At 36.7% G+C, this 72,089-nt stretch overlaps 4 protein-coding genes and 1 long non-coding RNA gene across 9 annotated transcripts in view; 3 read left to right on the top strand and 2 right to left on the bottom strand.

The window, feature by feature from the left end:
- Window positions 1–23,999: 23,999 nt before the first annotated feature.
- LOC110922727 lies at window positions 24,000–34,497 on the top strand. Its single transcript, XR_002583436.2, has 4 exons — window positions 24,000–24,149; window positions 24,705–24,761; window positions 33,797–33,853; window positions 34,354–34,497. It is a non-coding gene; the product is annotated as an uncharacterized LOC110922727 (long non-coding RNA).
- A 7,592-nt stretch (window positions 34,498–42,089) lies between these two features.
- On the bottom strand, window positions 42,090–46,005 carry LOC110922834 (probable metal-nicotianamine transporter YSL6). The gene is made up of 7 exons (XM_022167034.2): window positions 45,405–46,005; window positions 44,965–45,137; window positions 44,747–44,844; window positions 44,488–44,625; window positions 44,208–44,397; window positions 43,980–44,112; window positions 42,090–43,206 (listed from the first exon to the last, which is right to left on the bottom strand). Exons 1-7 carry the CDS (start codon window positions 45,757–45,759, stop codon window positions 42,272–42,274), a joined length of 2,022 nt encoding a protein of 673 aa, XP_022022726.1. The 5' UTR covers window positions 45,760–46,005; the 3' UTR covers window positions 42,090–42,271.
- Window positions 46,006–50,669: 4,664 nt separating this feature from the next.
- Window positions 50,670–59,618, bottom strand: LOC110921312 (ABC transporter I family member 11, chloroplastic). Of its 5 annotated transcripts, XR_004887128.1 has the most exons (13): window positions 59,439–59,618; window positions 59,310–59,358; window positions 58,476–58,555; window positions 58,313–58,364; window positions 58,058–58,191; window positions 57,828–57,942; window positions 57,531–57,617; window positions 56,044–56,092; window positions 55,670–55,754; window positions 55,190–55,316; window positions 53,462–53,507; window positions 51,686–51,899; window positions 50,670–51,122 (listed from the first exon to the last, which is right to left on the bottom strand). XR_004887128.1 is itself a non-coding variant. In XM_022165608.2 (11 exons), exons 1-10 carry the CDS (start codon window positions 59,525–59,527, stop codon window positions 55,238–55,240), a joined length of 819 nt encoding a protein of 272 aa, XP_022021300.1. In that variant the 5' UTR covers window positions 59,528–59,618; the 3' UTR covers window positions 50,670–51,122; window positions 55,190–55,237. The 5 variants fall into 5 exon arrangements, 2 of the variants coding, with proteins under 2 accessions (XP_022021300.1, XP_035843004.1); XR_002582347.2 differs by lacking the exon at window positions 51,686–51,899 and having other exon boundaries at window positions 59,439–59,617; XR_004887129.1 differs by lacking the exons at window positions 50,670–51,122; window positions 51,686–51,899 and adding an exon at window positions 52,879–53,374.
- LOC110924296 (protein LAZY 1-like) lies at window positions 52,287–54,837 on the top strand. The gene is made up of 5 exons (XM_022168321.2): window positions 52,287–52,292; window positions 52,383–52,446; window positions 52,595–53,184; window positions 53,471–53,702; window positions 54,818–54,837. Exons 1-5 carry the CDS (start codon window positions 52,287–52,289, stop codon window positions 54,835–54,837), a joined length of 912 nt encoding a protein of 303 aa, XP_022024013.1.
- Window positions 59,619–71,144: 11,526 nt separating the features above from the next.
- Window positions 71,145–72,089, top strand: part of LOC110921518 — a 2,119-nt gene continuing 1,174 nt past the window's right edge. The window contains exons 1-3 of the mRNA XM_022165856.2: window positions 71,145–71,282; window positions 71,387–71,450; window positions 71,610–72,089. The exon at window positions 71,610–72,089 is cut by the window's right edge and continues 74 nt beyond it. Of these exons, the coding sequence (XP_022021548.1) occupies window positions 71,277–71,282; window positions 71,387–71,450; window positions 71,610–72,089 (550 nt within the window). The 5' untranslated portion in view covers window positions 71,145–71,276. The remainder of the gene's footprint in view (window positions 71,283–71,386; window positions 71,451–71,609) is intronic.

The following is a 72,089-nucleotide window of genomic DNA, read 5'->3' on the forward strand; positions in this document are numbered from 1 at the left end:
GGTGCAAAATTCATAGGAATTGGGTTTTTGATAGGATAAGTAAAAACACCCGGACTGGCAGGTTGCATAGTCTCACATTTTTCTAGTAAAATATCTATCTGATCCTGAAAAGTAACTCTTTTGGTTTGATTAGAACTTTCTCCAACTTCTACCTGGATTGGGTTAGAACCTTGCCCTATTTCTATTTCTATTTCCTGAGAATACTGATCAAACTGTTCCTCCATTTGCCTAGATTCATCATTGGCTTCAGTTTCCTGTTCTTGTGGATTAGGGTTTTCCTGGATTATAATCGCTTTTCCTTTGTCTAAAGGTTTACTAGTTTTAGGGGTTTTTGTAACTGACTTTTTCTTACGTATACGGCTTCCCCATACATAATTTTTCTTTGGCTTCCTTTTTGGTTTAGTCACTGGTGGAGTAGGGAGTTTTACAGGTTGGTCCACATCAGCAAGATATCCCGTGAATTCATGAGAAACTTCTATGTTCACTGGGTACAGATTGAGGTTCTGAAAAGCTTCAGATATCTCGTTCATGCTGTGTAGCATATATGCAAAATGCATAAAATATCAAGTTAAAACTTTGGAACAAAGTTTAACAAATAACATGGAAGTTTTATTGCACACTATTTGTACAAAATACAGGAAAACACACTCAAATTTATTTCACTTTTATTTATTTATTTATTGGGAAGTACTGCTTGCAAATTTTAGGGCTTCTAAAGATTTGCATGTTCAGCCACAGTGGCTAGCATATACAAATTTGCCCATTTTTCATCGAGTTTATCTTCCCAAGGTGATTTCTTAAGTAACTCCAAGGTTTCCTTTTTAATTTTCTTTTCTCTGATTTGCTCCTTACTTTTCTTAATAATCATACTCCTTTTTCTAGGAGAAAGCGGATTTTCATAATTTGCTTTTTGCACAAATATTCCTTCCTCAGGAATGGTAGGGAGCTTTGGAATTTTAGTTTTAGACGAACTTCCTTCTTCGTAAATTGATCTATCTAATTTAAGATAGATATTTTGCAACTTTTGTTTACCCATACTGTAACTAACAAATAATCAGTTAAAAGCACATAAACACATAATCACATAATAGTAATCAGGAAAATTAAGTATTGTTTAAATACTTAATTAGCTTAACTCAGTGGCTCTGATACCACCTTGTTTCTGTCACGGCCCCCGACCCGGTTTGACCCGTTTCCGGAGCCGCGGGACAGAAACCCCGTGATATTTATTTAATTGAGTTTCGCAGCGGAAAATTTTGAACATCAGGATCGTTGTAAAGCTAAATTTTTCCCGATTATTTTTATTTCACAATTCGGGATGAAACCCCGATAATTTACAATACATAAGTTTAGTGATAAATTCTTATTTTAAAACATCTTTCTTTATTTTATATTGAGCCACTATTTTAAGCTTGAAATGCTCCTCAGCACTTTTCCTGATTTACAGCAGATCACCTGAAACATGTTTGAAAAAGATTTTGTCAGCGGGGAAATACTGAGTGAATCATTCATTTTACTGAAAATGACACATTTGTTATAATTCACAGTATTAAGAGTTTTTACATATGTTTATTATCAACCAACATTTCAAGAATAGGTATTTGTCACAGACCAGCTCTGTGACTGTGGTCATATCACCATTGGCTGGCCCAATGAGTGACGTATATCACTTTCTTTTAGGCTCGCCCACCTAATGTGATTAAAACAATAATAATACTGTGCACAATACCCCACATACCGGCTGTAATTTGGTGATTACATAAACTTAATCACTGTAATTATAACTTTAAAAAAAATTGGTTTGGAGTATTGTAAAACAATTGATAAAAAGAGAATGACTCACATTGCAGATTTAGTACTGACAGAATATGATTTTATCCCTGTTAACCTAATTTCACAATAATGCACACAAAACAGAGTTAGTGATCAATACAGCAGTTACGATAATTTCCCGAGATCAAATACTCGCAATGAATGACCAAGTGCAATACTTCAACTCATTTATCAAAATGACAAACGACAAAGTATAGTACTTCAACTCATTATCGAATTATCGACAACGACAAAGTACAATGCTTCAACTCATTTATCGGATTACCGACAAACGACAAAGCATAGCCCAATGTGGGCGGCACTTAGACATTCTTTGGGTATATTGATCCCGGAAACTGAATCGTAATAGCGATCGAATAATTACCCTGTTCCGCGGCAGCAATTCGATATTAGTGTGTGTTTGGTAGTAATTTAAGCATAACTCAACGTATATTATGAGTTTTTCCGTCGAATGAACATCTGAATTCAAGTCCCAACCCCTTCTATTTATACTGAAAATTGGACTCCCCCGCGTGTCGCGACAGGGAGACCTGGTCCTGTCGCGTGTCGCGACGGGTAACAATTTAGGGTAGGGTAGGTTCGTGTCCCAGTAGCTTGGATGAGTTGTTTAATCAACGAAATTTTACTTCTCCAGCAAGTTAGAGGATAAACGTTACTAGGGTTTAACCCCCCCTGAGTTTTAGGGGCCCTGATCCTGATTCCGATTGTTATGAAAATTTTAGGGTTAGTGCAGAATTACTTGGGTGTCTCAATTAGGGTTTTCTTAATAACTAATTACCATTCTAATTATTAATTTTAATGAGAGTTGTTACAAAGACACTAAGCAATTGCCTAGGAATTGGCACCCTCCTGAAGTGGACTTCCTTGTTTTATCACATCCAGCAAAGTCACTATCTGAGAAACCTGAAAGCTCAATTTTACCATCAGCTGGATACCAGATACCTAGTGTGGGAGCACCTTTGAGGTATCTGAATATCCTTTTTACAGCAATAAGGTTTGACTTTCTAGGGGATGATTGGGATCTTGCACAGACACATGTTGCAAACATGATATCTGGTCTAGATGAAGTTAGGTACAATAAAGACCCAATCATGCTTCTATATAAGGTCTGATCAACCAAATCATTCTTTTCTTCAGAAATGACCAATTTGTTGGTTGCAATGGGTGTACTACATGGCTTACAATCATCCATATCAAATTTCTTTAAAAGTTCTTTTGCATATTTGCCTTCATGGATGAAAGTGTCATTTTGCAGCTGCTTTACTTGGAGACCAAGAAAGCACTGAAGTTCACCCATTGCACTCATTTCAAACTCAGCGGTCATGAGTTGTCTGAACTCTTCACACATTTGATTACATGTGCTTCCAAAAATGATGTCATCCACATAAATCTGGACAATCATCAAATCCTTTCCTCTCCATTTTAAAAACAGTGTTTTATCAATCCTGCCTCTAGTGAAACCGATGGAAAGTAAAAAGGTGGAAAGAGTTTCATACCAGGCTCTAGGTGCTTGTTTCAAACCATACAAAGCTTTGTTTAGCTTGTAGACATGATCTGGATAAAATGGATCCTCAAAACCTGGAGGTTGACAGCCATATACCTCTTCTTGAATCTTACTGTAGAGAAATGCACATTTTATATCCATTTGGTACACCTTGATATTGTGGTTGACAGCAAAGGCCAGAAAGAGTCTGATTGCTTCAAGTCTTGCAACAGGAGCAAAAGTTTCATCATAATCAATTCCCTCTTCTTGTCTGTAGCCTTGAACCACAAGCCTGGCTTTATTCTTGACAACAATGCCCCTTTCATCAGTTTTGTTTTTAAAGACCCACTTTGTGCCAATTGGACTTACATTCTCTGGCAGTGGTACAAGCTCCCATATTTGTTGTCTTCTGAACTGTTGGAGCTCTTCTTGCATGGCCTCTACCTAGCTGTTGTCTTTCAGTGCCTCTTGGTACTTGACTGGCTGATGGAGTGATAGAAAGCCAGCAAAAAGACAAATGTTTTGGGAATGCTTTGTTGTGAGCACCCCTTCATTGATGTTGCCAATGATTTGATCTGGTGGATGAGATTTCAAGAAGATAGCTCTCCTTGGTAGGGAATGATGGCATTTTGTGGTGAAGGTTGCAGATGTGTATCATCTGAGCTAACCACTGCTGGTGATTTTGATGACCCAGCAGTGGCTTCAAAAGGTGGAGGCATTGGAGGTAAAGGTGTGAACACCTACTGACTTTGATCCACTGTTTGAGGACTTTTGTCAGCAGTGGTTGATGAGGTGGAAGCAGTGGTTAAGGGGCTACTTTGGTCAACAACTGTTGAGGTAGCAGTGGTTGAGCTTTGACAACTGTTTTGAACAACTGATGCTCCCCCTTTAGAAACAGACTTTTAAGGAATGATGATTTCATATCCATAGTCTGGTGATGAATCCTCTGATGGACCTGCAGTGTTAGTCTTGACAGCAGTATTTTCAAAAGTGAATTTTTCAAGATCAAACAATTCTGCAGGATTTGTAGGGATTTTCAGTGATGAAAGTTCATTGAACTTTACATTCAAGGTCTCTTCCACTGCTTTGGTTCGTGTATTAAACACTTTGTAGGCCTTAGCAGTGGATGAGTATCCCAAGTGATATCCCATATCGATTTTGGCTGCAAATTTTGAGATAGAATCTTTTAAGTTCAAAATAAAGCATGGGCAACCAAAAACTTTGAAATATGAGATTAATGGCTTTATTTTATATAGAATTTCATAAGGAGTCTTTTTGTGCCTGGAGTTGATTAAAACTCTGTTTTGGACATAGCGAGCAGTGTTTACTGCCTCTGCCCAAAAAGTTAATGGCAAACCTAAATCTGCAAGCATGGTTCTGGCAGCCTCAATCAATGTTCTGTTCTTTCTTTCAACAACTCCATTTTGCTCTGGTGTTCTAGGAATGCTGTACTGCCTTACAATCCCTTTCTTCACACAGAAAGCATCCAACTCCTTATTTTTGAATTCTGTGCCATTGTCACTCCTGAAGACTTTTACTGGAAGGTCAAATTGCTTTTCAACCTGTGTAACAAAGTCTTGCAAAATGCCTGCAGTCTCATCTTTAGAGTGTAAAAAGAAGGTCCATGTAAACCTAGAGAAGTCATCAACAATAACCAAACAATATCTTTTCTTTTTGAGACTCATGACTTGCATTGGGCCAAACAAATCCATGTGCAGCATCTGCAAACACTGGGTTGTTTTGGACTCTTCAATGGACTTAAAAGAGCTCTTGTGCTGTTTTCCTTTTAAACAGGAAACACAGTGTTCAGGACATGAAAACATTTTTTGTGGTAAGCCTCTTACTAAGCCATTTTTTGAAATTTCATTGATTGTTTTGAGATTTGTGTATCCCAGTCTTTTGTGCCATAGCTCTGTCTCTTTGTTAGAGGCAGCTGAGAACAGACAGGCATCAGCTCTGGGACACTCTCTTGACATGTCAACAACATAAACATTGCCACTTCTTTGAGCAACAAGTTTTGTTGAGACTTTCTTGATTATTGCTTCAATCTTACTAACCATTTCTGGTCCGACAATCCTACAACAATCCTTTGTGAAGAATGATCCAAACCCTTTATCACTCATTTGAGACACACTCAGGAGGTTGAATTTCAGATTATCAATAAGATTGACATTTTCAAATTTTACATATCCAGACTTTACAGTACCAGACCCCAGAACTTTTCCCTTACTATTATTACCAAAGGATATATCACCCCCTCCATGAATTTTGAAATCTTGAAGAAGGGCTTTACATCCTGTCATGTGCCTGGAGTCTCCACTATCTACATACCAAAGACTATCTAAGCATGCAGAAGCTCCCTACACATGAAGTAAAGGATTAGTTCAAAAAGGTTTCCAAAGCCAACAGTGCTTTGGATGGGGTCTCAACAGTGTCTGGGATGGAGACAGTGGTTAGCTCAGGGGTTTGTACATTTTTGGGAATGTATTTCTCTAACCACTGTTGGGGGTCTTGACCTATCATCTGTTGATAACCAAAAGGATGCCTGTTCACTTTTGGTTTAGAGGGCTTTTTGTAAGTCTCATAAACATGTGGAATCCTTTGGTATGATGCTTTTTCCTTGCCTTTTCTGAATTGATTGGCTGGAGGTGCATCTGTCACCTGTACATCCCTTTGAACAGATGTTTGGTTCAGCTGTTTTGTGACAGCAGTTTGGACAGGGATGAACAATGGTTGTTTCTTGGTGAACTTAACAGATGATGCAGATGAACTTAAGGATGTTTTTTGCAGTGTACTCTTTCTTCTTTTCATCAAAGTTTTTGAGATGCACACATTCTTTAGTTTTGTGGTTATTTTTACCACAGATGGTGCAGCTGGCAGCAGGTGAAATGTTGCTTGTTTTGTTTATATCATATGCTTTTAGATGAAAACAATCTTTTGTTAGATGATTCTTCTTTTCACAGAATTCACAAAACAAGTTTTTGATCTTTTCTTTTTTCTTCCTTTTCTCAGATTCCTTTGCAACAGAGTTTTGAACCTCTGTTGGGATATCTTTGATAGGAATGACTCTTGCTTTTGGAGCTTTTACACCATCAGTGGTTGGGAAATCCCTTGGTTTGAAATTTTCAAGGATATCACACTCATCAGACCATGTGGGTTTAAATTGGTATTTCTCAATTTCCTCAAAAGTTGAGGATCCCACAGATCTTTCCAGAGTAATTTTGTTACCAAGTTTGTCGGTTATTTTAACCTCTTGGCCATTTTTGTTGGTTGGTATGATTTCAGAAGAAACAGCTTGCATTGCAGCAGTGCTTGCAATGTCATCATATTTTCTATGACCTATACCAAACTTGACATTGCTTTTAAGCTGTTTCTCAAGCATAACCTCATACCCTTTGCAAGACTCCACCCACCTTTCACAGGTGATCTGGGTAGACTCTAACTCCTTTTTGCAAACTTGGTATTTTTCTACCTTAGTTTGGAGTTGAGTTTTGGTTATGCTTTGTTCTTCTTTCAAACTGCTGATCTCTTTATCTTTTTCAGCCAATTTGTTTCTAAGTTCTTTCAATGACTTTTCAAATTTGACCTCATCAGACAAGATTTTATCTCTAAGGTTTTCATTCACCTCTTTAATGTTAGCAAATGCAATAATACAGTTGTCTGAACACAGTTTTTCAAGAACTTGAGGTGATACCTTAGCAGCAGCCATCATGGCATAATCACATTGATGATTATCTTCTTCATCAGCTCTCTCTTCTTCATCACCAGCTTTCTTCGGCTCTTCTTCCTCTTTGTCTTCTTTGGACCAAGGGTCGGTCAGTGGTTCAATCAGAGTTTCTGAATTTTCTTCCAGTAGTAGTTCACCAGCAACTGCAGTAACCACTGCTTCAGCAACTTCATCCACTGTTTCAGCACTTAGCTGTTCACCTTCAGCTTCATCCCCTTCTAGTATTGACTCTAATGCCATCAAATAAAATTCATCATTAAAAGCATCATTATAAGCATATAGAGCAAAATTCTCATCACTAAGCTCTTCAGGCATGCTGCTCCAATCAACAAAGCCTTGTGTGAAAAAGCTTTGCCGATCTGGTTGTGTCACAGTTGGAGCAGCTGTTTGAGGTGCAACAGGTTGCACTTGTGCCTGAGGGACAGGGGCTTGAACATACTGAATTTGTGGAACAGTGGTTTGAACATAATGCACCGACACAGGAGTTGCAGCATAATGAGCAGTGTTAACATGTGCTACAGGGGCATATTGGGTATAGTGCACAGTGTTTTGTTGTTGTGGTCTAGGATTTGTGCTAGGGTGAGTTATTATGGGACCAGTAGTTTGACTCCTACATTCTCTAGCAAAGTGACCTAGCCTACTACATTTGTAACACTTGATTTTCGATTTATCCAACCCCACCCTTAAATTTCCATGAAGCCCTGGAAATTTTCTCCCTGTTCTTTTGTAGAACTTGCTTTTTCTTACACTAAGCAAGGCCAACTGATGCAAGATGTCCATCTCCTCTAAGTCAGTGGGATCAAAATGTTGCAAATCATTCAGCTCAAAACACAAATTATCCGACATCTGGTTCTTAGTATTTGCTGTGAAAGCATAATTTGTAGAGTGAGAATCAGAGTTGACGAAGTTACCCCCAGCTGTTATGTCAATAAAATGATCATAACTCTGATCCTTACTACTACTGCCAGATTCTTCCTGACCAAACAGAGCTGTGCTGCCGAATGAATAATCATCAGCAACTTTACCAGACTCTTGTAACCTCCTTTTTTGGTTCAACTCCCTTTCATAGGTCAGGAGTCTACCATGGAGTTGGGTCAGGGTCAGATCTTTGAATTCAGCTGAATTCCTGGTGACAAAAATAATTGTGTCCCATTTTTCTGGCAGTGATCTAAGGAACCTGCTATTTTGGGTTGCATTTGGAAATGTAACCTTAACAAGCCTTAGCTCACTGATGAGACAACTGAAACGTTCAAATTGTTGGGTTAGTGATTCCCCTTTGATGTGACAAAACGTTTCATACTGCTGATTCAGAATTTCCCTATTGTTTTCGATAACCTCCTCTGTTCCTCCGAACTGTTCCTTCAATGCATCCCACAATTCTTTTGCACTGTCACAATGTAACAGTCCAGCATAGATTTCGTTGGGGAGTGCAGAGGCTATGATGCTAAACGCTTTGGCATCCAGTTCAAACTTCTGAAAATCCAATTCAGTGTAATTTTCAGTTGGTTTAGGAACGGATTTTTTGGCGTCCTCTGCGCTTGGCACCATAGGAACATGAGGACCGAAAACGACAGACCTCCAATATCCAGTGTTTTGTTGAGCGAGGATGTGACGCATCCTTCGCTCTCAGATGTTGTACTCATTTCTTTTTAGCATAGGTGGTTTAAACAAAGAGCCAATGTTATTTTTATCATCTTGTGATTGCGGCATCTTTCCGGTTGTTTTACAGGTACTGATTAATCAACTTTATCGGTGATTAAACCTTACTCTATTTTTCAACACAATGAACAAACGATCAGTATCAACAATTTCGAGCTGAACTATTTACGTCAAAATGATTGTTAGATCAAGTTTGACTGTCCAAGCTCTGATACCAATTGTTAGGATCTGAGTTTGGATTGATTGTGATTTGTGTTTGAATTTAGATGAACAAATGAGAGAGTAGTGCAGCGGAATTTAATGGAACCAAACTTTTCACAATCAAACAGAAGAAATGCTATCAATCATACATTTTCTAACACTGAATCAAATGATTAAATTTATTTTTAAACTCTGATTACAATGTGTGTATGATATGCAAACTCCCCCTCAGCCTGAGCTCAGTGTTTGTTCGTGCAGAAAGAAGATGGTGAATGAGCTAAACAGAACAGTACAGAGTACTGTTCTATTTATAGGCACTTGCAAACCACTGAGCATCAAAGCTGACGTCACCATGAAAGTGACATCTAACCTCCTAACAAACTCTAACCTCTGATCTATACAAACACTGCTATGCCAACTACTGATATTACATTTCAATGCATAAACTAAACATAAACTGCTGCTGCATCCTTCCACTGCTGTGAACCCAACAGTACTTGTCATGATCAGCAGTGCTTGAACCAAGGCAGTAGATCGAGCAGCAGAGCTTTAGCTCTTCTATTAGACTTTGTCTTGGTCAGCAGTTGTAGGTCAGCAGATTGCATGATCAGCAGATAGGAGGTCAGCAGATGTTGAAAACACTTTCAAGGGGAGAGACTTGCAACCAAACATCTGCTTATTCTGAATCTACTGCTGTGATCCAGTTTTGGCTTTTATTATCTGTTCCTTTGACGTAAAACTATTGTTAGGATCGGAGGCTCTCATGATTGTGTTTGTTTGTATAATTGAACAGTCAGAATATATGAAATGATATAAAGTGCAGCGGAAATGGATACAAACTTTGTAAACACAATCAAAGAAGAAAATAGTTTGATAAACAAATGCTTTTCATTAAGTTGAATGATTGAAATACAAAACAAATGATTACAGCATGTTTACAGAACTAAGCTCCCCCTCAGCCTGATATTCCAAGGTTGGTTGCACAAGATGAAAGGATTGGACTGAAGAAGAAGAAGAAGAATCCACTCAGTCAATCAAATGTAACAGTACACGGTACTGCTCTATTTATAGGCAAACCAAACCACTGAAGCATCTCAGCTGACGTCACCATGATAGTGACATCTAACAACCTAACAATCTACAAAAACTGTTCTATACAAACTACTGATGTTAACAACTGATTATAAGTAAAATACAAAACAAGAGATAACAACTGCTTCACATTCCACTGTTATAGCCTGAGCACTGATGTTGAACTTCAGTGCTTTCTTCAAAGGTGATCAGTCTTTGAATGAGCAGTGCTTGTGTCTTTCAGCAGTACTTAGAAAACAGCAGTAGATAGAGCAACAGTGTTTGTCTTCAGCAGTTCTTTAGAGTTTCATCAGTGTTTGGTTCATCAGTTGTTGTAGTGAGCAGTACTTAAGATCCATCAGCTGTTAGAATACCACTGTCAAGGGGAAAGCAAAGTGTAGGCTGCTGCTTATTGTTAGTCCACTGATGTGATCCGGTTTTGGCTTTACATTATATGTTCCTCTGGTAGGGTTCAATCCCAACAATCTCCCCCTGGAACAGATAATGCCAAAACCCTTCATTATTCAGGACCTTTATTTCTCACCAAAAGTTCCTTAGCTTGTCTTTTAAATTCAGCTTCAAATTCTGAATCTATACAAACTACTGTTGAAACAACTGGTGCTTCAACCGCTGTTGTCATTACAACTACTGATGTATCAGCAGATGTCTTCTGCTTTTGAGCAGGGGTTATGATGGCAGTTGTTTGAGTGGTGATAAGTGGCTCACTAACAGCAGTTGAAACAACTGGTGTTTCAACATTGTTGCCATTACAACAGATGTTATAACATCTGTTGTCTTCTGCTTTTTGGCAGGGGGTGATGATGGTTTGATTGTTTTTTTATGGTGATGGTGGTTTTTGTGCTGTAGACACAGATGGTGGTGGAACAGTAGTTGTGGTGGTGTGTGGTGATGTGGTGTGTGTTGATACTGCAATTTTGGTTTGGCTACTTTCTGGCTCAACATATATACCATCATCAATTCCCTTTTTCTTCCACTTAATCTTCTCCCCCTTTTTGGCATTATCTGAGAAGGGTTCGTTCATGAAGAGAACAGTGGAGGGAACTTTTCCAGAGGCACTTTGAATGTGAGCCTTTATAGCTTTTATATCTGCCTGAGTATCCTTGAATCTTGATTCCACCATATTTGTTAGCTTTTGAACATGTGTGGCATGCTGCTGATTTGCCATCTGCTTTTGTCTTTCCAGCAGTGGTTGAAAAAGATTCCATAACTCATTTGCAGCAGGTGCTTGTTGAGCAGGTGCTTGAGCAGGAGGAGCAGTGGATTGGGCTTTCTGAGCTTTTAACAGCTGCTGCACCATATCTTTTATTTCAGCAACTGAGGTTTCAAGGTTTTCAACCCTGCCCGTCAATTCCTGATATCTTGAATCATCACCTGAATTAACAGGATCATTTGAATCCCCACCAGCAGTGGTTTACCAATGAATGACTTAGGAACAGAGTCCCAAAAGTCAGCCATTGATGCCCCTTGTTCTTGGTACTGGGGACTTCTTTGTTCAGCACTTGATAACCGTTTGATGTTGCCAGTGGTCAAAACAAACTCACTGGTGGTTCTTAGTGGTGCTATAGAAGAAATTGCCTTCAAGGGAGTCTTACTAATGAAACCACTGCCCAAGTGTAAACTTGTAGATTCAACACTTGTAGTGGCTGCTCCACTTGAACTACTGACAGGAATTACTTGTAATTCCTGCAGTGTAACCTCCTCAATTGTTGCTGGGATAACAGAGATATCAACATCAGACCCAGTCACTTGTGGGAGTATACTCTCAGTGATAGGTGATTGAGAGGAACTGATTTGTGTCTGAGTAATAGCATATGTATGCAACAAAGGTTTTATTGATTGTGGGAATGTGATGGGTGAGGGTAAAGGGGTTGAAAGAGACATGTCCCTAGGATTAGGACTGTGGAAGATGGATCCGAGTGGATCCAGAGCTTCATATTGTGGTGTCCCTGTGGATACAACCTGATCCTTTTGTGAGGATGCAGGAGGAGTTTGAGGCTGGGGTTGAGATCTTTCTTCCAACTGCTGTGAGGAAGTAGCAGCAGTGGTTATTTGTGACTTTTGTGCTGTCACTGGCATTGTCTCTGGGATCTCATCTTCCAGAGATGCCTTTGTTTTGGGTTTGGTGGGCTTTCTGGATATTTTCTTTTTGGTTCTTTTTGTGGTGGCAGGTGTGGGTTTCAAAACAGTGGGTGTGCTGCTTTGATCACCTGGAGCAGTGGGCTCAGCAGCAGATACCTGAGGAGCAGTTTCATCTGCTAAATTCTGCTCAGGCACCTCTGCTTTTGTTTTTATTGGTGCCAACATTCTTGAGAATGTTTCAGGTGTTAAGCAGTTTATTTTAAAAGAGGCACCTTGTTTGGGCAAATCTGCTTCTTTCTCTACAAATTTTTGTTCAAAATAGTAGCTTAAAAATCTTGGAAAGAGCAGAAATGCCTTATTATCAACGTTTTTTACCAAATCATCAAATATTTCCTAGGAGTAATTAAAGTTTTTATTGTTTAAAATTGCATACCCCAGGCATTGAATTTTTGTTGGTATTTCATTAAAAGACGTTGTTTTATTAGAAACACACATTAACAGTGTGTGAAATAAAAATCTGGGTGCAGAAGGAAAATAATCTTTTCGTAAGGTATCCCTTTTAGGTTGCTCTGCATAGCCCCTGTTTATGAAATCCTTTTTCAACTTGTCTTTAGAAAATGAGGTTTTTCTTTTCAAATCATCGAGTTTAAAGATTTCAGAAATAGATTGTGTAGAGATTTGAACCTTCTTACCCTGTATCGAGGAGTTGATGGCTGTGATGATGTCTCCTTGTTTTTCAAGGGTGGCATTCTTCGAGAACTCTCTCTGGGTTTGAAGATAAATAGGAGCGTCTGCTGTTATCAAAGTTTTGTACTTTGAAGCAGATAAGATGTCAATGATGGAGTCGAAGGTGTTGTCAGTTGTGGGTTTTGTGAGTATACCCACATAGTTGTGTGGAGATTTGTAGCGAATCTCCGTGGTTTCAGCGGCCATTTGAGTGGCATCTGTTGTGGTGGAGGAAGATGATGGTTTTGATTTTGACTTCGATTTTGGTTTCGTCATTTTTGATGAAGAAGATCGAAGAAGGTTTTTGGAGTTATGAGAGGGAAACTGCTTTGTGAAGAGAATGTTTGGAATTCAATTCGACAGTGTGAGCCTCTGTTTGGGTTTAATCAGGGTTTTATTTTAGGGAAAAAGTGAATGCTGATGTGGCAGCGGTTATAATGATCTGAAAGCTAAAAACTGACCACGTGCCAACCCTTGATGGAATGGTAAATGTCACACCCCCAAATTTCCACGTGTCACCGGTGGGCCCGGTGGGGAGTATCGTGACGTAGTTGATATCATCATAGTCAAACAACACAACATATAAATGCACAGCGGAAGCAAAAGATATAGATTCATTTCAACTGAATAAATTGTAATGTTTAAGTATCACAAAACAGTCGAAACAGATCCACAGGAGGATCAAATAAAAAGGAAACTTTGTTCAAAAGACTTTGACATCTAAAGCTTGCGAGACTTGAGTAATGATGCCTGGAGTAGCCAGCCTATTACGTATAGTACCTGCACTTAGCCTTTTTGGAAAATACGTCAGTTTGCACTGGTAAATACAACTTAATGAGAACAACAAACTGCTCCCATGACATATTGTAGAGTGGGATCTTCCCAGCAGCTTGAATGAGAGACTTCCACCAAGCCAGTGCCTCTCCCTTGAATGATTGGGATACATACTTCACTATATCCCTTTCAGCACAACCGCTGATATCAACAACAGTGTCCATTTCATCTAACCAAATCATGCAATCAATTGCTCCTTTCTCCCCAGTGAAATCCCGGGGTTTGCAGGAAACAAAGTACTTATAAGTACAAGACTTGGTACGTGGCTCATCATCGAACACTATTCTCTTGGATGGAACACTATATTGGTTTGAGGAATGTTCGACATCCTCTTTCTTAGGTCCATCCTTCTTCGAGGGTGGCTTGCTATGAGCTTCTGAATGAGTCTTAGAAACAGACTTGGAGTGGGGTACCGAAGAGGTTCTACTATACGTCTCCCTAACCTCCTTGAATTGCTCCTTTACAGCTTTAGATACAGCTGTATCAATCAGTGTACGGAGCTCTCCCTTGGTTATATTAACCCTATCATCATCGTGGTTTTCCAAGGAATGAGTGTTCACTTCTTCCGACCTTGCCATGTAGCTTTAATTGCTACATAAAATCAAATGAGGATGAGGTTTATACGGAAGCTTATACGATTCTATCGTTTTAAACGGTTTATTAACTATAGTTTTTAATACACATTTTAGTTAACTATTCAGGATTTTTATCATAACCCTAAATTATATATAATAGCACAAAAGGCCTAGTCACGAAGACAGATTTAATTATTAAACCAGGATTTTATAGAATCAAGGTATTAAGGTTGAATCAAAGTTCATTACCTTTTCCTGACAGGGAGTTGCAGGCTACCACTGTTCTTAGTCCCAGAGGACGATAATTATAGCCCGTGAGCACTTCATCCTTAAGGGATGATTGTATAAATAAGGGAATTTAGAATAACCCTTTTTAGTAATGACTTATGTGATTTTATCGGATCACATTTTGTCAAGCATATAACATATCAAATGTTAATAAGGGTTGAATCTTTCGAATAGGTTTGACCATTTTGGCCATGTCTGCAATGACAATTAGGCTAGGTTTTACCCTTAAGATTCTTTTAATATTTAAATGCAGAGCAATCCTAATTTGAGATGTTAGCAAGGATCTGAATCTAATTAAGGAACTACCATCTTGGCCCTGCCTTAAGGTGACACATGGCTAGGTCTTGTCCTTTTAGATTTTGCCATTTTATCATAATGGTAGATCTTATAAAAGAAAGATATTATAATAGGAATGGTTGCCCTAAATGGGACTTCTAACTGAAATGACTTGCCCATGCAAGGACTAATCAGAAAAATAAGAAAGGAAACAAATAAGGGGAAATAAAACGAATTAGGATTAATCCTATGTTCTTTGTCTAGACTCAAGAATGTGCAATTGTGTAACTGAGATTAAACACAAAAGGCTAGTGTTTAATTCACTCAGTGTTGGCTCTGATACCAACCTGTCACACCCCCAAATTTCCACGTGTCACCGGTGGGCCCGGTGGGGAGTATCGTGACGTAGTTGATATCATCATAGTCAAACAACACAACATATAAATGCACAGCGGAAGCAAAAGATATAGATTCATTTCAACTGAATAAATTGTAATGTTTAAGTATCACAAAACAGTCGAAACAGGTCCATAGGCGGATCAAATAAAAAGGAAACTTTGTTCAATAGACTTTGACATCTAAAGCTTGCGAGACTTGAGTAATGATGCCTGGAGTAGCCAGCCTATTACGTATAGTACCTGCACTTAGCCTTTTTGGAAAATACGTCAGTTTGCACTGGTAAATACAACTTAACTGACTCATTTTGAAAATGTTTAGAAAATTGATTTGAATGCACTTAGGCAAAAATATATTTTATAACTTGGGACAATTATTCAAAATAATCTTGTATACAGTTTTACTCATTTGTCGTCCATTAGGGCCGGTTGCAAGGCCGGACTTAAGTTAACTGACACGCCACAGGTATAATGCCCACAAGGTTGATTCCTTACAGTGGGATACCAGTTTTTACATAATGCAACTGTCAGGTGTACGCCTACACCCCGTGCTTAGGTCGTGGCCATTTCTATGAATGATGCCAAGGATATCCGGGACATGGTCATTTAACCCCCAAGGGCCATACACCAAATAATACATATCAAACAGGTTATGTAAATACATCAATCACAATACGATTTAAATGACTACATACACCTGACCAAGCGGTACTTTTATAGTACCGTATCCCAAGCCCGTATAGGGAAAATAAGTTAAGAGTATTTACCTGAGCAATGTATAAATCAAATACAGCAAGTGCACGTATCTTTTACTGGGCTCCTAATCTGGAACGGAGGTTTTTAATAACCTATTAGAATCCTAACGGGTCTTTAATTAAGCTTAGACTTAGACCAGTTAGTTTTCAAAAGGAAGACACGGTCCATAACACATGATAAAGCGAAGACCGGTTTAGAATGTGATTTTGGCCCGACAAGCTTGCATACTTGTTTAATATGGGTAACTTAAAACACATTCTGGATTTTGAGACAAAAACGATATGGTTTGACCCGTTTTGGCTAATATATGCAAATTAATTACACACGCTGATCCGAACGCGAAAAGTGCGTAACGAGTAACCATAAGAGTCATATACAAGTTTCCTAAGTTAATATGCCTTAAATATGTTGTGACATCAGTAAGATATCTTCTATTATGCCCATAACGAATTTAGAACCAATTAATGCCCCACAAGGGTATTTTGGTCATTTAAAAGGTTATAAAAGAGTTTAAATATAATTCTGAGTTTTGGGTCTGATGTAATTAGTAAAAATACTTAATTTACTAGTTTATATCAGTAGGGTATAACCTATATGTGAAATTTATCATTTCTAACCATACTATGCTCCAAAAGGGCATTTTGGTAATTTCACTTAAGGTTTAAAGGTCAAATCTGGAAATCTGACTTCAAAATTTCTACTTACTGCTAAAGTATAGGAATTTACTTAAAACATCAGTAGGTATCAAGTCTTATATGTCTAATATGGTTTTAATACATACTTATGCGTTTAAAACGCTTAAAATGCTTAAAATGGCGATTTCGAGCTATTTTCGGGTTCTTAAAGGGAAGCTGATATTTTTTACTATTCCAGAAGGCTTGAAATACTCTATCCATCATATTAGATCAGTAGAAAAAAGTTTGGTTCCAAAAGGTTTGGTAAAACTCATTTTATGGCTTAAAAGGGCAAAACCGACAACTACCGATTTAAGCTTAGAACTCTAGGTTACGATCAGCCTAAAAATAAATAAAAATCTCCAAAAATCCCAAAATATTATTTTACATCCGCAGGTATAAAGTTTGGCATTAAAAATTGGGTTTAGATAGGCTATATGCTAATTATGCCTTTTAATTACTAAAAAGCAGTCCTTATTGAGCGTATTGTTAATTGGATGACGAAGACGTTATCATTTGCTGGCCGGCTTCAACTTATTAACTCGGTACTTTCATCTTTGCATATATATTGGGCCTCTGTTTTCATTATCCCCACTCGTGTTATCAATGAGCTAGAGAAAAGAATTCGTAGATTTTTGTGGAATGCGGGTTCGGAGGGTAAAATCCGTGCTAAAGTTGCCTGGAAAGATGTTTGTTTGCCTAAAGAAGAGGGGGGGTTGGGCATTAAATCCATTTCGGATGTGAATAAATCGCTCATGGTCAAACATATTTGGAGTATTATAAGTAAACGTGACTCTATTTGGGTGCAATGGATTCATGAGTACAAACTTAAAGGGAGGAATTTTTGGGAGGTTCCTTGTCGGGGTAGTATAAGTCGGGGATGGAGGAAAATTTTGTCCATTCGGAGTATTATGAGACCTTTCATCTGGTATTTGCTCAAAAGTGGTATGCAAGCAAATGTTTGGAGCGATAATTGGTGCCATGTAAGTCCATTGCGCTCATTTATTACTCCTCGTGCTATAGCAAATGCAGGTTTTAATTTGAAGTTGTCGGTTGCGGATGTAATTGATGCGAATGGGAATTGGAGATGGCCCCAAGCTTGGTTTGATTTGTTTCCGGTTCTAATAACTATTCAAACGCGTCAATTGGTTGAAAATGACTTTGATCGTTTGGTTTGGAAAGATTTGGATGGTAATGTTGGTGACTTTGAAGCAGCTCAAATATGGAACACGATTCGAAACAGGGATAACATTGCGAACTGGGCTCATATGGTTTGGTTCTCTCAATGTGTTCCTCGGCACTCTTTTCAAATGTGGCTGGTCATTAAGAACAAACTGAAGACTCAGGATCGATTAGCGGTTTGGGAAGCTGGGAGTGCAACAAATCTTAACCTTATGTGTTGCCCGTTGTGTAAAAATGGTAGAGATAGTCGAGATCACTTGTTTTTTCAATGTGCCTTTGCGAACAAAGTTTGGACAAATGTGAAGAGCATGGTGAATCTAGATAGTGTTGATAATACATGGCACTCCTTAATGGGTTGGATTGATCAATCTTCCAAGTCTAAGAAAGTGGATGATATCGTATGTAAACTGGTAATTGCTGCGGCTTCCTATTATATTTGGTAAGAGCGGAATAGTCGGCTTTTTAGCTCATCTCATTTGACGGAGACACAAGTTGCGGAGAGGATTAAAAGCTCGGTTCGTTTAAGACTAATGGGGTTCAAGTTTCGGCTAGAATCGGCTAGGAGGAGGATTTTCAGCATCTGGAAGATTAATGACAGCAACGATGATCATCCTGATCCGGGCTAGAAGTTTTGTTTAGTATAGAGTTTTCGGTCGTGTTGTTTGGCCGTGGTTGTGTCTAGGTCTTGATACGTTGTGTGGTTGTTTTTGTTTTGTTGGTTGTTTGATTATTCTTCTAGGCTTGGTATGCCAAGCCTAGTTGGTGTGTGCTTTGACACACCCTTGTTCTTATTGGTTCATTTAAAAAATTCATCGGGGTAACCCTTACCCAAAAAAAAAAGCTTTCTAATTACGCTATTGAGCGTAACTCTTAATCTAGACCTCAAACTGATGTCAAATTTTAGGTACAAGTTTATAAATCAGTACCAATGGTTTCTACTCTTTCATATTTTCAAAATTCATGTTTTAAGGTCATAAGGGCATAATAGTCAACATTTAGGCGATTAACGGAAACATGCATATAAATTGGATAACTAATGAACCAAGTTGTATAATCACAGAAGGTTATACTTATAGGTAACTTGGTCCTAGCAAAGCTCTAAGGCATTCCTAAATCACGCACAAACGGGTCAGAACTGAAAGTCAAAGCATAAGTCAAACTATGCGTCTTTCGGTCCCGAACCGAGCCTAAACTGAAAATTGTCGAGTTGAACATGTTTAGACATGTTCTTACATTAATTACCAAGTTATATTAATGTCAAAACAGGTTGCATAGCTTCTACATTGCTAATTATGCATTTATTTGAAATTTAGCTTTCTGTTGACTTTTTATAATCAAGTTTGACTCGACAATTGACCTAATTAGAGTGGGAATCAGAGGGTGACCTTTTAAAGATTTAATGCCCACATAATTACCAACTCATAGGTACTTTCAAATTAAATTTTGACTGGCGCAATTAAGATTAATGACGAAGTCAAATCTTAATTACGACGGTTTGACCAAACGCTAATAAACTAAGCAAAACTGGATTAAAAGAGGATAAGCATACTTACAATAGTCCTAAGCACGACTAATGACCACTAAGGATGAGCCTTGAGCTCCAGGAACCTCCAAGCAAAGAGTTGTGAAGTTCCAAATGAATGAGCAATCAAGAACCCAAGATCATGGCCCTTATATAGGCTTCTTTGATCATCAAGATCATGCCAAACAAGGCCTATGGATGATATGGGATCATTACAAGTGTCCCTAGGCCTTAATATACCAGCAAACAAGCCCATAGAATCAAAAACAACCATTTTAAGTCGGTTACAAAGCTTTAACAGCCAGTTGTCCTGATTTTCTGCATCTGGTAGTCCCAGGCAGCCCGCTTCAGGATTCATAAGATCTTACGCGGGCCGCGTGGCCCCTCTGATCCGGTTACAAAGTTTCAAAAATTGCAATTTTGGTCCCTGGTCCTTCCAAACTTGATTTTAAGGTGGTTTCTTGCACTATAAACCCCCAAACTTGACTTTTAAGAACCCCAAGTCATAAACCAACTTTGTTTAGTCCCCGGTTATTCATACGTTCACCGAAAAGTAGTAAATTTTGATATTGACGCTTTTAATCCCTCGCATACGAATATTGTCATAACTTTCTCATACTTAATCGAAACCTTGTGAAATTTTTATCACACATTCTAGTGAGTATAATTTATCATTACAAAGCTTCGGGTCTGCTAAAAGATCACTCAGAGGTATACTTTAAACATGTTGACACATTTAGCCCCTGCAGTTTGTAATTCCTCACTTTCTTTCACAATTAGCTTCGTATGATCCATGATTTATTCGTTTAAGGATATAAACATCATATAGGGTTATTGAAAGATATATTTATCCGTTGTTGACATTTTGAACCCTTATATTCACAAACTTTCCTTGTTTGTCAACTTTAGTCCTTCATACGTAATCTTTCACACGTTCAAAGCTTATGACACGTGTCAATACATTATTGGACATGAATTTTCGAGGTGTTACAGTAAATAATGGAGGACAGTTGTTTTGACAACCACTGATGGATCAAGCATCAGCAGTTACAACGGTAATGAAATGAAGCGGTGGGTGTATCAGTGGATGGAACAATGATTTTAAACATCAGTGTTTTTGCAAGAACAGAGGTTGACTATCAGCAGTGGACAGACTTTAGAGAGCAGATGTTGAAGCACAACAGCATTTAAGGTACAACAGTGGTTAAAGACAATAATGAGGATCATTTGTATAACAACTGTTTGTGCAACAGTGTTTTGACTTTTGACAAATAATTTTAGCATCTGCTTGTTCAGATGTAGGAATTGATTTTGTCTTGTGAAAGCACAATATCTTATCTAACATCTGTTGAGCACCAGAAATGCTATTCTTAACAAAATACATTTTAGATGTACATTATCAAGATTAAATTGCCAGCAGTCATCTATAGAAACTCTTGTTCAATGTTTTGCCAAAAGTCTATTATTCCAGACAGTGGTTTAGCATCCCAGATGATGAAGACATTTCTACTAAAGCTACTCATTTTGTGTCTAATTACTTGAACTAGAACATGAGTATCTCAGTAGTTCAAAATCAGTTTGCAATCAATTTTTGAATTGTGACAACCAAACTTGAGCTTAACATGACCTTGATATGTGTGCCATTTCCTTTTGATCAGATTTAAGGATAGTAATTTCACACAAAAATAAGGAAATTGCATCCTGACCAGAGATGAACTTTTACTATCAAAAATGAGTAAAATTACAAAATATATTTTGTAAAAGGTGATATATATATCTGGTTTTATTTAGAGAAAAATACCTTAAAAAAATTAAAGGAAGTTTTGAAAATCATCAAAAGGACCTGACAGCTTTTCAAATAAGTTCATGATCATGTCATTCTCAAGTTATTTTGACCATTGTTTGGGGTCATTTTCTTGACAATTGATTGTAATTCTTCTTTTAAGGACAATCACTGGAGATGCCATAGTTACCTGAACAATTCCTGTATTTGATGAAAGCACTTAGTTGCATGATGACTACTGTCTACCCAAACTTTGACCTCATAAGTGTTTTATGCTTATCCTCTTTTTCTTTTGGATTCAAAAGTTTTGAGATAACCACACTTGAGATTTGTTCATTTCCCTTTTCCCTTTTACCCTTTCCATTCACATGTTCACAAATACTCACTGGGAGATTTTATTTTGAACAAACTTAGTCCAGAATCATTTTGAAGTAATGTTTTGAGAGATCTGGCCACATTTGTACATGTTTTATTTGCAGATCTCACATTACGTATGAGTTGGACTGTTTTGACATCTTATTTTCTTAATGTGTTTTGGCAAAGTTGTTTTGGTCCATTTGAGGATTCTCAACTTGCCTTTGAGCACATAAGAAATTTTGACTAAAGCTTTATTTCCCTCTTTCTATGTCAGCAGAACACTAGTGTTTAGATGAACATAGGTTTTGTTGATCTGAGGTGCATACTTTAGTGTAAAATATGAAAACATCACAAATTTCATAACAACAGTTGAAATCAATTTTGAATGAAGATGAGCACACCATGGTTACCAGATAAGTTTTCAGATCTGGAAACTATGAGTGATTTGTGCATGACATCATCAGTTGTATGAGATTTGTGAATCTTATGACATCTTGGTTGTTTTACAGAGCTTTTGAGTCATCATTTTGAACATGATTTCTCGTTACTCTGTTTTGCAACTAAAATACGACCAATCTTAGTATCAATGAATTATGACCTAAACTGTTATGTCAAATTGATTGTTAGATCGAATTTGACTGTCCAGGCTCTGATACCACTTGTTAGGATTGGAGGCTCTCATGATTGTGTTTGTTTGTATAAATTGAACAGTCAGAATATATGAAATGATATAAAGTGCAGCGGAAATGGATACAAACTTTGTAAACACAATCAAAGAAGAAAATAGTTTGATAAACAAATGCTTTTCATTAAGTTGACTGATTGAAATACAAAACAAATGATTACAGCATGTTTACAGAACTAAGCTCCCCCTCAGCCTGATATTCCAAGGTTGGTTGCACAAGATGAAAGGATTGGACTGAAGAAGAAGAAGAATCCACTCAGTCAATCAAATGTAACAGTACAGGGTACTGCTCCATTTATAGGCAAACCAAACCACTGAAGCATCTCAGCTGACGTCACCATGATAGTGACATCTAACAACCTAACAATCTACAAAAACTGTTCTATACAAACTACTGATGTTAACAACTGATTATAAGTAAAATACAAAACAAGAGATAACAACTGCTTCACATTCCACTGTTATAGCCTGAGCACTGATGTTGAACTTCAGTGCTTTCTTCAAAGGTGATCAGTCTTTGAATGAGCAGTGCTTGTGTCTTTCAGCAGTACTTAGAAAACAGCAGTAGATAGAGCAACAGTGTTTGTCTTCAGCAGTTCTTTAGAGTTTCATCAGTGTTTGGTTCATCAGTTGTTGTAGTGAGCAGTACTTAAGATCCATCATCTGTTAGAATACCACTGTCAAGGGGAAAGCAAAGTGTAGGCTGCTGCTTATTGTTAGTCCACTGATGTGATCCTTTTTTGGCTTTACATTATCTGTTCCTCTGGTAGGGTTCAATCCCAACATTTGAGGTACAATGTTGGGTAATTTCCTTAGTATTACAATTGCTGGAGGGAATGACGTATGTATGACGACTATGGAATGTGATAACAAGTATAGCTGGGTATGACACCTCGAATGTAATGTGAGTTGCTTAAATGTAAGTATTGATTACACGATCATATTGATAGCATGATTAAAGACTCATGTTGGACATTGTATCCTTGGGATAGACGGTAAAGAGGTTAGAGCAGGATAGTATGTATACGATTTGTATAAATGTATACATTAAGTTGTGGTTAACCATGCAGTTATGATAGATTATCAGTGGAAGAAATAATAGTCTTGGGTAAAGATTATACGAAGGTATTGCAAGAAAAGTACGAAAAGAACTATCAAGCAAATGACATGAAAAAAATTTTGCTTGATATTGGCCTTGGAGGATGGGGAGTATGTAGAGACTAAATAGTTAGAAACTATTGAATGATGTTTGATTTGTGAATTAATATGAATGAATAAGAATGAACAAGTATGAATATTATGATAATTATTTCCCCTAAGTAGATGTTAGAGGTATGCGGGAATGAATAATCTGTCAGATAAGTTTTAAGAAATCAACTTGAACAAATGAACGATGATCATGGAATAATGTAATAGGATAGCATAGCATTGAATCATGCAAGATTGATTTACCAAGTGTATTAGACAAGTTTTAGAGTAATAATGACCGATTCAACATGATGGATGATCAAATGAAAGCATGTTGTCGAAATTCGAGGTATGTAATTACGAAGGGATACAGGTAGACCTGTCAGAAGGTATGTAATCAGGTTTCGGGGACGAAACCTTCTTTAAGGGGGGTAGACTTGTAACACCCCAAATTTCGTATGACATGATATAATAATTTAATCCTAATATTTTAATAGTAAGGAGTGGTAAATATAGATTTTTACCACTTTGAAAGTCCTATAAATAATAATAAGTTAAAACCCCTTATGTAGTTGAAAGTAACTAAGTTAGTATGGGAAATAACCATTGAACACCCTTTAATAGACAAGGGACTAAAAGTGTAATTTTACAATAAAACTTGATAAAAAAAAGAAGCCAGTATTTGCTCCTGGCTGTGTGCGATCGAGAAGGATAGGGCAGGGGAGACTTTCCCCTCAAAACCCTAGCAAATTATCACCAAATTGAGAGGCTTAAAGGCTGAAATTGTTATGCATGGGCTAGGAACTTTGATTACTTAAGTGTTCTTGACATCAAGTAAGTATAATTTCATGATTTGGTAAAGTTTGATGAAGTGGTTTATGTGTAAGTGTGATTTTCTATGAAATCAGACATGAATGTAAGATGACATGAACATGTAGGAGTTGAAATTATGCTTGAATTTATCTATGATGATGAATTAGGGTAAAACCTACTTGTATGTCAAAAGATGATTAAACTTTTGTGAAATTCTACATGCTAATTAGATTAATGTTGATGATATTTTGATGTATAGATGATTTAGAACGATATGTATATGGTTAGGGTTGCAAATTATGAAGTTGGAAATACTTATGTTAATCAATAGATGAACTATGGAAAAATATGCTTTAAGTGCCTATACTTTATGTTCTGTAATTAGTATGCACGCCATGTATTCGATGAAATGCCTTAGAATGATTTAGTTGCGCCTTGACATCAATTCTTGTTAAAATGATGTTATGAAATGGAAACGAATGTATGCTTAGTCGTTCAACGCCATGTTGAATAAGTAAAATGCATATGTGATATAAAGCATACAAAAAGCTAAAAGTGTAAAGTTATGTTATATAGGCACGAAGAAAGAAGAAAGCGCGAGTCATTCGAAGTCACAAGCAACGCAAGACCACGGTAAGTTCATATGAACTTCATTTATCTTTTATGTAGATTTTACAAATGGTAGTTCTAGAATTAAAGCCTTAGTGTAAAGTGTATGGTGGTTCATGTTAAAAATTGTGATAAGTAATGTATCGAAAGATGAATAGAGATGCAATGTCAATGGTCATGAATGATTCGCTTCAAGCGGGTCAAAATGTTGGAAAGTGTAATTTTGGAATGGTTTATGTAAAGACTTGTTGATAACGGGTCGAATTGAAGAAAAAGTGTTTAAGATATGGCGTAGGTATCGACCCATTATGTAGGGGTTGATAAGTTTATATGTTGAATGTTTTCGAAAGAAATGTAAAAGAGCATAAAGAAATTTATGTTAGAATTGAAAAGAATGATTTACTATAAGGATGTTGACAAGGTGATGAATTTTATAAACGGGTCGAATAATGACAAGAAAATGAAAGTCTTGAATTTTGTTTGGCTAATAGAACTAATAAATGTATTGGTGTTTTGAATGATAGGTATATCCCACTCATGATGATGCGAGCTCGGATCGGACACACCACACTACATCGCCCTTTATGCGCTTCCAGTTAAAGTCGTCTTTTGTAAATGGGTCAAAACTCTTTCATAATGTAAATATTAAATTTATGTCTTTTGAAGTGTGTCATAGAACTTAGTTTGAATGATGATTGTTAAAAACAGGGAATTGTTTATAGTACGAACGGGTCATGCCTAATTTTTGTAAAATTAATATGTCATTATCATTATTTTCGAATGTGAAAAAGTGGGCGTTACAAGTTGGTATCAGAGCCTAGGTTTGAGAGATTCGAGCACATTAGAGTGCTCGGACTCAAACCGAAAGCTCGCAAGAAAGGGTGTGTTCGCTCCAAGACGCAAGAAAAGGTAATATTATTTTTTTTATTATTTTATTTTAAAGAATTCTTTAGTAAATTATGATATGAATTGGTGACGTTATGGAAAGACTAAAAAGAAATGAAAACTTAGGGATGTTAGTATAATGTGTAATTAGAACTCCCGGGGACTGGCTTTGTTGAAATCGTATTCGAAAGCGGATCAAAGTGGCTGCAAGTAAGAAATTCAGCCAACAAACACTGGGCTCTACCGTAGCTTACGATAGCCGCCGTAAGCTACGGTAGGAACTGAAAACATATGTGCACCGTATGGCAGTTAAGGATCACCGTAGCATTTCATTCAACACCGTAAGCTATGGTAGTCACTGTAGCTTACGGTGACTCTTCACGCCCCGCGTAATAGACCAGCCAAGGCTGTCGCGGCCGCTAGGGACCTTGACGCTGGTAAATTGGTTATTGTTGCTGATTTGATTATGGGGTTTGTTTTAATTGGTTTTAAAGACCACATAACTAACGTTTAAGGTGATTTGATAGTACAAATAATGAGGGAAAGTGTATATATATATATATGAAGGTAGAGAAGGTAAATCGTTATGATCAAAGATTATGATCTACACGATACAACTTGATCGTCAATGACGATAATGGATCAAGTATAAATTGTAAATGGAATGTAGTGTAATAACATGAGTTTAAATATGATGAAAAGAAATTTAGTGAACGAGATGAATGTTTTTTTTTGTAAATGGCGGAAAATGTAAACGTGAATGATAATGAGACCATGAATATAAGTTGGCTAACACGAAGGTTATTAGTTAACAGAAAGAAGGAATAAGAAGTAAGTGTAAGAATGAATGTATGTTTTGATTAACATGTCTAGAATGTTCGTAATGAAGGATAGTATGGTTTTATGACCTACGGAAATGAATTATTGAAGGCAAATAACGTATGAATGATAAAGAAAAGAATGATACGGTATCTAATAAAGTATGTAATTGTAGATAACGGGTGCAGTGAGTGTAAATGATGATGATAATGGTATGTGGTGTGGTCACGAAGTGACCCTTATCACCGAGAATGATGAATGGTATACGGTATGGTCACGAAGTGACCATTAACACCGAGAATGATGAATGGTATACGGTGTGGTCACGAAGTGACTGTAAACACCGGGGATGATGAATGGTATACGGTGTGGTCACGAAGTGACCGTAAACACCAGGGATGATGAACGGTATGCGATGTGAGCATGAAGTAGCCGTTGGTACGGTCACTAAGTGGCTATTAACACCCGGAATTATGAAATAAAAACATGATAACCATAACTAAAAGGACAGAGGTCAATAAGATGTAAGCATGATGGCATGAAGTAGCATGTAATGACGTGAAAATATATATATAAATTTACGAATGTGTAATAAGTAAGAGAATGAAAGTCATTGAATTATGTTAGGCATATTAACATATTTCCTAAATTATGTTGAAGAATATTTCTTGAAGCAAAACCAATAGTTTCGTTAAGTCTCCAAAAGTGCAACCCATGATAAATAGGATCGCCTAAATGTCAACCGGGTCATGTCGAAATGTTTCGAAACAAGAACGTATATGATTGAAAGGTTGTGAAGGAAATTCTAGTTAGGTTTATCAACCCTATAATGAGATATATGTGGTGAGGCCATAAAGGATCGTTAACACCTGGCATAAAAGAAAGGAAAGTATAAAAAATTAAAATGTTAGAATGTAATGAACATAACCAAAGCATAACTTTTAATAAGGATCTCGAATGATATAGTAGATGGTTGGTGAAAAACCAAGAGAGTTGTTAATAAAATAGGTTCCGAGTAACGGACGGTGCGAGAAAGTAAGCAAGAAGGATGAGGGATTCTATTCCCCCATGAACGAAAGGCATGCATGATGTGGACTATCGTGACCGATGTTGATGATGATGCCTAAGTGGGATGAAAGTTATTGAAATATGATTAAGAATGCATCAATGTAACTTAAGATGACATGGAAAGTATATGAAGTAATGAATGTAGAAAATACATAAGGTAGATGACGGACGAAGGAAATACAAGCGATAACAAATGACACGGTAGGAAGGAATAAAAGCAATGATTACGGAAGAGGATGGTATGGTCCTAGAATGTAAAGAAAGGTAAGAATGATAATTACGATTAAGCTTAGTAAATATTGAACATGAAAGGATGATGGAATTCCGAGTATGATATGATCTTAAGGAAGAAAATTTTGTCAAACAAAAGTACAGATTAGTAGGGATATGTTGATAGTTAATCGTTGTAGACCTAAACGTGATATACAAATAAGAATAAAACATACGACAAATGTGGTAACATATAATGGTGTAAGAAATTATATATATATACATAGGAAGATGTTGAGATAATAAGATTATGATGAGAGAAGTATGCTCCGAACACGTTACGTATTAAGCATGTGATGATCGACTTATGAGGACTAAAAAAATAATGGGCTAAGACCTAGGTGGATGATTTAAGCACTAACGAGAATAGAGGTTTTTACAAGAAATGGTAAAATGAAAACAACTATATCTGTAACCAGTAAGGAAGTACAAATGTGCGAATTAGTCCACACTGTAGTAATGGATTAACCAGCAACTAATAGTAACAGAGTTACTAAATGTTTGAGGCCAGTATATGTATAGGTATATATATACACACACAAATAATAGCAGTCAAAGTTTTTACGTCACATTAGAGGGTGACTAGGAAGAATGATGATGTAAATAATAAAGGAATCAGCTAGTAGCCTCATGGTGGGCATTATTGATTCAAACAACATAGCGAAGGAACAATGTATGGTTAGTAAATTGGAAGGCAGAAGTAAATGACTCATAATGCTAGTAAGTAAATTATAATCTTCATATCAATATAGGAAATAATGACGGCTCTAAATTTTGTTTATTGTAGAGTAAGATTATTAGATGTCTTAAAAATGTCATGATGGAAAGAAAGTAAGAGTCGATTCGCATTACGGAAAGTGGGTAGTAGAAAGAAAAGAAAGGTGAGGAACTGTTACGCACTTAGTATGCTAAATTTAGAATAATTAGAAAGAAGTGTATGGAAAATGTGAAAAGTTAACGTCGAAGGAAGCTGGGATGAAAATATAAGAATGCATAACTGTTAGGGGTGGAATGTTACATAAAGAGGGGTTGAATGGAATGTAAAATATAATGAATGGTTGTGCCAAGTTTTATGTAACTCATACGAGAAATTGAGTGGCATATGTAATAAGCTTATTGTGACAACCCTCAAAATCCTATGTATTCCGTACAATTTATTATTGATAATTAAAGTGTTTGACGACTGTGTGGAATTACTTAACTGCTCTCTGATTACTGTGATATACTTACATGTGTTTGTTAACGTACTTGGCTTGTGCAGAAAACTTGACTAAATGGTCCTGAATATTTTCCTATGTGTTAGGAATTAATTGTGTTACAAAAATATATGTATAAGACGCCTTACGGAATAATTAAACACTTTAACGAACCGGTATCTAACCGAACAACCGGACATTACCCAGGACACCAAAATATTGCTAGAAACATTGTTTAATTATTTCTTGGCTAGTTATGGTCCCCGAACACCATAACACCCACTAGAATATCTACTAATTAACACTAGTAACCTTATACTTGAAATTGAACTAATATTTACCAACTTACCATCACAATTTACAAATAACCCCCCCCCCATGCCCATTTACGGTCACCATGGACCCACCCCATATCTCACTAGATTTCCTTTATATTTTATTTGATATCTTGCTTGATTGAGTAGCCATGATATTGTGTAAGAGATTATAAGTATGGTGACTTAGATACTAGATCATTTCATATCTCATATCATATCTTTACAAGATTCACCAAATCCACCACCTTACCTCCCAAGATTTGATCACTATATTTTATTTGATCTTTGCTTGTGATCTTGGACATAATATTTGAGAATCATTATAAGTATGGTAGGATGATATGCAAGATCATTTGATATCTTCACAAGTTCACACCCATCTCCCTCATACATCTCTCTCTCCCTCCTCTCGGCCACCCACAACCGGCCACCATACACCACCCACACACCACCCACTTTCTTGCAACTTCAATCCAATCCAAGGTGATATCAAGGTGCTAGGAGGTGAAGTAGGAAGCCCGGTGTGCTTGGAACTCGAAGGACCTCTCTTGTGTGCTATTATCCTCCACATTTCCGACTTGTTTCTTCCCTAGCCTTGTGCTAGTAGTAAGACACTCTAACACTCTTGATCTACATATTTATGATGGTTAATAGATGATTAATGGTTAAAAACTTATGAAACTCTAAAAGAACTTACATTAGTCTTGGATAAAAGATGAATAAGATGAATAAAGGGACGATAGGTGTGTAAATCATGTAGATCTTGTGTGATTATGATTATTGGTGGATTATTTGATGTTTTGCTGATTATTATTGATGTGTGATGTTGTTGTGATCACTAAACATGATTAACGGAATCAATCGAACACAAGTTAGTAAGTTGGAAAGTGAAAACAGAATCTGTCCAAGTTTTACAGCCAACTTCAGTTGGCTGTAAACAGGTCATAAACTCAACGAAAAACTAATATTTCGAGTCTAAAATGTGATATTAGGAAATACGGTTCTAATGGCACCGGAATCATAATTTTTGGACTCCGTTTACTATTTTAAAAGCGTCTTTTCGTAACAGCAGCTAGAGCTGCAATTTTTCTGCTGAAAAAGTGCGTCTTGTTTTCTGTTATAACTTGTAATCTGTGTGGAGTCTGATCACGAAATTTATACCATAGTTGACCACCGATGTAGTTGTAATTACCCCACTAGAATTTCGTGAATTTGACACTCGATGAATTTTACATAAATTATCTCGTGGGTTGTGGTCAGAAAAATATAAATCTGAGTTCAGTCCGGAAAATGAATTTTTATAAAATATTGGTAATGAACCGGACCCCGATATTCTTACACAATAAAATTTGGAACGTTTAAGACATTTTGTAAAAATTTGGGAATTTTTAGAATAATTTAACTATTTTATTTAAATGTCCGAAAACAGCCGGTTTTGAATATTAATGCTGAATTGATATAAGTTGTGACTTGCGTGTCTAAATGTCGAGTATGCTATCTGTGAATGATCTAACATGTTGTATGTGTTACGTGCACTATCGTATGTATACTTATGAGTGGGGAATGGATGGGAAGTATATATATACGGGCATAAACAGTTAAAGTAATGCATGCTATGTGATAGATACGTGTAGGAACTTTGTGCTCTATTTGTAAGACACTAAATGACTAACTGTAAATCATACTAGGACGTGATTGACCGACCTTGACTATTAGCGATATTTGAGAATCTAACCGAGCAAACCGAGGTGAGTTCACACTTTTCTACAAAGCATGGTAATTTCCCGGTGGGAATGGGAATGGGTACAGGAATAGGGATTCCTCGTCCTTTGAGACGTGTTCAGGAATGTAAATTCCTCGTCCTGTTGGGACGTGTTAGACTTACTGGACTAGAACTCTATCTGCGAAGTCCCTCCCTTTTTGTATCGACTTAATCGCCGAGGCTATGGCGAGCGGGTCATTAGTTAATAGCGCTATTAGGTTTAACAAACCTCACACCGTGCCAGTCGGACGGGCGTGTACTAATGGACTATGGCACATCGGTGGTGATAGAACACCGACGCTAGGGCACAATTGATTTTTGTTAGTAGTCGATATGATAAACGAGTCTGGTAGTTTAAAATACTGGGGTAGCTCCCCACGGCCAAAGTGCCGGGCTGGATAGCCAGGGAAGGTGGACATGGGATGGTTAACTAATAAACGTTTTCGAACTATGGGGTAACCCCCACGGCTGGATAGCAGAATGAGATTAAACTATGTTTTTGGAAACAACTCTAAAATGGACAACCAACCGTGAACTCACTCAACTATGTTGTTGACTCGTTATTACATGCTTTGCAGGTCATTAGATGCTATGGAGCTTGCATATGGAGGTGGTCGTTGTGGGATGCGAACTGATATGTCCCGTATTTAATAAATAAACTTTATGAACTTATTAAACCTACGTTTTGGACTTTAAACTTATGAACTATGGACTTATGTTTTGAACTTATGTTTTATGCTTCCGCTGTTAACCTAAAAACGGTTTACTTCCTTTTGGTTACCAATCGTATTGTGTTTGGTTTTATTTACTTAATTATGTTGTTCAATATGATTGGTGGCTCGATCCTGGTCACGTCACGCCTCCAAGCGGTGATACTCCGCAGGGTGGATTTTGGGGGTGTGACACTTATAGTTTCGTATGTAGCGGAACGTAGGTTGATAGGAATTAAACCTTTGAGGTACAATGTTGGGTAATTTCCTTAGTATTACAATTGCTGGAGGGAATGACGTATGTATGACGACTATGGAATGTGATGACAAGTATAGCTGGGTATGACACCTCGAATGTAATGTGAGGTGCTTAAATGTAAGTATTGATTACAAGATCATATTGATAGCATGATTAAAGACTCATGTTGGACCTTGTATCCTAGGGATAGACGGTAAAGAGGTTAGAGCAGGATAGTATGTATACGATTTGTATAAATGTATACATTAAGTTGTGGTTAACCATGCAGTTATGATAGATTATCAGTGGAAGAAATAATAGTCTTGGGTAAAGATTATACGAAGGTATTGCAAGAAAAGTACGAAAAGAACTATCAAGCAAATAACATGAAAGAAATTTTGCTTGATATTGGCCTTGAAGGATAGGGAGTGTGTAGAGACTAAATAGTTAGAAACTATTGAATGATGTTTGATTTGTGAATTAATATGAATGAATAAGAATGAACAAGTATGAATATTATGATAATTATTTCCCCTAAGTAGATGTTAGAGGTATGCGGGAATGAATAATCTGTCAGATAAGTTTTAAGAAATCAACTTGAACAAATGAACGATGATCATGGAATAATGTAATAGGATAGCATAGCATTGAATCATGCAAGATTGATTTACCAAGTGTATTAGACAAGTTTTAGAGTAATAATGACCGATTCAACATGATGGATGATCAAATGAAAGCATGTTGTCGAAATTCGAGGTATGTAATTACGAAGGGATACAGGTAGACCTGTCAGAAGGTATGTAATCAGGTTTCGGGGACGAAACCTTCTTTAAGGGGGGTAGACTTGTAACACCCCAAATTTCGTATGACATGATATAATAATTTAATTCTAATATTTTAATAGTAAGGAGTGGTAAATATAGATTTTTACCACTTTGAAAGTCCTATAAATAATAATAAGTTAAAACCCCTTATGTAGTTGAAAGTAACTAAGTTAGTATGGGAAATAACCATTGAACACCCTTTAATAGACAAGGGACTAAAAGTGTAATTTTACAATAAAACTTGATAAAAAAAGAAGCCAGTATTTGCTCCTGGCTGTGTGCGATCGAGAAGGATAGGGCAGGGGAGACTTTCCCCTCAAAACCTAGCAAATTATCACCAAATTGAGAGGCTTAAAGGCTGAAATTGTTATGCATGGGCTAGGAACTTTGATTACTTAAGTGTTCTTGACATCAAGTAAGTATAATTTCATGATTTGGTAAAGTTTGATGAAGTGGTTTATGTGTAAGTGTGATTTTCTATGAAATCAGACATGAATGTAAGATGACATGAACATGTAGGAGTTGAAATTATGCTTGAATTTATCTATGATGATGAATTAGGGTAAAACCTACTTGTATGTCAAAAGATGATTAAACTTTTGTGAAATTCTACATGCTAATTAGATTAATGTTGATGATATTTTGATGCATAGATGATTTAGAACGATATGTATATGGTTAGGGTTGCAAATTATGAAGTTGGAAATACTTATGTTAATCAATAGATGAACTATGGAAAAATATGCTTTAAGTGCCTATACTTTATGTTTTGTAATTAGTATGCACGCCATGTGTTCGATGAAATGCCTTAGAATGATTTAGTTGCGCCTTGACATCAATTCTTGTTAAAATGATGTTATGAAATGGAAACGAATGTATGCTTAGTCGTTCAACGCCATGTTGAATAAGTAAAATGCATATGTGATATAAAGCATACAAAAAGCTAAAAGTGTAAAGTTATGTTATATAGGCACGAAGAAAGAAGAAAGCGCGAGTCATTCGAAGTCACAAGCAACGCAAGACCACGGTAAGTTCATATGAACTTCATTTATCTTTTATGTAGATTTTACAAATGGTAGTTCTAGAATTAAAGCCTTAGTGTAAAGTGTATGGTGGTTCATGTTAAAAATTGTGATAAGTAATGTATCGAAAGATGAATAGAGATGCAATGTCAATGGTCATGAATGATTCGCTTCAAGCGGGTCAAAATGTTGGAAAGTGTAATTTTGGAATGGTTTATGTAAAGACTTGTTGATAACGGGTCGAATTGAAGAAAAAGTGTTTAAGATATGGCGTAGGTATCGACCCATTATGTAGGGGTTGATAAGTTTATATGTTGAATGTTTTCGAAAGAAATGTAAAAGAGCATAAAGAAATTTATGTTAGAATTGAAAAGAATGATTTACTATAAGGATGTTGACAAGGTGATGAATTTTATAAACGGGTCGAATAATGACAAGAAAATGAAAGTCTTGAATTTTGTTTGGCTAATAGAACTAATAAATGTATTGGTGTTTTGAATGATAGGTATATCCCACTCATGATGATGCGAGCTCGGATCGGACACACCACACTACATCGCCCTTTATGCGCTTCCGGTTAAAGTCGTCTTTTGTAAATGGGTCAAAACTCTTTCATAATGTAAATATTAAATTTATGTCTTTTGAAGTGTGTCATAGAACTTAGTTTGAATGATGATTGTTAAAAACAGGGAATTGTTTATAGTACGAACAGGTCATGCCCAATTTTTTGTAAAATTAATATGTCATTATCGTTATTTTCGAATGTGAAAAAGTGGGCGTTACACCTTAATAACCGAATTCGATGGTTTGAAGATGAGGGATACCGGAACGATTGATGAGTACGCCTCAAAGTTGTCGTCTATGGCTTCTAAAGCGTCCACACTAGGAGAAAAGATTGAAGAACGAAAAATGGTCAAGAAATTATTCACTAGTTTGCCAAGGCGTTTTATTCACATTGTGGCCTCGCTTGAACAAGTTTTGGACTTGAAAACGGTCGGGAATGAAGATGTGGTTGGTAGACTAAAAGCTTATGAAGAGAGGATCAAAGAAGAAGATAACGCACACGACAATTCGGGTAAGTTAATGCTTTCTCAATCTGAATCTTCTTCTAGCCGTGGACGTGATTCTAGTAGGGGTCGAGGTCGAGGATCTCACTCATCACGAGGGCGTGGCCGTGGTCGGGATAACACCCAAAACCGTGGTAAAAAAAGAATATAAGACCCGAGACAACGGAAAGCAAAAGGATAAAAAGCGTGATTTATCGGGAATAAAGTGTTACCGATGTGACAAATTTGGACACTTTGTTTCAAGATGTCCAGATCGATTCAAAAATAATGAGGCGAACATGGCACAAGCTGAGGAACGAAATAATGAGGTTGATGGAACATTTTTTATGATGAAGACCGATCAAGAAACTATATTTTTAAACGAAGAGAAGGTTTTGCTAAAGAAATTTGAAGCCGATTCTAGCGAAAAAGATGTTTGGTACCTTGATAACGGAGCCAGCAACCACATGACGGGTAACCGGAGTTATTTTGCAGAGCTAAACGAGCGAATAACTGGAAGCGTGAAGTTTGGTGACGGTTCGCGTGTGACGATTAAAGAAAAAGGGTCGATTTTATTTGAAGGTAAAACCGGTGAACAAAAGCTTTTAACCGATATTTATTATATCCCGGATTTGCAGAGTAACGTGATGAGTTTGGGTCAAGCAACCGAATTTGGATGCGAAATTCGAATGAAAGATAATTTTCTAACGATGTTTGATAGTGGTGGAAAATTAGTAATGCGAGTGGCTCGTTCGAAAAATCGTTTGTACAAGGTGAAATTGAAAGTGGGCAGTCCCGTTTGTCATAGGGCGAAAATCAGTGAAGAATCGTGGTTATGGCATGCGAGACTCGGGCATGCTAGTTTCAAGACCTTGGAGAAAATCAACGGGATGGTTTTAGGAGTTCCAAAGATTCGTCATGAGAATAAGGTGTGCGAAGCGTGTATAGTTGGAAAACAAACGCGAAAACCGTTCCCAAAGAAGGCGATTTTTCGAGCATCACGAACACTTGAATTAGTCCATGGTGATTTATGTGGACCAATTTCCCCATCGACCATGAATGGTAATCGCTATATTTTAGTTTTGATTGATGATTTCTCACGATATATGTGGTCGTACTTGTTAAAGGAGAAAAGTGGAGCATTCGAAACAATAAAATATTTTAAGGAGATGGCGGAGAAAAAGACGGGTAATTTGCTCAAAACCTTACGGACCGATAGAGGTGGAGAGTTTACTTCCCGGGCGTTTAATCGTTTTTGTGATGAAGAGGGTGTTACGAGACACTTGACAACCCCTTATACACCACAACAAAACGGCGTGGTCGAGCGTCGAAACCGTACACTTATGGAGATGGTTCGAAGTATTATGAAAGCAATGAAGGTTCCGAACTATTTATGGGGTGAAGCGGTCAGACATGCGACTTATTTAATTAACCGGTCTCCTACGCGTGCATTGGTGGGAGCCACTCCATATGAAAAATACAAAGGTAAACAACCTAATTTAGAACATGTTAAAATTTTTGGTTGTATTGCTTTTGCAAAAGTCGAAACAGATATTCAAAAGCTTGATGATCGGTCCGATATTTTGGTGCATCTTGGAAGCGAACCCGGGTCCAAAGGGTACCGTTTATATGATCCGAGAACTCGACAAATTGTGGTAAATAGAGACGTGGAATTTGACGAAACAAGGGGGTGGAAGTGGAATAAAAGTGCTGAAAATCATACCGGAAGTGAATCTGAACCGGGTTATTTTACCGTTTACTGGGGTAGTGTGATTAATACTGGCTTTGGGTCGATAAATTCAAGCCCAATGATGTCAGAGCAGCCCAGAATCAACTCAGAGCAACCCAGAAACTACCCAGAACAACTCAGAAACTGCCCAGAGCAGCCCAGAAGATGAATTTCAGGTCAGGCGTTCCACTCGTCAGTCTATTTTACCTATAAAATATAGTGACTACGAATTAAATACATGCGAATTGCTTTTAATTAATGACGAACCGGCTAATTTTAGCGAAGCAAAATTAAAGGGGGAATGGGTTAAAGCAATGCGAGAAGAAATTAATTCGATTGAACGAAACCGTACATGGAAACTTGTGGATTTACCAAAAGGCGTTAAACCAATCGGTTTAAAGTGGGTTTTCAAAATAAAAAAGAATGCGGATGGAACAATTAATAAATACAAAGCGAGACTTGTAGCAAAAGGGTACGTGCAGAGACAGGGTATTGATTTTGATGAAGTTTTTGCACCGGTTGCGCGAATCGAGACGATCCGGTTTCTTATTTCTCTTGCAGCCGTGGAGGGTTGGGAAATACACCATTTAGATGTGAAAACGGCATTTTTAAATGGTGATTTGGAGGAAGATGTTTATGTACTTCAACCGGAAGGATTCGTTAAACTGAAAGAAAGTCACAAAGTTTACAAGCTTTTCAAGGCGTTGTACGGGTTAAGACAAGCACCTCGGGCTTGGAATATTAAGCTAGATTCAATGTTGAAGGCATTAAAATTCCATCGGTGTACTAAAGAACAAGCCGTGTATCGAAAGATTGTGGGTAATTCTTTATTAATCTTAGCCGTCTATGTTGATGACCTATTCGTTACAGGTTCAAGTTTGTCTATTATTAATGAGTTCAAGAAAGAAATGGCGAAACGCTTCGATATGTCTGATCTTGGAAAATTAACTTATTATTTGGGTATCGAAGTTTCACAAGGCGCGAATAGAATTAAAATCAAACAGGAAGCATATGCCTGGAAGATTTTAAAAGAAGCGAGGATGCACGAGTGCAATTCGGCTCTTGTTCCAATGGACCCGAATTTAAAGTTATCAAAAGCTGAAGACGAAGCTGAAGTTGAAGCAACAAGTTATCGAAAAATAGTTGGGTGTTTGCGTTATTTACTCCAGACATGTCCGTATCTCGCTTATTCAGTTGGCATGGTTAGTCGGTACATGCAAACTCCAAGACAGAGTCATGCGGTAGCTATTAAACAAATACTCCGATATTTGAAGGGAACCGCGAGCTACGGGATTACTTATCCGAGAAAAGCTGAAGGTGTGTTATGCGGCTATAGTGATAGCAGTCACAACATTTATGATGATGATGGTCGGAGTACAATGGGACATGTGTTTTATTATGGTTCTGCACCAATTACTTGGTGTTCGCAGAAACAGAGTACAGTGGCATTATCATCATGTGAAGCTGAATACATGGCAGCTAGTTCAGCAGCTTGTCAGGCTATTTGGTTACGAGAATTGATAAGTGAAATTACTGGAAGACAACCGCAGAAAGTGATGTTAAAAGTGGATAATACTTCAGCAATTGCGTTAGTAAAAAATCCGGTGTTCCATAATCGAAGCAAGCATATAAAATCCCGATTTCACTTTATTCGGGAGTGTGTTGAAAACAACGAAGTGGTCGTTGAGCATGTATCTGGCAGCGAGCAAAGAGCGGATATACTGACGAAGGCATTGGCGAAAATCAAGTTCAAGAGATGCGGGATCTACTTGGCGTTGAAGACCTCCCATATACGACTCAGCAATTCAGGGGGTGAATGTTGGGAATTCCTAGTCTAATCCGTGGCTTACATGCGTGAAGGATAGCTAGGAGGATTGCTTGGAGTGCAAGACAAGTAATAAACAATATTAATTGATTAGTGGATTGTTATCTAAGTATCCTATACATGTTGGGTTAGGATGTGTATTAGATAAATATCATGTAATTAATTAATAGGAGTCCTAGTTATAGTCTAACGCGTTTAGGTTAGCTATATATACCCATCTAATTGGCAGGGATTGTAATTTTCAAGGTTTTGAGTTAAGTTTCCTTGATAATAAACATTGGGTGTTAGCCAATTACTCTTCTAAACTTCCAATTAATAACTAATCTGGTACCAATTCCCTTTACTAACAATCCGACATTACTTTACATAACAATTGAAATGTTTATATTTAATATATACAACTTTCTATATTATTATTATATTACATATACACATATACAAAACCCAACTTACGGGTTGCGAAACCCCCAAAACTGAGTCAGCGCGATTGCGTCGTTTCTTTTTATGAAACCATCGATCACCCAAAATTACGGGTTGCGTCGCAAGGAACGCAACCCTTCACCAAATGCTCGACGCATATAAATACCGTATGAACAATTCGTCATGTGATTGTTGATTCTAGGACTATGTTTCAACTAACCTAAATCATAAATTCATCATCGTCATTCGTCATCAAACACCCTGCGATCTTCTACAATTCTTCGTTATGCAAAGTGGCATATAATCTAAATCAGTATGTTTCTACAATTTCGTTCCAGAAGTTGCATAACGGGCATACAATATAAATCAGTATTTTTCTACAATTTCGTTCCTGAAGGTGACGTTCATCATATTCGTGAACTGGCCTTTTGTTTAACGATGCTCTCTATGGTTTCAAGTTTGAAATTGGCCTTCAAAATTTGCACCGTCATCAACCATTAAATTTGCTACTTGTTATATTTGTTTTGTCAAATCCTGGCTTCAACCACCGGTGATATGATCCGGATTCTTTTGGAAGCCATTTTTTTGTGATCTTTGTTGTTTTTAGAGATAGAGATGTGGTTGTAGAAAGCAAGAGTTTTAGAGAAGATAACATGAGAGGAGAGAGAATGTTCATCATCAATAATTGAGTGTGGGTTTTTTTTATTATTTTTTTACTATCATCTTTATCTTTATGATGTTGCAGATATAATTTTTGATAATATTATATTAGTTTTATATTTATTTATTTTTATGACTTTTTATAGCAATAACCGGTTTTAACCTTTAAAACGAGAAACCAAAACCAATTCCATAACCAGAACCGGTTATTAACAATACGCGGTTTGTGCACCTCTAATTGTCATTGAGACCTGGGCTCAATTGTTGAATTCGAAATCATTAATAACAACTTTAATGTTATGGGCCTTGTATTGATCTTTCATAGTTGTTTCCTGTTGGGCCACCACAATCCCCTACACCCTTGTTATTAGCATTTGGGCTAGCAAACAAGGTCACCTTTGATGGACTATACACCTGAAGCCCAAAATGTGATTGTTTTTAGTAGGGGTATGCATGGATCGGTTTGGTTCGGTTTTTACTATTAACCATAACTATAACCGCTAGTTCAGTTATGGAGTTTTGGTAACCATAACCATAACCAAACGTCGGTTTCGGTTAATCGGTTATGAAGTCGGTTATGGTTCGGTTTTGGTTAATTTCGATTAAGTAACCAAGCAAGGTTTGAAATAAATAGGGTTGTGTATGATTGGAACTTAGCTTGAGCTTATTTTATAAGATAACAGAGACTAAACTTTTTTATTAAACTACCGATTTAGGGTTCTTTTTAATAAGTTAATTCTCAAACAAAAACAATTATGGCCATAACACCTTAGTTCTTTATCAAAATAAATGGCATCTACATCAAGATCATTTTGTGACTAACATATTTTTATCTTAGTAAAAACCCTCTATATGGTTTTGTAAAACACAAATCCATTACGTAAAGTTAACATCACAAGTTCGGTTCGGTTATATCGGTTAACCAAAGCTTCATAACCATAACCATAACCATAACCGATTGAGCGGTTATACAAAGTTTCATAACCATAACCATTGGTTATATTGGTTATCGGTTATTAGTGGTTCGGTTTTGTCGGTTATGGTTCGGTTATCGGTTATGATGGTTAATTTGCTCACCCTTAGTTTTTGGTCAATAGAATTTCTACGCAGCCATCATTATCTAATCCACCATCATTATTATATATATCAAATACTAACATACATTTGCGCCAGTGTATTATTGCTTTTTTCAAGTTTAGCCACAACAATTTAGAAAGTTCTTAAATGTACGCCAGTTTATTAATTATTGTTTTTTTTTTTTCAGTTTAGCCACAACAATTTAGAAAGTTCTTAAATGTGCAAGTTTTGCACACGTGTCTAGGATTCATCTCTTCCATTAGGTGTGTTCTTTAGGACACTTAGGTGTCTTTTAAATGTTAAATATTTTTTTTCCTATACCATTTTTTTAATTTGGTCAATAGAATTTCTACGCAGCCATCATTATCTAATCCGCCATCGTTATTATATATATCAAATACTAACATACATTTGCGCCAGTGTATTATTGCTTTTTTCAAGTTTAGCCACAACAATTTAGAAAGTTCTTAAATGTATGCCAGTTTATTAATTATTGCTTTTTTTCAGTTTAGCCACAACAATTTAGAAAGTTTTTAAATGTGCAAGTTTTGCACACGTGTCTAGGATTCATCTCCTCCATTAGGTGTGTTCTTTAGGACAGTTAGGTGTCTTTTAAATGTTAAATATTTTTTTCCTATACCATTTTTTTAATAATTATTTTTTCCTTTTTATAACATGTATTAATTTATCAATTAATTTGATACTTCTTTAATAAATTACGTTTATAACTTTTTTTCTAAAAACTTAAGTACATATTTTATTTTCCGTTGACATTCCGTTATAAGTTTTGTTAAAAATGAAGTTGTACTCAAAATAAAGTATTTATTTTGTATCATAAAACGGTGCGATGATAAACTAAACCGTTCTAATGGTTTGTCTTTTTAAACATGTTTTACATTCAAATCACGTACGTTTTACATTATCATTTGCTCGGTTTCGCCGCAACGCGCGACTTTATTAAAACTAGTTAATACAAAATACGACTCAAAGCTTGATTAATCGATCACTCCTGTTTTTTGGTTTAAGTTCATGAAACTTTCCGTGACCAAAAAATCTACTGCATACTTTCATTGTAGCTATGTGTGAAGGGACAGATTTGCATTGTATTATTATATGTTTATCCTAACTATTTAACCAATATAAGGGGCTGTTTGTTTACCTCTTAATGAGGCTCTTAATGATTCAGACCTCTTACTGGTTCAGCACTTAATGGTTCTAGACTGTTTGTTTCACGAGCAGATGTCTGAATGGTTCAGACATTTGCCTCTGAATGGTTAAGATTTATACAAAGTCTGAATGGTTAAGACCTCTAATCTGAATTGGTCAGACATTTGCCTCTGAACGGTTAAGTATTATACAGCCTCTTAATGGTTCAGACCTCTTACTGGTTCAACACTTAATGGTTCAGATCTCTTACTGGTTCAGCACTTAACCATTCAGATGTTGCCAAACAGCCCCTAAATTGAAAAAAAAAAAAATCATTATGCACCAATCAAACATTATTATTTCGTGATCGTAGTTATGGCCAAGATGAAACAACATTTGAAGAAATGGGAATTAGTCTCAAGAACCAATTACAGAACCATTACTGAAAGTCAGATTATATTTACAGATCTCAACTGCCATTTTTTCAGTTACAAACACATGAATTACCTTACCTTCCTGCTCACGAACTGACCGATGGCCCAAAGTACATACAGATCGGCGGATCAACTCGTAAAATCGACAGAATCGCAGACGGTATCGTCCATATCCCATCCCCGCAAATCAAACCCGAAGCAACTGCCCCTGCATAATCCTCTGCATCCTTCTTGTTAATACGCTCCCACACGAACAATATCACCGTCCCAACGAACATATCGATCGCAAAGTAAGCTCCGATGTAAAACGGCACCGCCATTGCCATTGGTATCGGAACAAACTGAGCCACTTTTGCAGGAGCAAAGTCCCTAACCAGGTTTAAAACCAGTGCAGCCGCAAAGAACCCGCAGCATAAAGCAAGGCAATGTTGTGGGAGCTCAGAAAAACCTTCAACGCCGAGAATCGCCATTTCTCGGTATATGATTGCGTACGGTGCCTTGTACGGACTATCAGGTGTTCCGATTTCGAACGCTGTCCAAAACATCCAAAACGTGAGTGGTGCGATAACGCAGCCCATTGCGGTTCCAACTAACTGGCTTACAAACATTGATTTGGCGGATGATAAGGTTAGGTAACCGGTTTTGAAGTCTTGCATTAGGTCGGCGGCTGTTGCGACGATCGACATCATGACTCCGCATGCGGCTAATCCGGCTAACACGCCTCCGTTGGTTCCGACTAATGATGCGATGATGAATAGGCCGATTTTTCCGTAGGTTGAAGCGAGACTCCAGTCGGTTAGACCGCATCCGTAGGAGTTGCAGAACGCGAGTGCGGGGGCGATTATGTAAGAGCAGAGAACTAGGTACCATTTTAGCGGTGGGAAAATGAGCGGCATTGTAGCCATGGATATCGCTACCAGAACCACGTATCCGGAGGCTGCAAACCACGTTGGGATGTTGTCTTTTAAGAACACGGTATCTCGTTTTTGTTGCTCCGCGTGTAATTCGGACGTCTCGGAATCTGAAAAGTTTGAGGTTAATAGATCATAGGATAACACGAATAGCTACATATAAAGAAGAGTAAAATGCCATTTTCGTCCCTGAGGTTTGGCCAGTTTCGCGACTTTCGTCCTAAGGTTTGTTTTTCCGCATATAGATCCAAAAGGTTTGAAATCTTGCCATTTTCATCCGGAGCGTTAACTCCATCCATTTTTCTCCGTTAAGTCAGGGGTATTTCTGTCTTTTTTGTTAACTTAAAGGGCAATTTGGTCATTTTCAGGAGTATTCCGTCTTTTTACATAAAGTGTAAAAGGCCGAATTGCCCTTTAAGTTAACAAAAAGATGGAACAGAGAAAAACGGATGGAGTTAACGAGCCGGATGAAAATGGCAAGATTTCAAACCTTTTGGATCTATATGCGGAAAAACAAACATTTGGACGAAAGTCGCAAAACTAGTCAAACCTCAAGAATGAAAATGGCATTTCACTCTATAAAGAATGACCGTTAACGAGCTTGGTTTGAAACATGTGCATCAGGAGCGCATGATGCGCAATGCGCATGATGTGGTGATGAGATAGCATCAACTGCAGCTATGCGATGCGGTTTAATGCATGATACAGTCTGATGCGACACATTATGCAGTTGACCAATATTTGAACAGATTAGACCATCAATTAAACACATTTGACTAGAGATTACGAGAATATGTTATGTTTTAGTGTTTAGAAGTTAACTTTTTAAAATATTATATTTATAAACAACTTTTTAAAACCAAGTTAACGAGTATCGACTCACCTAGAATCTCTTTGGTTACAGGGAGATTTTGTTGTTTGGTGCTATTGTTCCAAATGGCCTTAACAGAGATGGTGACAATTTTAATCAGATTATAAAGACCGTCACCGAGAATAAGGGCAATGGCTACAAAAACCTGCAAAAGCAAAAAACGATTGTTTGACGAGATTATCATAATAGAAAGGTGACAATTTTGTTCCTGTAACAAAAAATAAAGAAACACATGTATACCTTGTATCCATAGAGACCTTTGAAGTCATTACTGCCGAGATCAGCGGGATACCAATCGCCTGCGCGTGTAGTAATGTAGGGCCAAAGAAAGCCCCATGATATAATAGCTCCGAAAAGAACCGAGCAGTTGACTATGTGAGGACAAATAAGACCACATCCCACATAGGTTGGACTGAAGTCAAAGTAAAATCTGCAGGTGTTTGGGGATAAGGACGAGGTTAGTTTAAGGTTACTGATAGTTGAGAATTTTTATAATACTTGAAAGCAGACACGGACTTACGTGTTCTTGTATAGCATCAACCCAAAACTCGGAAAATTGTCGAAACCACATGCATCGCCAACACCGCTGAAGAACCACTTAAAGCAACTCCACACAAAACTTATGCTTAAATACTTTCCAAGAGAGCTTACTTGTTTCCTGTCGGATAGTGTTATACAAAGTTCATGGTGTAAATATTGACATTATTATGGCATAGAAATATCGTATACAAAGGACCGGACCGTTTTGAATGCGTAGAAAATATAATAATTTTCATTACCTTGCAAGCTCTGCACCAGTGGTAGTGTGAAAACTATTTATCAGCATCGCAGTAGCGGTTCCACTAGGGTATGTAAGCTTATACTCCATTACCATGACCTGAAACACAAGCACCATAAGCAAAACGGCAAATTTTCTTCCAAACCGATTAAATAACATAAAACAATTTAGATATGCAATAAGTTACAATTAGTGAAAATGAAAGCAAAAACGTGTTACCTTGCGAAGCGGAACAAGACTGAAAAGGCCAAGAAAACTGACAACAAAAATAAAACCCATCATCCACAACAACCCCGGGTTCTTAACATCTTCAGCCCGATTACCGGGGTAATCCGGGCCGATCAAATTATAAGTTCTTTCATCCATTGAAAGCAAATATGACCCAAATCCACCTGCACACATTCACAAACACAACCAAAAAAGAAACCATATGAAAGTTTCGCATTACAATTTGACTAATTACTAAAACGATCAACGGTGACACTAAAATCACCAACAATTCTGATATCCAACAAATACTCTAACTTGACTATGATTGTACTCCCTACAAACAAACCCCTTGTAACAATTTATTTATGACATATTTCAATCAAGCACAATAAACAACATAAATGAAGCTGCAATAAAATTTAGAAAAAAAAAAAAAAAAAAAAGATTACCACTAAAAGCAAGGCCATAACAAGCAACAACACAAGTCTGAATAACAGTGTTTTCTTGTCGAGTAAAAGGCTTAACAAAAAACCCCAACTTGTTAACAAAAGTAGTCCAAGATTTCACAAAAAAGAACCCCAGCAACCCAGCTGCAACGTTTAATGATGGGATGATCCCAACCGTCAGATTGAGTTTGTGTGTGATGATGCAAAAAAGGGTCCCCAATAAAGCACTGACGATTAACCCACGTAACGTGATCTGATCTTTCCATCCGGGTATTGTTTCTACTTCTGATTCGAGGGTTGTGTTGTTGAGTAAGGGTTCTGATATCTCCACTGATGATCTGGGGGACTCCGTTCCCATTGTTGCAAGTGAAGGTGGTGTTTGGTTATTTGGGAAGAAAGGTATTGACAAAAGCTTGATTGCTTGCCGTAGTAAAATTGAATCTTGATCTGCTAGCCTGTTGTTGTTTCTAAGCAAAAATATTATAAAAATCAAACTTACGTCTAATTTTGGTCATACAATGAGTAAACTGCAATATGGATTTATGTGGTTAGTTAGTTGGAAAAGCTTTATGAACTTCTAATTTCAAAATTTTGGTCCATGAGCCCATGGTTTTTTTTTTTTTTTTGTTTTCATTCTATATGCGTTTCTGAGCCTAACAGTCATAGAACATCGATTCCCAATGTTATGTCTAAGGGCATAATGGTCATTTCACTCAAACTTCACACCCTAATACCTTAACAGTGGCGGAACTAGCCCATTAAACCAGGGGTATCCCGAATTTTTTTTTTTTACCGTGCAATCAACAATATTAAAAAAACGATAATAAATAAATTATTAAAAAAGACAATAAATAAAGTAAAATAAATGCCTAATAAATTTGTCCTTTTTTTCATAGCTTGAAATCGTTTAAGCACATCGTCATTTTTTTACTTTAAAAAACAAATACCTAAGCAAGGGCAGAACTACCGGAACCAGTGTTATCTCAACAACAAACAACAGGGTTGTGGATTCTTTTATTGAACCGGTGTTATTGGCAGCGGCAGAACAGGAGACCAGTGCGTAAAGGATGACCAGCGACGTTTGGTTTTCTTCTAGAACCTAAGCGACGATAAGAAAGAATGGCGCCATGCGTAACTTTGTGTTTTTTTTGGGCTTATCTAATCAATTGAGTCATTTTTTCAATCGGGCTCCTTTATTTTATAAGTTTGGATTGCTTAGGGGTATCCTTGTATTATTTAGGGGTATCTTTTGTATAAAACCCAAAAATATATATAAAAAATACACTATGCATACGGAATTCAGCCGTAGCCCGTGCTACGACTCACATGCCTTTAGTTCCGCCCCTGTACCTTAATGCATCCTCCATTTTCGTCCCAATCCATTGATTACATCCAAGGGATGTTTGACTATATTGTGTGATTCTTAACGAATTTAAATTTAGGTGTAACACTTCATATTCTTGTACTTTTCATATTTAGAAAGTTGTATACGCATTTCTATTTTTTAGCAACTTGTAATCGTATTTTGTTCCAAATCTTGTAATCCGAGACTTCAATCATAATGGATATTCATATTTATATCAATTATACTTGTGTTATATGCAATCAATCGTTAAATACACGTTTACATACGAAACCGAGACTTGTTATACATTCAAACTATCAATCATACATGCACGATACGTAGCACATGCATACATACACTTCCTATACTTGAAACCCCCCAAAAATATAAACTTTTAGCATAAAATAACAAATACATACAAGTTCAGGAGCCAAATATGTCAAAAACCAAACTCCAACTGTCAAATGGACACACTGCGTCGCGCGTTCCACCCATCCTCCTCCTCCGCCGCGCGACGCGAGGGGGTTTAATCCGCAACTAGTTGTTTTTTGGCTACGGGTTGGTCACCTTTTCCACCTCTCTTCTTCCCCAATCACCTAATTTCTCCATTAAAACTCTAACCCTAATCAACCACTATATAACCAAGTCTCCCACGCCTTTATTTCACTTTTCCCACACTATAATCGCACTCAAAATACTCTCAAACTACTGAAATTACAAGTCTTGGGCAGATTATACTCAAGTTCAAAAGTAAGCTTCCAACTCACTTTTCCTTTCTCTTCTTCTTAAATTCTTGCTTCCACCCACTTGGAACAACTCTAGGAGTGTATCGACAAGTTTACCTTGGTAAACTAGGTTGGGACATCACCATTTTGAAGTCCAAAGTGAGGTTTCATTTCTGTTTTTGTTAAACTTTAACTTGTTTTGAACTTTTTATCATCTTTCTTGAATGAACATGAACTCAACCTTGTTCCCAACTAACTTGCATGTTGATCGACTTGAGTTGGGGTCTCATTTCAGAAAGTTGGAGGTGTAAACACCTCCAATCTAATCAACCTAAACCACTAAGTAAACTTTCTAGTAACAAAGTGTCCAAACTACATAAAGTCTCCAAACATTTGCCATGATTCGAATGCACTAGTCTAGTTTGAGCTCACTTGGTTCCTTGGTGGATTAGAGATGTTATTTTAAGTTCTATTCATGACCAACCGAAATCATCAACTAATTTGATGATTTTGTGCTTTGGTGAATCATATAATGAGGTTTAATAGATGGAAATCATCCTACCTCCTTGCTTGACATACTTGATAATACTTGACTGTAAGACTTAATATATATAAATATCTATACTATAATCCTATTAACTGAACTCTATACACTAACCAATTCATGGATCGAGGTTAAGAGTTATGGTTACAATATCTTAGATCAAAACTTCTCATGTTTGGACTTCCAATAGGAGAACTTATGTCTATGAAAAACACATAATCATGGTGTCCAAATTTAGGTGTTTTGTCAAGATAACTTTTATGTACTTTCATACTAAGACAAGCATCTCACATCCATATTCCAATTCCAAAATCCGTAGGATAACTCGACGAGTTCCCCAAAACTCTCAACGCACCAACTCACGTACGTGGAAATTACTTCGCAAACCGTGAGTATACTCAAATCCCCCTTTTTCACTTTAATCACTTTTGGGGGTGTAACATGACTTAATCATATACGCTTATGCACACAATCAAACTTATGAATTTACTCAATCCATCAAACATGTTATTTGTTATGCTTAGGTTATTCATGCTAGATACTCAATCATTCATACATGCAAACTATTTGTCATTAACTTTGCGCAAACCTACCTTAACATGTATAGCACTATAGGAGTAGCACATCGCCCTTAGGAAGTGTCATCGTTAAGTATTCAATCGTATAACGGTCTTGTTCATTGCGATGACAAGATTACGCTCGTGAAAACTTTGGTTTGACATTTTGCGATGACAAGATTACACTCGTGAAAAACTTTGGTTTGACATTTAGGTTGTGCATGCTAGTATGTAATTTAACTTGGTATACATTATGCCATGTTGGATTTGAGACAATCTTTTATACGTATGCTATGTAATCAAACTTGTATACTCGCCAACTTTTATTGATTTTATTTTAATATATGTTGCAGGAAATTAGTGATGATATTCGAAGGAATCTACTTAGGGTGGATTAGAAACGAACCTATTATTTTGTGCTTGTATTTCCTTGTTTAAATTATGTTATGGACAAGTTGTTATTGCTAATCAGCAATCAAATAAGACTTGGAAGAAAAGACAAATTACGTCAATTATTTGGGCTTTGACGGGCTGTCTCGCCATTTCTGCATATCCGTGATTGAATAGGACAACTTTAAATGGAATTGGGCTGTGATGTAGTTTTGCAACGAAAGACATGTACTAAGGGCCTACCTAAATAATTAGTTTCTTTTTTTGAATTAACAACGTAAACAACAATGACATGAAGACATGTAAATGCATAATCCATTGCAGAAAATGGAAATAAAGTAATCCATTATGTAACATTACCATAATTAGATATTTAGCCATCACATCGTAATAACAGAAAACCAGTTATCACATGCACCTCAAACACATCTAGGAGACATGGTCGTACTCATGATGTACTCGCGATGCACGTTCATGGAGGTGGCTAGAGATGAAGAGATTAACTCGAGTTTAGGAGTTTATAAGTTAAATGATATTAAATCAATTAGTATATAATTGTCTACTATCCTATACGTGTTACGTTAGGATGTGTGTTAGATAATTATTATATAATTAATTAATAATGAATCCTAGTTATAATATAACATGATAGGTTAGCTGTATATATACCAATTAGATTGGTAGGGATTTATGATCAAGTTTTTGACTAGTTTTCTTGATCTAATAATATTATAGGAATTAAGCATAATTTTACGTTTGAGTATCGATTGGGACTTGAAGACATATGTTTTCATTATGGCTAACTATCATTATTATATCGTGAAATTTGCTAGTTAAGATCCTATCAAGTTTGCCTAGGATTGTTACAAAGGTAAAATCATAAGATCGGTTGTAGGATTGTAAGATCGCTTGATGATCCGATCTTGCAAGTGACCGTTTTTACATTTTAGGGGGTATGGTCACTTGCCCTTCCTACCCTAACACCCTCCAAACCCGTCACACCACATAACTTAGCCCATCCGTTACCCTAAATTACCCTCTTTGGTGGCATTACTACTACCCTAAACCATGGCCCCACCTTTTTACACTACCATCTCTCCCCTACACACTACTCTCTCTCCCTCTCTCTCCTACCCTCGCCTTTTCACTTGCGGCAACCACCCAACACAAACCCTACCCGCCAGACCGGCAGCGGTGTAGGGGTACCCGATGTCCATGGTCTAAGGTGCAGTTTGTTTTTTAAGAGGTAGAATGTCCGCGGTTTGCAGACCACATCTGCAAACATATGTAGTTGTGGGTGGTGGACGTGGATGGTGGGTGGTGGTGGTGGTGATTAACCCTCTGCAGATCTTAGAAGATCTTAAAAGTGGTCGGACCAAGTCTGCAACAAGAAGAGTTCGCGCAGACCTTTTTTGATGAAACGTCTTTGGAAAAACAAAGAGTCCTTATATTACAATGTTTGCGTGTGGTCTGCGCGGCGCAGACAAAAGAGCCCGCGCAGATCTTTTTTAGAAAAACAACCACCTAAGTGGCCCGCCCCCCTTGGCCCTTATAGGTTCTCACTTTGGCCACAAATCTTTGGTCATTTGGCGCAATTTGTCCCTCCGCAGACCACATAACTTGCCAGTTAAACCTTTATAATGAATCTATTAACACTTGTCATTGCTCTGGGTTTTCTGGTTGAAAGAATCATGCACTTTATCTCCAGAAAAGAATACACATGATAATTTGACCACAAACCAACTGTACTACCTGCTACAATCACTGCTTTAGTTGCCAGATATTTACCTTTATCAATGACCACTGCCACCTCATCACACTAACCAACCTTGCTTTATGGACTAATCACAAAAGTGATCAATCATACAATCTGTAGGCCAATTACCCAGATATTAAGTCTAATCACCAATAATATAGATCTCCGTTCACACTTTGTTTGATCAGGAAAACATAGTCTGGCTGCTGTGCATTCAGTATGAACTTTCCTTAAACTATGTGATGTTTCAGTTTTCATGGGACTTTAGCAACATTCTTCAATTGTTTTGTTCAAAGGATAGCCTATTCTGGTATATATCTACTAATGGCATATTCAGCAAGTTCACATTCTTGGGCCGTGACAGTAGAGAGACAATTGTTTGTAAAGATAGAGACTGTTCATCACTGCAGAAACGATGAAGTTAATGTTAATCAAGGGACTTGATTTAAGTCTCATCTTGCATAAATAAATGCAATAACTATATACAAAATATAGTCATCCCATATCGAAACTGAAAGAGGATGGGACTATAGTATCATCTTTTATTATGGAGTATAGTACACGGATAGTCATTGTGGTTTACCAAAATTTTGGATTTGGTCCCTGTGGTTTGCACTTTGTAACACATTTAGTCCCCAACCAACAAATCTAAAGGTTTCAGCAGGTCCAAGTTAGGTACTAAATGTGTTACAGGGGCCATCCATGTACTTTGGGAAAAGTTGGGGACTAAAGACGTTACAAAGTGCAAACCATCGGGACCATCTGTGCACTTTTGGAAAACTAGGGACCAAATCCAAAATTTTGGTAAACCACAGGGACCATCCGTGTACTTTACTCTTTATTATGTTACCAAAATTAATTTCTATCTAAAACACAGATTCTGTCTACTATACGTCTATACTTAAAAAAAAACTGAATTGGAAGTGTTCCTTCTTCCTTGTGACCCAGGTTCGACTCCCACTCTCACCATTATTTTCTGCGGCAACCAGGTGAAGGGCGAATACGGGTGGCGCCGGTTCGTCTTGGATGGGAGGCGAGGTTTTACCGATTATTCCACCGGCGTGCCTTCGGGCGGGTGGAGGTCGGGTTTCCGCACATCTGGGAGAGCCACGGGGTTGGCGGAGGACGAGTAGTCGACCTTGGTCACAGCGCCCGGTGTCACAGTGGTTGGCACGTCGTTCCTTGCCGTTCAAAAAAAAAAAAGTCATCGTGGTTATCATCTTTAGATAAGCTCATCTAGAAACAAAAAGATGTTAGTGACTCCATGCTAACCTTACAGTAACCATATAACAAAAAGGAAACGCCATCTCATCAAAATGCTTAAACGCTCGTGAGCACGCCATTATATATGTCTAATCATGTTGTCTTGCTTTGTAGGAACTTTCTTCCTCATAAGAACCCACATGAATTCCTACCATATGATTTTTGTGTGTTTCTCTATGTTTTTCCCCTGCATCTCAAATATTCTAGAAGCAAGTTGTTTACTTTTTACACATGATCACTATAAATAGTCCTAAACTAGTGTTTTTAATACAAGCTACCATTTACAACTTAATACAAAGTTCAAGATGAGGGTGAGTAACTCTATATCCAACTTTAGAGTAAACATGGCGACGATGATGATGTCATCATAACCTCGTTCTCTTTTCTTATGTTATTTTCAGGCACTTGGATGGATGCAGAAAAGATTCCGGAAAAACAATGAACAAAGCCCAAATGTTTCCACAGGTATGTTACTATTAAATACCTCTTCTTAGATAGCCTCTTAACGTTATTTAAATTTTTCCGGCATTGACCAAGTTTCTAAGAAATTTAAAGAAATACGAACACAACGTATTGATGGGAATATTACAATCTGTTTAAATTTTTATTTCAGGGAAATCCTGTTCTTGTTTCTCAGCACTATGGGAGCTTAACGAGCAACAATATTATTCTGAAGCAAACAATAATTCGGCACAATTCAGGAAGCCTGTTGCACTTGAAGCACGTGGAGTGGAAATAACAAACAACGAAGATATTATTGAAACGGAACCCGATATTTTTCATGGCCTTCTTGCAATTGGGACTCTTGGTTCTGTTATAATTACCAAAGAACCCATAACACCAAAACCAGCAACAGATGAGGAAGATACCCATGCAGGTGAGCAGTTTCTGAAAGAACTAGAAGAAGATACTAAAGAGAACAAAAATATGGTCGTCTATCCACTGAAAGAGTATATTGAAATTCCCGCTGTCAAAGAAGATGAAAAGGAACAGAAGGCTGTGCCTGAACACACTTTTAAGAAAAATGGTGCATCCTACAAGAGAGCGGGAATACTAGACAAAGGGGTAAAAAGAGAAACTCGAGCGTTTCATTTTATGAAGAACATGCTGAAAAAGCTCGACTTTGCATCAAGGTGCAGCACAACTTCTGCTTTTCGTAGTAATGATATTATTTGTGATTCAACTGAGAAGACACCCACCAAGGTACCTCATCTAGTGAGCTTAAATTGCTAATTTATAACTTAGACCCATTTACTTATGAATGGGTTGATTTGAGTTGCATTTGACTTGAAACGGATCAATTTTTTTTAAAGAAAGGAAAAGAACCTAGCTAAAAGGGGGACGGGTCAAACAGGTTGATAGATGAACAATGTCTCTTGTTAAAGCATACAACCTACAACTCAACATTTTAAATAAGTCTAAGCATATTAATTTCGCTTAAGTTCCATGCATTTAGAATAGTAACATAATACTTTATTACCTTTTTTAGGTCTTCCGGAAGTCAAGAAAAATCCATCCAGAAACAGCTGAAATTCATATCAATATGTCACATAAGTATGAGGTCAAGAAGATGTGTTATGATGAGACTTATGACAAAGAAGCGGCATCAGATGATGAAGATGACATGTATTATCAAGACGCGATGTTTAAGAAAGAAACAATTAGCAGCAACATCCAGCCAACTGGAAGAAAAGCACATTGGATTAAAACTGACGCAGATTGTAAGTACACATGCATTATAAGTAGAGGTGGCAAATTTGACCCATTTACTTACGAATGGGTCAATTTGGGTTGTGTTTTAACTTTCATCTCAGACTGTCTAAATAAAAAAATAGCTAAAATGGAATGGGTCGGAAGCTGCCCTAGCCCCTAAGTCTATTGTTTAATGCATACAACCTCCTAGTAAAATGCCATTTTCGTCCTTGAGGTTTGGCTACTTTTGTGACTTTCGTCCAAAGGTTTGTTTTTCCGCATCTGGATCCAAAAGGTTTGTAATCTTGTCATTTTCATCCAGCTCGTTAACTCTAGGGATGAGCATTTAGTACTGGATACCAGTACCGGTACCGAATTTCCCGTACCGAATTTTTCGGTACCGGTACCCACTTTTTGGCATTTTCGGTATCGGTACCGGTACCTAGTTTTGACGAATTTTGGTACCGATACTGGTACCCAATTTTGACGAATTTCAGTACCTGTATTTTCGGTACCGGTACAGCTTTGGTACGGTACCGGTACCACGCTCATCCCTAGTTAATTCCATCCATTTTCTCCGTTAAGTCAAGGGTATTTTCGCCTTTTTAGACATTTTTTGTGATGATTAAAGGGTTTGGGTGGGGAGAAAGCCAACCGAGTTGGATCTTTATTTCTTATAGCGTTTTTTATTTTAAGAAACAAATGTCTAAAAAGACAGAAATGCCTCTCATTTAACGGCGAAAAATGGATGGAGTTAACAAATCGGATGAAAATGGCAAAATTTCAAACCTTTCGGATCCAGATGCGAAAAAACAAACCTTTGGACGAAAGTCGCAAAAGTGGCCAAACCTCAAGGACGAAATGGCATTTCACTTATTATTTTGTTCAAAAGTTTGGATTAGTTTTATAATTAATAAACAAAAACTTGTATGAACAAGAAAGTGCTAGTGCAGCAGTGTGGCAACCCAACCTGACCCATTTTGACCTTTTTTAGATTTGTTTCAACACGAACATGTTACAAAACCACCTGACCTGACCATCTTGCCACCTCTTATAAACTGTTATGAACTGTAGGTAGTAGCAGCTGCATTTATACTTATAGGTTACTCATCCGTTTTTTCTATTTTCTACTATTTACATATAGATTTTGTGCTGGAGTTTTAGAGGCTGAAAAAATGGGCTGTTAACTTCTTCTCTAGTTATCTCATCCCTGCAAGAAAGGAGTGTGGTTGTGTGCTGGATTGGTAGTATCAAGTACTGTAGAGCTTGTTATGAGTTATATATTGTGAAAATGACAATAAATGACAAATAAGTGTGAATAAGCAATATATGTATAACGCATTTTCCATAATTATTAAATACCAAAGTTTGTGACTGTCTTTATATATAGATAAATTAAACTGGAAATATTCTTAATACTAAGGCAATTTCTTACTTTCAAGTTTCAAGTACAGAAGAAGATTATGAACATATGACCATGTGTATGTTGAAATCATTACTTAAGCATTAGCAGTACCTCTAGAAGACGTGAAAGTCATATGTCAAGAGTAATAAAATCAGAAGATTATGCCGGTAAGGGCTTTTCCGACAGTAGTCCACCCACATCCATCCTCCATGATTTGTCAACCAGAGGTGTTAACTCTCTGCAATTATGAAAAACAAAATGTATGTTTAACATAAATAAACAAAATTAATAACTGAATTATTACATTTAATAGCAGATCCCGTGAGCAAGGGCAGTACAGAGATTTTGCAACATAATAATAATGGCATGCAGCATGGTTATTTACTTATAGACTAAAAGCTTCCGGAGAAAAATCATGGGAAAATGATTATAGCCAAATTATTTAATAAAAAACCTGAGAAATTTTTTTACAACAGATGTTTTAAAAAATCGTTCCACCGATTCAACGAGTTAATAACAGCACGCTCCATCAGCATCAAGATGAAAAAAAATGACTAGAACGTGTTGAAGAATAATGAGAAAACTACTTACTTAAGGTCATGGCTTACAACAAGTATAGTCAATTCCTTCTTTAAATTCTTGAGCAGCTTAACAACATCCGCACGTGCTTTCCAATCTAAATTATGAATGTATAGTACTTCTCATTAGTTTTTCTAGTACTCATATAGTGCAAAACTAGGTAACGTTTCCCGAGGCAAACAAAGCCAATACCTGCATCTACAATACTTTATGGACATATCTAGTTATCAGTCTTATCAGTGATTGTTTGATTTTATTAACAATGGTGTATTTGATCACAGTTACTCTTTAACAACTAACTAAAATAATATATCTTTATATGCTCTCTATAAGGATTAGAATCTTAAGTATAAAAAAAATTAGGAAAGATGAGATAATTTCCATACCGAGACCAGCTAGAGGCTCATCAAGTACCAGTAATTCTGGACTTTGAACCTGAGTGAGGTCGACATACAAAAGTGGTCAAATTCAATATATTATAAGTACATGACAGATAGCATGGCTGCATAGGTGGTAAAGTGGATGTTCAGGCGATTTGGGTAACGGGTAAAAACAAATAATTATTATACTAATTTTTAGAATACAAAGAGCTACATAGGATGGTTTAAACATATAAAACTATCTTGCTAGATAATAATCTAATATTATCATAAACATTTTTGTCTATTGTTACTATGTTGTAAATAAACTTATAAGATTATACATTTAAGCGACATAGAAGGTTTAAGCATTTAAAACACTTTGGTCCTCTTTAAGGTGTTTTACTCATTTCCTTTAATCTTTTTTTATCTTTTTAGCTTTGTCTGACACTTTACCTTAGGGGTGTGCATGGGTCGGTTTTGGCTAAAAACCATAACGATGTCGGTTAGCGGATAATCATAACCATAACCGATCGGTTATGGCGGTTTCACTTACTTGGTTTTGAAGGTTATAGCGGGTCGGTTATGGGTCGGTCAATCATAAATTTACGTCTAGCTATAAATAACTCAAAAATTTTCTTGACCATGGAATAACTTCTTATTACATCTTTGTATATATTAATGTATTAGGGGTTAGGTTAACGTACAATATCCCTTATCGTACAATTACAATATGTAAGCGCTCATCTCAGCCGTCAGATCTTCATCCCACACTGAAATCGCATGTTTTTTTTAACAATTTCGCATGTTGGTTTTTTAACATGCGAATTCATCAAAATTACCACATGCGAAATTGTTACAAAAAACCAACATGTGATTTCATCAAAATTATCACATGCGAAATTGTTACAAAAACCAACATGCGATTTCATCAAAATTATCACATGCGATTTCATCCATGCTATTTTATAACGTGCGATTTCACATCGCGTACGTAGCGTACGTTAAGAGACATTGTACAGTACACTTTCTCAATGTATTAGATAGTATAAAAAATACATATAATGTATAATATTAATACCGGTTGTTACCGAATATTCAAACAAAATGAACATGATATAAACAATAAATTCAAACAAACATTCAACCAAATTGACATGATATAATCCATAAAATATGGCAATCGTTTAACCAAAAACATCAAATATTGAAAAATGGTGAAAAGTCCAAAAATCGAAAAAGATTTTACTACATGTTGGTTCGGTTCAGTTATGGTGGGTATGAAAACATTGGTAACCATAATCGACCCGCTACTTTCGGTTTTCAAAAGAACAATTAACCGACTCACCAGTTTTAATTTGGTTTGGTTTTATTGGTTAATTCGGTTTTTTGCACACCCCTACTTTACCTGTTGGAGACAAAGCGCAACCCTGAGTGAGCCATTTTATTGGTACCTTGATCAAAATTACCACCTATAATAAGTAGGTTAAAACTCCAAAGGGTGAGTAAATTACCAGCTGAACAGCAAGAGCAAGACGACGTTTGTAGCCACCACTTAGGGAGTTTGGATTTTTATCCAATGGAATCCCATTTAGACCAACCTAACAGTTTAAGATGCATAAGCAAAATGAGTCGATGCTTACAAAATATTAATAGTTTTCATTTTTGCTACAAGGTTCCTACACTTTGTTGAAGGTAAAGAATGGGGTAAAACCGTAAAATACCAAAGTTACAGCTTTTCGTATCAACGACTTAAATATAATAAACACAAACACAAAGAAAGTTAAGTAAAAAACTGAGAGGTAAAATACCGAAGTGATAGCTCTTTCAAGTCGTCGAGCAATAAGTTCTTTAACTTTAAGGTCACTTTTCTGTCTAGGCAGCCCAAATGTAATTTCATCAAAAACATTATCTGCCACAAAGTACCTATATCAAAGTTGTTGAATCACCAACAAGTTTAAAGTAAATATTTATATAATCTCGAAACATTGGGAAAACCAATTAAAAAATCCAGATACAATTTAGGAAAAATAGCCAATACCGTTCAGGAAACTGAAAAACGATACCAACTCTCTCTGAAGATAATGGCACAGGTGGCTGGGTTGGGCTGCCATCATCACTGTATCTTTGAACATAAATAGAGCCTGACGTTGGTTTAGTTAGCCCTGCTATAAGCTATTTGTAGGAATTAAAAGAAAATGCAAATGGGACATATGATCAGGTATAGAAGGTGACAGAAAATAGTTCATAGAAAAAGGAAGGCAATCGGTTTTAGAATACAGAGTCGGAAACTAACCTGCAAAAGGGTAGTCTTCCCGCTTCCACTTCGTCCAAAAATTAAACCAAAACTGTAACAAGCAGAGATAATTAATGCATAGCTATAAGTCCATAGCAGACATAGAAAGCCAAAAGAAATAGTGTTTGAATAGAAGTGTTGAGCAAAAAGAATAAACCGGTACCTTTTCTCTGGAAGAGTAAAACTAACATCATTTAAAAGGTTTATCTGAGTCCCTGGAGGTCTGTATTTAATATCCCTAGCCTATAGGAAACACAATTGTGAAGTTTCAGAAACAAATTTATAACAGAAAGGTACACTTGAAAAACAATATCATGCACATAATTGTTATCTAGAAATAAAATCACTATTCACTAATACAAATTAAATAGCAAAATAGGTTACATTGCCGGTCCTTTGTTCAATACAGCAACATGACAGTCATATTAAAGCCAAGTTACTAGCTAATGTCATCTTACTATCATTAACCTACCGAACTAACAGTATGCTTGTTCACTTAGAACTATAACTCAACCATCAAAAATATAACTCACATATAACAGCCAAATGCTAAAATAAAGTGTTACATGATTATAAACTACTTCTGCAAACTTTGTAGTAACCTAGAGCATACTGGCCTGTACATTAGCATATAAGAACTTAATTTCCACAAAATTCAATTTATTTCAGGCTTCAACTACCAATACTTTTTCATGAAAGAACAACGCAATAACCTAAAACATAAAAATTAATTGTTCTATAACCTAGATATTGTGCAATATCTCATCATCAATTGAGTATCGCATAACGTAACAACTAATCGATGAGTAGAAGCAATCATTTAATGGACATATACAGCAAATATGAAATCGTAACCTAGATATTGTGCAATATCTCATCATCAATTGAGTATCGCATAACATAACAACTAATCGATGAGTAGAAGCAATCGTTTAATTGACAAATACAGCAAATATGAAATCGAACAGTTTGAATTTGGCAATAAGACTCGACTTACTTCGAAATAGGAGTGGCCGCATGAAATCTCGAATGCTCGGTTCTTCTTACTGAGAAAATAGTTAAGTTTAATTAGTGTGAGTGATTGAAATTTTATCAGGAATCAACGTATATGAAGAAAATGTATTGCCTGTATGAATTAGGTGGATTAGGTTTCGGCAGTTTGACGAATAGTCTCCGGTTCACGACGGAATACGGAGGAATCGGGAAGCTCGTCATTTTTGGTGTCGCTGAGGATTATGCGGTCCGACTGGGACAAAACTTGATGAATTGTTGGTCCCGTCCAGTTTGAAACAAGTGAGAGCTACCAGAGTAGGGATGAGCTCGGTACCGGTACCGAAAGAATCGATATCGAAAATCCTCAAAAATGGGTACCGGTGCCGGTACCGAATATACCCGGTTCGGTACCAGTACCGGTTCGGTACCGGTACGATACCGGTATTTGAGGGTAAAAACCGGTAAATACCGGTATCAAACCGGTACCGGTCCGGGTACCGAAAATGTTAAAAGTCGGTACCGAATCGGTACCGAAAAGGTACCCGGTTCGGTAAATTCGGTACCGGTACCGGTTCGGTACCGGTACCGGGTCCATTTTGCTCATCCCTATACCAGAGTACCAGAGAACGGCCCGTCCAGTTTGAAACAAGTGAGAGCTACCAGAGTACCAGATAACGGTTCAGGAACCGGTTGACGGGTAGTTCGTTTAATCGATTAGCTTAACGAATGAACACCAACAAAAAATTTCATCCGGTTAGCTTATCGAATGAACACGAACAAATGTCTCATTTGTTCAGCTACGTGAACATTTAATTATATTAATAAAATAATAAATAATAAACAGTTTATCTAAACATCTTGAAACCCTATTTTTTCTAAGTTCGCTAAAATGTAGACATTAAAGACATTTTTCGGGATAATTATATGTTAGTTAATTAAACTGTGAATAATTATGTCTAAGTAAATCTGGATAAATTAAGTCAAAGTTAGTTAAACTTGATTCATCGTTTGGTGATTGTATTAGACTTCTAGTGTTTTGATTTATCATTTGATTATTGTATTTAACTACTTATGTCGAATGTTTAGGTTGATAATGTTTTTCTTTCAAGTTAAATGTTCATTTACGTTCATTTTTATTCAAGACCAGTGTTCACGAATTGTTCGTGAACAACTTAATTTTCTTAACGAACGTACACGAACAGAAACTTATGTTCGGAATGTGGTCGTGAACAATTCACAAAAATGTTAATTTCCTTAACGAACGAACACAAACATGGTCGTATTCGTGTTCGTTCGGTTCGATTACAACCCTACATATAGGCTATAGCCCATAAGGCTAGTGGATGTGGAGCCCATCCCTTGGGGATGAGCCTCCATGTAGGCAACCATATCATCAGGTGTCGATGATGACTCGACCAAGGGTATGGAGGATGAGCCCCTTTATACATATAAGATGTATGTATGTGTATGTGTATGTGTTGGATAAGAAAGAGAGAGGCACGTCTTCAACGACAATGGAGGGATGATGCTGACGAGATGGGGCTAGGGGGCGGTGTGGACGAGCCTAGCCGACCCACGGCGACCCCAGGCCGTCCCCCATACCGTTTAGCCTAAGGTTATGTTAGAATTTCACTTTTTTTTCCACCTTACTTTATAAGATTCAACTCATTAAAATATCACCACACAACTTTTGGTCACTTTTAAAACAACTAAATGAAATATAAAAACTAATCTAAATCTTCGACGTCACCGTCACCATTGCCATCATCGGCATCCTCGAGACGGTCTGACCAAGATGGTCTACCAAGTTTGTGCCAAGGTTTTGATTTATTGCATTTAACCGTACTTTCGCCTGATTAGCAACTTTCTCATCCGAGGTTAAAGTACACTCAGGTCGTTCAACGCTTTCTTCATAATGTTGACAAATCGCTCTCCTTGTCTTCCAATATTATATTATGGAGTATGATGCAAGTGTACATGATGTCCCATGATAGATCTCTTCCCACAATCATGACATCTGTACAATAATACCAGATCTTCTCCCCAACACTCCAAAGGCCCACTCAATATCCTTCTTAACCGATATTTTTTTTTTTTTGTGAAATATTTTCTTTTTTTTTGTTATTGGAATATGAAAATGTCTTCATTGAATTTGCTCATTTAAGATATAATAATCAAATTGGCAAGATATTCACTATGCTCGTGGTGAGTACAATTAGCATAGATGAGTCTGGTAACTCCACTAATCACATTGTCAAATATAGGGGACTACTCAATAACATTAATATCATTGTTTGCGATGGCCATTCCAAAGTATGCATGTCATATCCAAAGATTATATGACGCCACAACCTGTATTAAGGTCGGGCCATCATCACCACGATGATGTTTACCTCACCAAGCACGTAGACAGTTAGCCCATTGCCAATCTGTGCATTCAATGGGCATTCTGGAAAAGTCATGCACACTTTCATGAACCTCGTATATTTTTTGAATATCACTAAATGTTGGTTTTCTACTTTTCTCCAATATCTTTTGACATATACACCAAACACACCTTTAAAAAATTAATAATAATAACAATCACAATAACATTATTAACTTTACACAATAACAATAAAAACTGTTATAAATACAGATATATTCCCTTCTAATTCTCCTCCTAAGTTATTATGTTTTCAGTTACATATTGACTACCATCGGTGTATATATATATGTGGTTGATTAATGAAAGATAACACACTTCTCATATTTCTCTCATTTTCATATCACGTTATCAGCACGATGCTCTAACTCATTCTGCTTGTTGACGATTTCTCTTGTTTTGGTTGCTTCTACAACGGTGTTCTACTATCACTATTAGCAGCGGTGTTCTACTATCACTATTAGCTCTCACCTCTATTTTGGAATTCTACTTCCACCACATATTCATCAATCCAGGTAATATTCATTAATGTCTCATGCATTTATTTGGTAGATATATAATCTTTTAGTCACTTAATCACACACATCAACAATTTTTTTTGTGATTCGGTGTTAATTTATTGCCATAAAAAATATGAGATAGATGGATAACACACACAATATAGGGTGTGTGGTATTTTATATCTGGATTCTTAAAAAATAAATAAATAAATAAAATAAAAATAGATCTGTTTTTCTAAGAACAAACAAGAATGATGAAGAAGATACAATTTTGGTTTATCGTAAAGAGTATAATTTTTTTTTTTTTTTTTGTGATTCAATCTTGCAAAATATTGTTTAAAGTAATATGAAATATAATCGCTTGTCTGTGAGTAGGATTTCGAAATCGACAATCAACATTTTATTTCTCGTAGTTTATTAGATCGTAAACATGCTTTTAGATCTAGACCTTGCCTTAGTACTATAACTACGAAACACGAATTAGTTCGACAATCACTGCCGTCATGTATTACCGATTAAATCTGAGTGTGTGATGAAGATCTCGATTTCTTTTTGGTTGCTGCGGGAGTATGTGATGAAGATCTCACGTTGTGAATAGCATCATCGTCGACCGCCCTTGTGACTAGCATCATCGCCGTAAGTTTTGGTCTGCACATGTTATCGTTTCTTCTTTTCGTAACCGACTGAGAGAGTTATGGTCTCCGTTTCGTAACCGACCAAGAGAGTTATGGTATCCGTTTCGTAACCGACTGAGAGAGTTATGGTCTCCGTTTCGTAACCGACCAAGAGAGTTATGGTATCCGTTTCGTAACCGACTGAGAGAGTTATGGTCTCCGTTTCGTAACCGACCAAGAGAGTTATGGTATCCGTTTCGTAACCGACTGAGAGAGTTATGGTCTCCATTTCGTAACCGACCGAGAGAGTTGGCACAGAAACCTTCAAACCTATAATTACTTCTTACGCTGTGTTCCCGAGTTAAGTTAAAGGGAGAAAAGAAATGATTCTCTCATTTTCTTTTCTCTTATCTCCGTTTCTTTCCAAATTGGAAAAATTAAATTTAGGCAAAAAACCTCTTATTTTCTCTTCTCTTCTCTCCATTAACAAAACTCTGAAACACAACTAAAAATTATTTCCTTCCAAATCTTTTCTTTTCTCTCATTTAATGAAACTCGGGAACACAGTGTTAATGACCACAAGGGAATGGAAGGACAAACATTTCGAAAAAAAAAAATTCAATCTTCATTATGTCAATTAAACCTCAACCATTATTGCAATCAACTCAAACAAACATATCATCATATAATTTCATCAGCCAATTTTCATACCATATGAAATTTCTTTTCCACGAAGCTACACACAACACATTCCACTGTTTTGTTCCGATCCGTCGTCGCCGGTGTTCACCTTGCCGTTTATCATAACCAAAGTTTCACCGGTAGTCTCCGTTGGAGTCCATGGTTGTTCGAATCTCCAAGTCAAACTGCTTTTTGTTCCAAGGCAATGGCCCCGTCGTAAAGCGATTATGATAATGCCACATCATGTCAGATGGATTGTTCTACTTTTACATAGGTGTTTTGGATATTTTTACTTATGCCACCCGTGGCATCTTTTTCATCCTCAAACATTGTTTACCATTGTATTATAATATACAAATCTAACTACTATAATAAAAGAAACTAACTTTTAAACACGTGTCATTCATTGAAAATATTCTCAAATCTATATTTATCTAAATAAATAAATAATAAATTAATATTAAATCTTATTATACTTTAATAAAATATTATCCTCAAATATAAATTGTTAATTTAATATATTTTTAAAACAAATATCTCTCTTATCTACTTATCTTATATTAAATATATAACCATCACAAGTGGCCTAGTGGTGGAGTGACTTGGGTTCTCCAATGGAGACCCAAGTTCAATTCCCATTAGTGCCACTTTGGTGGCCACCGACACCCGCTTTAAAGCCGGACTGAGGACACTCGAGGTCTCGGGTTCGAAACATGTTTCTTACCCTTCTTTGATGGTTATGGGTATTTGCCGCCAGGGATCTTTGTCGGGTGGTGAACTGGGAAGGGAGATCCCTTCCGCGGTCAGGGGTACCGTGCAACTACCCTTATATTAAATATATAAATAATAAATTAATATTAAATGTTATCCTAATTTATTAAAAATATAACTTTTTTATTATTTGGTATACAAAATTATGTTTATTCAACTCGTGTAAAACGCGGGGTTTTTAAGGATATAATTTTTTTATTATTTGGTAGATTTTTCAACTCGACTATACACGAGTTTTTTAAAGATACGACGTTTTTAGTATTTAATATACAAAATTACATTTATTTAGGATATAATTTTTTTATTATTATTTGGTAGATTTTTCAACCCGACTATACACGAGTTTTTTAAAGATACGACGTTTTTTGTATTTAATATACAAAATTACATTTATTTAATCTGTGTAATACACATGGTTTTTAAAGATATAACTCTTTTTTATTATTTGATATATAAAATTACATTTATTTAACCCGTACAATATACAGAGTTCATAAAGATATAACTTTTATTATTTAATATATAAAATTACATTTATTCAACCCGTGTAATACACGGGATTCTAACCTAGTAATATATATATTTTAAAAACCGTCATAAATTAGAAAAAAAAAATTAGAACATATGTATTTTTCTGTTTTAAATAATAATAATATACATTAAAGGATGTCTTGCAATACATCTGTACCCCACCCGATAGATTATATATTATTATAATAATTTTCGTTGGAAGTCTCTAACTTTAATAAAACTTTACTACAGATATATGGTTAAAAATTAATTTTATATAATTAATTAACAAAAAATTTTTTTTGAGGCTACAAGATTATAAAAGTGTTAGCGAGTACAACTCTGCTCTTTTTCGCATCACCTTTAAACTTAAATTATGTGGTGAAAAAAATAACCGACGAAGACATGCTTGAGAAAACTTTCTCAACGTTCCATGCATCAAATATGTTCATGTCGCAGCAGTACAGGGAACGTAAATTTACAAAATATTCTGAATTCACATTTTTTGTTGGAACTATTGATATGGTTTCATTTAAAATCTTATACTCAAGCAAGTAGTTCGTTATATTAATTTATTTTATTATTTCCAAAGAAAATATGTTTACAAGCTCCAATAAAGCTATCATTGGTGATGAATGTCTCGTAGATTCTTTCCAATAAAGCTACCAATACTATTCTCAAACATAAGAAATTTTTCTCTGAATTGTCTCCTGCAGAGACACTTGTTGGTACTATTTCTGGTGTATGTGATCTTATAGAAGGCTCTGGAAGAGCAAGCATCATATTACCATCGGGTACTAAACTAATTATAAATGATGCATTATACTCTAGTAAATCAAGACGAAATTTACTTAGTTTTAAAAGTATTCGACAAAATGGTTACCACCTCAAAACAACATCCGAAAATAATATTGAATACTTACAAATTACTTCAAATGAAAATGGCAAAGATACCATTGTAGAAAAGCTAAAAGCTTTATCCTCTGGATTATATTGTACAAATATTACTCCTATTGAAGCATATATGGTGGTGAGTAACCATATGTTACTAGATAAAGACACATTCACAATATGGCATGACCGACTAGGTCACCCAGGTAACATAATGATGAGAAGAATAATTAAAAACGCAAATGGGCACCCTCTTAAGAATTTAAAAGTCTTACAATCAAAAGATTTATCATGTGCGGCATGCTCTCTAGGCAAACTCATTACTCGGCCCTCACCAACTAAATTGACACAAGAAAACCCCTCATTTTTGGAAAGAATCCAAGGGGACATCTGTGGGCCTATACATCCTCCTTGTGGTCCATTTCGTTATTTCTTAGTATTAATTGATGCCTCATCGCGATGGTCACACGTGAGTCTTTTAGCTACCCGAAATGTAGCATTTGCCCGACTATTAGCGCAAATCATACAGTTGAGAGCTCATTTCCCTGAAAATCCAATTAAAACCATACGAGTGGATAATGCAGGAGAATTCACATCCCAAGCTTTTAACGATTATTGTATGTCGATTGGGATAAAGGTTGAACATCCAGTAGCTCATGTTCATACACAAAATGGTTTAGCTGAATCATTAATTAAACGATTACAAATAATCGCTAGACCCTTCCTGATGAGATGCAAATTGCCATCTTCTGCATGGGGACATGCTATTCTACATGCTGCTGCACTAATCCGATTAAAACCAACTTCCGATCATGAATACTCCCCATTACAACTGGTCTCCGGAAGAGAACCAAATCTGTCCCACCTCAAAATATTTGGTTATGCAGTATATGTACCGATATCGCCTCCACAACGAACCATTATGGGACCAAAAAGAAGACTGGGCATTTACATCGGTTTTAACTCCCCGTCTATTATTAAATATTTAGAACCATTAACGGGTGACATGTTTACAGCACGCTTTGCTGACTGTCAGTTTAATGAGACAGTATTCCCAGTCTTAGGGGGAGATAAGACTAAAGAAAGACTGGTAACACAAGAGTTAACATGGAATGCATCATCATTATCGAATCTCGACCCCCGAAGTGACGAAGTCCAAAAGATTATACATTTGCAAAGAATTGCAAATGAACTACCAGATGCATTCACAGACACAAATAGGGTGACAAAGTCACATATACCAGCATCAAATGCACCTGCTCGAATTGAAGTAATCCCAGAAGCGATTACCATACAAAGAAAACGTGGGAGACCAATAGGTTCCAAAGATAAAAACCCACGTAAGCGAAAAGAGCAGAATAAATCAGTTGGTGAAAATTTAGTAAATGGAACCCTAGAAGAGGTAAATGTCCCAGAAGAGACAAATATAACTCCAGAGGAAAATGAAAATCCAGAAGACACGCTGGTACAAAACGAAAAAGAGATCTCTATCAATTATGTACAAAATAGTACAATATGGAACCGAAATGAAACACGTGTTAATGATATATTTGCATATGCTATAGCAACGGATGTAATCAATGAAAATGATTATGTACCTAAACTCTAGAAGAGTGCATGCACAGAGTTGATTGGCCAAAATGGCAAGAGGCCATAAAGGCTAAGTTAGGTTCGCTTGAAAAGCGAAATGTTTTCGGACCTGTAGTCCGAACACCCATAGACGTCAAACCAGTAGGTTATAAATGGGTGTTTGCTATAAAAAGAAATGAAAAGAATGAGATTGTACGATATAAGGCACGTCTTGTAGCACAAGGGTTTTCCCAAATCCCAGGAGTTGATTATGAGGAAACGTATTCCCCTGTAGTGGATGCGATAACCCTTAGATTTCTAATTGGCCTTGCAATCTCAAAAGGACTTCAAATGAGACTTATGGATGTCGTCACCGCATACTTGTATGGACACTAGAAAATGACATCTACATGAAAATCCCTAAAGGATTAAAAATGCCCGAAGCATTAAAATCAATACCTCGAGACATGTGTGCTATAAAGCTAAAAAGATCTTTATATGGTCTTAAACAATCTGGCCGTATGTGGTACAATCGGCTTAGTGAATATCTCGAAAAAGAAGGATACAAGTCTGATGTAATCAGTCCATGTGTTTTTATAAAAAGGTCACTCTCAAAATTCACTATAGTAGCAGTCTACGTTGATGATATAAACATCATCGGAGCTCCTGAAGAGATAGAAAAACCGCTAATATATTAAAGAGAGAATTTGAGATAAAAGACCTTGGCACAACAAAATTATGTCTCGGCCTGCAGTTTGAGCATTTACGAAACGGTACATTCGTCCATCGGTCAAACTACATCCAGAAGATGTTAGTACGTTTTAATATGGGCAAAGCTCATCCGTTTAGCATACCCATGGTTGTCCGACCGCTAGATCCTCAAAAGGACCCTTACCGCCCTCAAGAATAAGGCGAAGAAGTACTTGGTCCAGAAGTACCGTACTTAAGTGCGATCGGTGCCCTTATGTATCTTGCAAATAACACGAGACCTGATATTGCATTCTCAGTACATGTACTAACAAGATATAGTTCAAACCCAACACGTAGACACTGGAATAGAATAAAACACATATTCCGATATATTTGCGGGACACAAGACTTAGGTCTTTTCTACCGGAAAGATCAAAAGTCCCAGCTTGTTGGGTATGCTGATGCTGGATATCTATCAGATCCACATAAAGCAAAATCTCAAACAGGTTATGTATTCACATATGGTGGCACAACAATTTCTTGGAAGTCAACTAAGCAAACATTTACAGCAACGTCATCAAATCATGCTGAATTAATTGCACTATATGAAGCTGGTCGAGAATGCGTGTGGTTGAGATCAATGATTACTCACATACAAGAAGCATGCGGATTAGAACAGATAAAAAAGGAGCCGGCAATTATTTATGAAGACAATGCTGCTTGCATAGCTCAGATCAAAGAAGGTTACATCAAGGGTAATCGAACAAAGCACATTTCACCAAAATTCTTCTCAACATATGACTTGCAGAAAGAAGGGGAAATTGATGTTTACCAAATCAAGTCAAGTGAAAATTTAGCTGACATATTCACAAAATCCTTACCAAGAAACAGTTTCGAGCAACTATCACACAATATCGGTCTCCGTAGATTGAAAGATGTTTGTTGAATTCAGGGGGAGAATTATACACACTGTACTCTTTTTCCCTTAACTAAGTTTTGTCCCAATGAGTTTTCTTAGTAAGGTTTTTAATGAGGCAGTACAACTGATCCAGTAGTATCAGTTTATTATATAGGTCCTGAAGTATCTATTTAATATCATCCGGAAGTATGTTATTAACTGTGTATAATAAATAATAATATATATCTGAGGGGGAATGTTATAAATACAGATATATTCCGTTCTAATTCTCCTCCTAAGTTATTATGTTTTCAGTTACATTTTGACTACCATCAGTGTATATATATGTGGTTGATTAATGAAAGATAACACACTTCTCATATTTCTCTCATTTTCATATCACAATAATTTATAAAATAAAAACAACATTATTATTAACTTTACACAATAATAATAAAAACAACATTATTAATTTATAAGAATTATGATACCTTGATAAAAATATGGAGACTATCTCGAGAACACTTATCCGACATTTTTTTAAGTTATTACCCAACCCTCCCGGCCCCACCCACTTGTTACCTACTCCACTTCACTCTGTTCTTGAAGTCATGAGGGCAAAACCGGAGGTCAAAATCTTTACCCACAATGTTGAAAGCCAACAAAACTGCCACATGTGCTTAACGAGTAAAACCCACTATTGGGCATTCTTTTATCATCGCCAGCGCCACCTCATCACACGAATCAACTTGCTTAATGGGCTAATCACTAAAGTCAGCTATCATACAATCGGTAGGCCAAGCCAACCAATATGTCTAATTCCCAATACTAGCAATGTTAATCTGGATGCCATGCACATGCATGCACTTACCAAGATTCTTCAATTGTTTTGTTAATTTATCCAACAGTATATGTCCAAAAATCCCTTAGGAGGAACATAGTACATACACTTGAGATTGCTAATACGGATGCTCATCGCCAAAGATTCATTTTATACGAGGATAACCTTTTCCGGTACATATTTAGACGCAACTGTTGGTAACGATAGAGGCTCTTCATTTCTGCAGTAACTAGGGCTGTGCAACGGTTCAGAACCGAACCGAACCGGAACCGGACCGGAACCGTTAATTGCTAAATTTAAGAACCGGAACCGAACCATATTATAACGGTTCTGGTTCGGTTCCGAACCGGTTAAACGGTTCTCTTGTAAACGGTTCCCGCGGGAACCGGTTGACAATTAAATCCTAAAATTAACAATTCAATAGAAACGAATCAAACAATTTAAAACATTAACTAAGAGTTGCAACATTCAAAGTTCAGACCAACCAAAATAAGAGTAGCAAAGCAACAATAAAAAATTTCAAGCCACAAACAATCTCTAAATGAAACTATTACAACCATCGTGTTGACAATTAAAACAAGCGATACACTAGTTATATACACATTTACAATTCGATCAACATTGATTTGATTATTTTTGTTCAATTTTTCTTTTCACATACAGAAAACTATATGTATCAGAAGGCAAACATCTAGAAAGAAAATATATGTAATCATAAAAAAGGTCATGTACAATAGCGTACCTGTATTTGCAGGGTGTTGATGGAGATGAACTTGTATGATAGCAATTAGGTTAGGGTTGAAAGATAGAGAAAAATTAGAAGATGAAAGATGAGATCATAGAATGAATATAAGAAGAGGGAATAAGAATTAGGATGGTCGTATGATGTTGAAAAGCCCATTAATAAAATAGGGTTTTAAATATTTATAAACCCAACTGGTTCTAGCGGTTCTTTAATCGGAACCGTGGTTTTAACCAGAACCGAACCGCGAACCGTTTTTACCCAAATTTAAGAACCGGAACCGGACCCTATATCCAAAAATACGGTTTGGATCTAGCGGTTCCGGTTCGGTTCCCCGGTTCTGACGGTTCTGAACCGTATACTGCTCAGCCCTAGCAGTAACGATCAAGTTATTGTTAATCACAATTTCCCTCCCGTCTTGCATTAGTATTTTCAACTATAGTTTCATCGGTTTATTCTGTTACCAAAATAATATCCTATCTAAAACACTAGATTCTATCAATTTGGCTAATAAATGTTCATAGATGTCCTTGATAGGCTAATTAAAAAATAAATAACTAAAAAATTCGTTAGTGACTCGTTCCTAACCCTTATATGGCTAATCATGCATTCATGCCACTTGCATTGTAAGAACTTCTTCCTCATAAGAACCCAATGACTTCAAACCATATGATTTTTGTGTGTTTCTCTATGTTTTGCCCCTGCATTCCAGATATTTTAGAAGCAAGTTGCTTACTTTTTACACACGATTACTATAAATAGTCCTTTCACACCATACGAAGTCCTAAACCAGAGTTTACAATACAAGCTACCGTTAACAGCTTAAAACAAAGTTCAAGATGAGAGTGAGTAACCAACCCTATATCCAACTTTAGCGTAAACATGACTATGATGATGAACACATGATGATGTCATTTTAACCTCATCTCGTTTTTTATGTTATTTTCAGACGTTAGGTTGGATGCAGAAACGGTTCTGGAAAAACAATGAACAAAGCACAAACGTTTCCACAGGTACTCCTATGCCCTTATCCAGTATATTACTATTTAAATATACCTCTTCTTAGATAGCCTCTTAATGTTATTTACATCTTTACAGCATTAATTAAGTTTGTAAATAAATATGCACAATGTATTGATGGGAATTACAATCTGTTTAAACTTTAATTTCAGGGAAGTCCCATTATTGTTTCTCAGCGCTATGGGAAGTTGATGAGCAACAACATTATCCGGAAGCAAACAATAATTCGGCGAAATTCAGGCAGCCTGTTGCAGTTGAATCACACGGAGTGGAAATAGTAAAAGAAGAAATAGTTGAAATGAGACCCGAGTTTTTGCATGGACTTCTTGCAATTGGGACTCTTGGTTCTGTTATGATTACTAACGACCCCATAACACCAGAACCCACAATAGATGCGGAAGAAACCAGTGCAGGAGAGCAGATTTTGAAGAAGTTGGAGAATTTAACTGAAACGGAATTAGAAAAGGATACCAAAGAGAACAAAAATGTGGTCGTGTATCCACCGAAAGTATATTACGAAATGCCAGCAATCAAAGAAGATGAAAAGGATCCAAAGGCTGAAAAAGGAGTAAAAACAGGAACTCGGGTGTTTCATATTATAAAGAAAATGCTGAAAAAGATTGATTTCGAAT

This window comes from Helianthus annuus, chromosome 17 (assembly GCF_002127325.2).
Source record: "Helianthus annuus cultivar XRQ/B chromosome 17, HanXRQr2.0-SUNRISE, whole genome shotgun sequence".
Classification (NCBI taxonomy): Eukaryota; Viridiplantae; Streptophyta; class Magnoliopsida; order Asterales; family Asteraceae; genus Helianthus; species Helianthus annuus.

Coding starts and splice junctions, on each gene's coding strand:
- LOC110924296 (XM_022168321.2), top strand. Junction 52,447..52,594: donor AAGCCCAAATGTTTCCACAG/GTATGTTACTAT, acceptor TTTTTATTTCAG/GGAAATCCTGTTCTTGTTTC. Junction 53,703..54,817: donor GATTAAAACTGACGCAGATT/GTAAGTACACAT, acceptor ATTTACATATAG/ATTTTGTGCTGGAGTTTTAG.
- LOC110922834 (XM_022167034.2), bottom strand. CDS start 45,759: ATGGGAACGGAGTCCCCCAGATCATCAGTGGAGATATCAGAACCCTTA. Junction 44,626..44,746: donor ACTGGTGCAGAGCTTGCAAG/GTAATGAAAATT, acceptor ACTATCCGACAG/GAAACAAGTAAGCTCTCTTG. Junction 44,113..44,207: donor AAGGTCTCTATGGATACAAG/GTATACATGTGT, acceptor TTGCTTTTGCAG/GTTTTTGTAGCCATTGCCCT.
- LOC110921312 (XM_022165608.2), bottom strand. CDS start 59,527: ATGACGAGCTTCCCGATTCCTCCGTATTCCGTCGTGAACCGGAGACTA. Junction 58,556..59,309: donor GCGGCCACTCCTATTTCGAA/GTAAGTCGAGTC, acceptor TGTTTCCTATAG/GCTAGGGATATTAAATACAG. Junction 57,618..57,827: donor TTGAAAGAGCTATCACTTCG/GTATTTTACCTC, acceptor TTAAACTGTTAG/GTTGGTCTAAATGGGATTCC.